General features: G+C 42.9%; 1 protein-coding gene across 7 annotated transcripts; it reads right to left on the bottom strand.

Moving 5' to 3' along the window:
- Positions 1-14049: 14049 nt before the first annotated feature.
- On the bottom strand, positions 14050-65463 carry LOC106573031 (activating molecule in BECN1-regulated autophagy protein 1B). 7 transcript variants are annotated; one of them, XM_014147644.3, is made up of 19 exons: positions 65143-65463; positions 63306-63374; positions 53354-53581; positions 51154-51212; positions 50825-51008; positions 50279-50451; positions 50002-50083; positions 48163-49871; positions 47702-47788; positions 45890-46075; positions 43030-43211; positions 42511-42621; positions 41747-41935; positions 40257-40411; positions 28669-28808; positions 28170-28280; positions 27752-27945; positions 27368-27502; positions 14050-19721 (listed from the first exon to the last, which is right to left on the bottom strand). In XM_014147644.3, the coding sequence occupies exons 3-19, from the start codon at positions 53486-53488 to the stop codon at positions 19096-19098; spliced, it is 4458 nt and encodes a 1485-aa protein (XP_014003119.2). In that variant the 5' UTR covers positions 53489-53581; positions 63306-63374; positions 65143-65463; the 3' UTR covers positions 14050-19095. The 7 variants fall into 7 exon arrangements, with proteins under 7 accessions (XP_014003119.2, XP_014003114.2, XP_014003115.2 ...); XM_014147639.3 differs by lacking the exon at positions 63306-63374 and adding an exon at positions 57779-57882; XM_014147640.3 differs by lacking the exon at positions 63306-63374 and adding an exon at positions 57779-57882 and having other exon boundaries at positions 27368-27499.
- Between the last annotated feature and the right edge of the window lie 6626 nt (positions 65464-72089).

Here is a 72089-nt window from a genome sequence, read left to right as displayed (position 1 = left end):
TTGCCTTACAAGGGACCTCAAGGAAAACTTTTCTTTCCCCTATGTCGCACCTGCAGTGAAAACAACAACCAGGAAAAGCCTTGTGATCACTCAGATCAGGAAAGAGCCCTTACAGGTGTCTGGATCACAGTTGAATTCTCGAAGGCTCTAGAGAAGGGGTACCGTGTGGCCGAAATCTTTGAAGTGTGGAACTTTTCCAGGAAATCAGACACTCTTTTTAAAGAGTACATCAAGACCTTCTTGAGATGCAAGCAAATGGCTTCAGGCTATCCTGCATCGGTCACAGATCAAGAGAGCAAAGACAAGTACATTCGAGACTATCATGACAGAGAAAGCATACTTCTTGACCCCGACCGAATAGAGGTCAACAAGACCAAACGAAATGTGTCGAAATTGTACTTAAACTCGCTTTGGGGGAAGCTTTCGCAGAGATGCAATATGCTAACAACGTCGATCATTAAAGACCCCAAAGAATGTTTGGATTTTGTTTTTTCGGACCAATACGAAATTTCACATTTTTCATTCTTGAGTCAAGACATTGCCCTGGTGCAATGGAGACGTAACAAGAAGTGGGTTCTACCCCCAGGTAATGTAAATGTGTTTCTTGCAGCATTTACCACGGCCTATGGCCGACTTGAACTGTACGCCCTCATGGAGCAGCTTCAGAGAAGGGTTCTTTATCATGACACCGACTCTGTGTTCTATGTAAGCAAACAGGGTGACTGGAGCCCCCCACTTAGCAACTATCTGGGTGGTTTAACGAGTGAACTCAAAGATGGCGACCATATCACAGAATGGTCCTCCTGTGGGCCCAAAAGCTATGCTTTTAGGACTAATGACAATCACGTGGTGTTGAAAGCCAAAGGCGTGACTCCAAACTACGAAAATGCCCCGCGTGTAAACTTGGAATCAATCACACGCTTGGTCGAAGGGTTCATAAACGATCAGAATAGTGACTTGGAGCTTTTGAGCTCCTACAAAAAAATTGTTAGGGATAAAAAGGTCTTCCATCTCAGGAATGCCCCACTTACTAAAAGATTCAGGGTAGTCTATGACAAGAGACTGCTTTTACCTAATGGGACAACATTGCCCTTTGGCTACTGACTTATGCTACAAGCCCCAGTGTGTCTTAAAGCTTAAGATATAATGGCTGCTGTAAGGTTTTGATCCCCGGTTGCAACTACCATTTTCGGTCTTAATCGCAGGCCCCTCCAACAGTGGTAAAACTTGTTTTGTAAAAGGTATTTTAGAGAATTCTGAACATGTGTTATCTCAGAAGCCTGACAATATTGTGTGGTGTTATTCGTGTTATGATGAATTGTTGAAGAAAATAAAAATGAAGTTTGTTGAAGGAATACCTGAATCCCTGTCTGATGATGAACTTTTACCTCCTCATAAAAACAATCTGCTGGTTTTGGACGATATGCTATTTGCAGGTAGCGAACATCCTGAAATTGCAATAGCTTTTACCCAATATACTCATCATAGAAACCTGTCCATGCTTTACTTGGTGCAGAATGTGTTTCACCAAGGTAAAAACAGCCGTACCATTAGTTTGAACGCCAATTACATGGTTTTGTTCAAAGACCCTAGAGACAAACTACAAATTAACACTCTAGCTCAGCAGATGTACCCTGGAAGGAAATCCTACTTTATGGAGTGCTATGAGGACGCTACCAAAGCACCATTTTCTTATTTAATTGTGGATTTAAAAGCAAATACTCCAGAACACCTGAGGCTCCGAACAGGCCTGTTCCCGTGGGAGTGGACGGCGGCGTACATTCCTAAAAAGTAACCGCTATGTCTCTGCGTTTAAAAAGAAACCTGCCCCTCTTGAGAAGCCTAGTTGGGGCTACAGCTAAAGAACGGAAGGCCATCTTAGATCACGGTTCTTCAGATCTCATATTATCCCTACGTGAGATTGCTTTGAATCTTCTCAAATGGCGCATTCCACTCACCCTGACCCAATTAAAAAAATTAAAGAGACAAAATACCAAACTCTTTGCTAGTCTTCGAAAGAAAAGACATAGCCTACAACAGTCTGGGGGTTTTCTTCTGCCGTTGCTAACTATAGCTGTGCCCTTCATCACCAGCCTTATTGCTGCCAGACGTGGGGGTTGAACACAGAGTGTGATGGCAAATAAAATGTAATTGGTGCCTCAACAAGAGTTGGATAGACTTAAAAAACAAATGCAGGGTCCTGAAAATATCAGACAAACAGCGGAAAATGATTTGGATACGGCCATGAAGGATATTTTGAACCGAAAAGGATTGAACCCCTATGATAAGGTCCAAAAATTCACAAACCTTTTGCAAAGGTATTTGGCCTTGGTAAAACAAGGTGAGAGAGATACCAACCATTTAACGCTTTCCCTACCTGAACCTTTAAAAGATGACGTGCCTAGAGAGAGCCATGCCCCTGTAATGCCTGTACCTGCGATCTTAACGGCTGAAGATCCGATGCCTGTTAAAGATAATGTTATGCATGACATGTTGACACATGTTCCGGCACGTAACAGGAAAAATGCTAGATACATTATGAACAAGCTAAACGACTCAAAGGGGACCGCTACTTGGAATGACAAAGGAGAGTTTATCCTTCAGGGCGCTGTTGTCAAGGGTTCACATATGCTTGACTTGCTTAAAAGTACCACGGCAGCCCACAAGGTTGCTGATGACAGAAGACCACCAGGGTGGCGTCAGTTTCTTAAGGCCCTGGCAATCCTCAACATTCCCCTCTCGGGGGGTACCTAACCATAAGCTTCGTCAACAGATTCAAGCTTTAAAACAAAACCCTTCACCGAGCTACAGCACCCCTAAAGATGTCCCAACAAACCCTCCCCCCTATGAAGGGGATGATGATGACTCATTTAGCCCCATGAACGCCTCCGGACCTTTTCCTAATCCCAATCTTTCGGGGTGGTTAGATTTTTGAATGATTTTTGAATGACTTTTGAATGACTTTTGAACGACTATGATTAAATTAAGCAATTTAACATTTGTGGCATTCTTGAAACATTTGACGTGAGCATACGCCTTGATTACACGGTCTTAAAGGACACATATTTGAACACTTTTGATATTTTCTAACAAAACAATCTACAACTTTATCATTACTTCTTAAATCATCATTATAAAGAGACATAACATCTTCAAAAGAAACTCCCCGGGCTCTTTGACATAGGTAGAATACACAGTGTTGACCACATGTAGTGGAAAGGTTATCTTGCACTTGTTTGATGCTGTAGTAGATCTTTGATCCGTTTTTGGTCAAAAAATCTTTAATAGATTTGGGAAAATGTGAAAAACCGGGGGGAAAGCCCTGGGAATAAAAAAAAGTTGAGATTTTTCTTCCTCCTTTATCTTCTAGTGTCACAGCTAGCCAGTGTTCCCCCGGCATGTGTTTAGGATGGGTATTAACAATAAACATGGCCGGCCGCTCAGGCCATTTCTCAATAGGTAATTCATCACAAGCCCACACTCCATAAAATTGTTTCCCAATCAAGCGGGTAATGAGCCCCTCCAACTCTTGGGTATTCATGTCTTTGCTCAACGATCCTTAATAATAATCCACTAAGACCTGTCTTCGGGCATTCACTTCCAAGATTGAATCAGAGCACGCATAAACAATCATGCTAACTGTACAGGCTAAAGGTGTATGGAAACGCATTTCCAGCCTGAGGTTACCTTGGGACACCACAGACAGATTTCCTGAGGTGTCATCATCAGGGGATAAATTGAAAGCATACAATGTGTAACCCTCTGCAAAATCATGTCTGTCAATAGGTAAAGAGAGATCTTTTAGATGCCTCCCGGTAGCCAGGAATAGATTGTAAAATTCTCGCACAGATATGTTGTTATTAAATTGCGGTTGGAAAGCCTTAGCAGGGACCTGACGTCCGTCCTGACAGAGAGCTACATACTCTGCATTGAAATGTTGAAAATTAAAGTTTTTTTTAAATGTAAGCTGCCCGTATTAGAGGCGTGATCAACCAAACCTATAACCATGTAGCGTGGTAAAGGGCCTAGAAAAAGGTTTTCTTGACTACAGATTCAACTGCCCACAAGTATGCTAAAGGTTTTCATGGTAATTCTTTGGAGAGGGTAAAGGGCATTTCCTTTCATCAAAGCCTGTGTGTGACCCAGACGAACTGCCGGAGATACAGACACTTTTTTAATAGAAAGCGTTGCCCCCAACACTTTTAAACTAAAGTCACCGTCTTGGGCAGACATCAGACAAAACTCATCCTTGGCCCTGGTTAATTTGAGTCTTAAATCAATTGAATTTAAGAGTAAACGTTCTTGAAAGAAAATGTCAGAGTGTATAGGCCCTAGCAGATGAAACTCTCGAGATTCGGCACAGTAGCGAGCGCGTGCCTCCAGTCCTTTGTTTGCACCGGTGGAAGGGTCTATCAATTCCATAGAGACTCCTGCAGTATCCTTGCTAAACAGCCCGGCGCTGAATTGTGTCTTGAGAGTGTCTTCGGAGTAGTTGAGTATAAACACTCCATGATGGCCCTATAGGGGTATGTGGCACTGCTTTGACTGATTAGGCGTACCATACATGGTCGGGGATCCATGATAGCCGGGTAACCCATTACCCACTTGTTCAACATAGTATGAGACGTAGCGGTTAGGGTCGAGATGGTGGTTGTGTTCCATAACCATTTTTTATTTATTTATATTATGTTTATTAAAAAAAATATATAAAATAAAATAATAATAATATACACTGCTCAAAAAAATAAAGGGAACACTTAAACAACACAATGTAACTCCAAGTCAATCACACTTCTGTGAAATCAAACTGTCCACTTAGGAAGCAACACTGATTGACAATAAATTTCACATGCTGTAGTGCAAATGGAATAGACAACAGGTGGAAATTATAGGCAATTAGCAAGACACCCCCATTAAAGGAGTGGTTCTGCAGGTGGTGACCACAGACCACTTCTCAGTTCCTATGCTTCCTGGCTGATGTTTTGGTCACTTTTGAATGCTGCCGGTGCTTTCACTCTAGTGGTAGCATGAGACGGAGTCTACAACCCACACAAGTGGCTCAGGTAGTGCAGCTCATCCAGGATGGCACATCAATGCGAGCTGTGGCAAGAAGGTTTGCTGTGTCTGTCAGCGTAGTGTCCAGAGCATGGAGGCGCTACCAGGAGACAGGCCAGTACATCAGGAGACGTGGAGGAGGCCAACAACCCAGCAGCAGGACCGCTACCTCCGCCTTTGTGCAAGGAGGAGCAGGAGGAGCACTGCCAGAGCCCTGCAAAATGACCTCCAGCTGGCCACAAATGTGCATGTGTCTGCTCAAACGGTCAGAAACAGACTCCATGAGGGTGGTATGAGGGCCCGTCGGCCACAGGTGGGGGTTGTGCTTACAGCCCAACACCGCGCAGGACGTTTGGCATTTGCCAGAGAACACCAAGATCGGCAAATTCGCCACTGGCGCCCTATGCGCTTCACAGATGAAAGCAGGTTCACACTGAGCACATGTGACAGACGTGACAGAGTCTGGAGACCCCGTGGAGAACGTTCTGCTGCCTGCAACATCCTCCAGCATGACCGGTTTGGCGGTGGGTCAGTCATGGTGTGGGGTGGCATTTCTTTGGGGGGCTGCACAGCCCTCCATGTGCTCGCCAGAGGTAGCCTGACTGCCATTAGGTACCGAGATGAGACCCTCAGACCCCTTGTGAGACCATATGCTGGTGCGGTTGGCCCTGGGTTCCTCCTAATGCAAGACAATGCTAGACCTCATGTGGCTGGAGTGTGTCAGCAGTTCCTGCAAGAGGAAGGCATTGATGCTATGGACTGGCCCGCCCGTTCCCCAGACCTGAATCCAATTGAGCACATCTGGGACATCATGTCTCGCTCCATCCACCAACGCCACGTTGCACCACAGACTGTCCAGGAGTTGGCGGATGCTTTAGTCCAGGTCTGGGAGGAGATCCCTAAGGAGACCATCCGCCACCTCATCAGGAGCATGCCCAGGCGTTGTAGGGAGGTCATACAGGCACGTGGAGGCCACACACAGTACTGAGCCTCATTTTGACTTGTTTTAAGGACATTACATCAAAGTTGGATCAGCCTGTAGTGTGGTTTTCCACTTTAATTTTGAGTGGGACTCCAAATCCAGACCTCCATGGGTTGATAAATTGGATTTCCATTGATTATTTTTGTGTGATTTTGTTGTCAGCACATTCAACTATGTAAAGAAAAAAGTATTTAATAAGATTATTTCATTCATTCAGATCTAGGATGTGTTATTTTAGTGTTCCCTTTATTTTTTTGAGCAGTGTATATATATATAAAATACTAATAATATATTATATATGTAGAGAGGCTTTGGAGGGCCTAAAGTGGAGTTTTACACTTGTTTTACCATAAGTAAATTCAATGTTTTCGTTCTGATCCGTTTTAAGCTCAACCAAAATGTTCTCAATATATTTCTTGCTTACAGGTACGTAGTGTGGCTTGTCGTAGATGACTGTGACTATCCCTCCATCATTTCCCTCTATATGAACTGTTCTCAGGAGGGGCACACAACTGTCTCCTACCCTCTGATATGATATGATGTCGGTATACACAAATATGTTGTAAAACCCTTCATGTATATCCGCAGGGAATGGGGATAATTTATCTTTCACATACGTCCATTTATTGGGAACCAGCCCCAACATGTAGGCTAAATTACCGGTGGTCTTTATACCCCTATCCGCAGCCCCTGAGATTTGTACACGTTTATGAATAGGGTTGTAGCTCAAGAGTATTTCCGTATTGTTCTGGGTTAGGAGTTCATTCAACTCTGAGACGATCCTGTTGACGGTTCTATAGAACCCTTTTTTAATCTTTATAAGTTTTGCAGGTTCCGATATCCTTTTGCAATAAAAATCCCGGTCCTTCTCTTTGATATTATACCAGCTGTGGGGGTATGTAATCTCGCTGAGACCTACTTCCCAGGCCTCGGATAAATCTATAGGCTTTGGAAAATTGGTTGTATAATTCGAACTTTGGTTCTTACTATATAGGTGTGCAGACGCATTACTGGGGAGGGTCAGGTAGAAGCCGCTGTGTTCCATGATGCACTCCTGTGTACACGCGAATGATGTTGTATTTATCATGCCTGAGGGTTTAAGTTAACCCCCGATGCCTCCACCACATTTTGCTCTAAAACCCAGCTGTTAAACTTTTGGGGCCAGTTTTTCCAACGGACCAACACCCATTTTTTTACCCCTTTCTCTCTTATGATCTAGAATCTCCTCCACGTGAAAGACTTTGTCTTTAACCATCTGTACCTTCTGTAGTTCCTTCTCATAAAACGATCCCTCTATAAGCTCCCCGTCATAATCTTTTAACTTGTAGACAGGGGGTATGTGAGGTAGACATTCGGTAACGGTGAACACCTCGTCGCTGTAACCTTGCTCATATTTTTGGTCGAAAACACCCCTCAACTTTGATATACGTACCATGTCCCCCACTATGAATTTAAAATAAAAAAAATTCTTATGGCGAAGGGGGAACAAACCATACAGATTTTTAAAGACTTGAAAAGAGTTTTCAGAAGAGACCTCTGCGGGCTTCATCCTTATACTCTTATGGTAGCTGTAGTTGTAACCCTTTACTAAATCTTGAACTATATCGATATATCTATGCGTGTTGTGAGCTGTAAAATATTTCCACATCCGCTCCTTCAGCATTCTGTTAAAGCGTTCAACAACTGAAGCTTTCAAATCCGACCCTGTGGCAAAATGTACTATATTGTGCTTCTTCATGAGTTTCTGAAAAGTATTATTAAAAAATTATTTTCCGCCATCAGTCTGCACTTTCTTGGAGGCTCCTACTTCCTTCAAGATAGCGCCAAAAGCCCTGGTCACCTCTGCCCCACTCTTATTTCTTAAGACCCTTACAAAGGCCATTTTAGAGAAAATATCTATAACCGTTAGCATGTATCGATTTCCATCATTTTTATCTGCAAGGGCCTGCATGTCACATAGATCCGCCTGAAACTGGGACAAGGGATGAGTAGAAAAAACTATATTTCTTGGAAATTGTTTTCGTACAGGTTTATGCAGAGTATAAGCATCCTGCGCGGCTAACCAATCATCCACTTGAGCAACGCCTATCCGGCTACCTGTTCCTTCGGCTATAGCTCTCTGTAAACGCTCCTTACCCCCATAAGACCCAGGGTTAGAGGGGGTGTAATACACGTTTTTCAACATCTGCGCCGCCATCCTTCCTGCCTCTCTGAGGTACAATAACGTTAATGAGCCACTTTCAAATAACGACAACATTTCATATTCATTTTTGTATTTTTATTTTTGCAAACATCATGTTTTACATATACAGACAATTTACGATTCGTTGCAGGATACTTGTCCCCGTTTTCTCAACGATCCCAGCATGCAACACCCTGTATATTTGGTTTAGATTTACAGGCTTGTGTCGCTGAATTTTTAAAACACACACATCAGCTATATAAGTATATAAACAACAAATATGATACATGTTACAATTAAACAGTGTTTCAAACAAATAAAGTAAAATCTTAGACAAGGTTGTTTCTAGTTCTTCAGAATCATCCACAAGACGGGAGACCAGTTGTGTCCATTGCATATTCTTGCCCGTATGTCGTACATGATTCATGATTTGCTCCATTTCTAGCACACACTCTACATTAGCCCATGTATTATGGGTTGTGTAGAACGATTCATTGTTCACTTAATTTTCAATAATTTGATGCATCACATTTGTAAGTTCTCTCAAAAGAAAAAACGTATTTATTCTCTCTAACAATGTATGTATATAGTTCCCCATTGCTTTACATCTAAATAACAAATGTGTATTGTCACTCGGTCTCTTGGCTTTTGTTGAGCCAGAAAGTCATCACGTCCTCCACTACAGCTTCCCGGTATTTGTTGTCGTCCACCAGGGTGTCAGATTTCTTTGAGTTTCTCGTGGATGTAGATCGCCTCCTTCAGTTCATGTAGGAAAGCCTCGGTTACCCCGTAAACTCTGGGAATAGACGGCACAAGACCCATAGACTCCAGGGCTCTGACCAGCGCAGGTATAAACCTGCAGGACCACAGTCTTTTCACCAGCTCCTCAAAATGGTTGAAGAAGTAGTATCTTGGGGGCTCGTATAAACATGGATGCCGGCGCTGGCTGGGGTGATTGATCTCACAACCGATGCATTTTTCACGTATATACTCTCCAATCACCACGTTTAAAAGTGTGGCTACAGAGGCCTTGATGGTGTCCACAAAAATAGTACTGACCACCCCATCAAACACATCCTCAGGCTGTGTACATGTAGGGGGTGTCGGGGGTCTTGGCTGGGGGAGTAGAATGGTTGGCTGCGAGGCATACAGTCCTTAGGGTCTGGTCCCCATGATGTATCAGAGTCCAGGTATGTTGTAGGAATATCCATGGTATATGCTGAAATGAAGAAGTGGAGGCTTTAAGGGACCTCCTTTTATTGTAGAACCAGGCCTTTGGGGGGTCAGGGCGTGGTTAACGCAGCCGTGTACTTAGTTTTCTTCGGGGGCTGACCCTTCTGAGGATGACCCTTCTTGGGATTCCTTTGAATCATAATCCTCAGGATTCGTATATATTATGCACTTCCTTAGCCCGAACAATGCTCTGCCACTGTTGGCTCTGTACAAAAAGAACGTCCAACAACTCTAACATGCTCAATTCCATTAGATCCCAACTTTTAAAAGGAATAAGCATTCGCAACCTGAAATCCCCAGTCAGGCCACCATCATGAATGTTTTGGTTGCGGGTTTCCTCGTTGCTGATATAGAACTCCACGCATCCACAAGGAAGGCCATTCTTTCTCTGTATTTTCACCCTGTGAAATACTCTTCCTGAGGATTCTGGGGTACCTTCCCAACGGGTCTCGTAGCCCGTGAACAAGCTATACCCCTTGGTGATAACTCTCAGTTCGGGACACAAAACCTTGCGAAAAACCGACCAGTCTTCAGCCCCATAGTCCACTCCTAAAGTCTGGTCTGTATATTCTCCACCTTCGGCTACGGTATAGAGTTTCACTCTACGGGCTGGGTAATCAAACTGATACCCAGTGCTGTCCATTAGACATCATCACTTGATCTTTCAGTGCAGTTGCGGGCGGTATTTGGGTTCTATACACACATAGAAACCGCTTTTTTGGCACATCGTATATTGTTGCTTTATACTGGGTCTTTTCTCTATGTTTCAACCGCGGTCCTGCTTCCGTTGTTATGGTCATCACTGCTTTACCAAAATCCATGTTTATTTTTAAAATCTTGTTTAGTGTTCTGGGGCCGCATGTGTGTCTGGGGCGTATTTATAAGACGTCTGCCTCCAACACATAGCCCCCCGGACATTCCTAATTCATAGACAACAACCCTAAGAGCAATAAAATAGGTGGGATGTGGGGGCCATCCTCTTTGAAATGTTCAAACACAACCCCCCCAGCTCAACAAGGTCCCTACACATCAATCATCATGACCACTTCAAAGGAATAGATGCAATATAGATATAAAATAACACACATTCTAACACATGACAGAACAGGATGCAACTATATGACCTTAACCACGTGACACCTTCCCGCCAGGATGTCCTGACCGGATGCCCTTATTTGGGCATGTACGCCCCATCCGGACATAGGGTCATAAATCACGATTTTGACCGATGCCGTCTACTTTATTCTCTCTGACACCTGATGTGGGGATGGCACCATTATTGGCCTGCTCTGTAAAGTCTTTCAGGGCTTTCGAGAGGGGGGGAGTTGATGATCCCCTGCTTAGGGCAGATATTGGTCTCCGCTTCGATGTAAATGGCCCAGTCACTCATTTTTTTAATCAATTATAGTGCATTTGGCCAAAATACCACGGCTAAGGGCTGTTCTTAGCACGACGCAAAGCGGAGTGCCTGGATACAGCCCTTAGCCGTTGTATATTGGCCATATACCACAAACCCCAGAGGTACCTGCCTTATTGCTATTATAATAGAACAGGAAATAAGTATTTTTGCATCATACCTGTGGTATATTGTCTGATATACACATGGCTGGAATGCTGTTTCAGCCAATAAGCATTCAGGACTCAAACTACCCGGTTTATTATAATTTATAATAAATGTTTACAATGTTCTCTTTTCAGTTTTGGACACCATGTATAGCCCATCCACAATTTTCACAAAGCAACAACTTTTGTTTTAATTCATCAATCAATAATAATTAATTGAAAGGAAAGGAATTGCATAAAATATACACTGTATTTTTAGACTATGGTAATACGTAAATCTATAACCTATGTTAAACAAAAGCTAATGTGTTTATTCACATGCATTGCTAAAGGGGAATTCTAATGAACTGGGAGAAGGAAAAATAAACCTGTGCACTAGAAGTTGTCATACTGTCTGTACATGAGTTATACATTTGACAGGAATTAATTGATAAACTTAACACAAAAATTAGAAGGAAGCCTCTCCAAATCTTCAGTCTAATTTGTGCCATTCATATTGCATGATTCAATCAGATATCCAGTCCAAACAAAAAAAATCACAAAACCTTCAGTTACATCCCAGTCTCTGTCCACAAACATCTTTATAACCAATCCACAAGCGATTTCAACAAAGCAATAGCATCATTCTCTGAGACGTTGTGTGGTCTACCAGATGCCCTATATCTGATATTCTCAATTAGGTCCACTCACGTCTCCTCGCAGTAAAACACTGGCAACCACTAGTGACGTCACAGATCTCTTGACGTTTGATGAGAAAAGGATAGGCCAACAAAAAAAAGGATACGCCTCCCGTCAGAGCCAGGTTAATTTCTAGGTTTCTTCCTTCTAGGGACTTTTTCCTGGTCACTGTATCCCTGTTTCTACTTGCTTTTTGAGGGTCTAGGGTTTAGAATATTTGGACAACTACAAATATCTAGGTGTCTGGTTTGACTGTAAACTCTCCTTCCAGACTCACATAAAACATCTCCAATCCAAAGTTAAATCTAGAATTGGCTTCCTATTTCGCAACAAAGCATCCTTCACTCATGCTGCCAAACATACCCTCGTAAAACTGACCATCTTACCGATCCTCGTCTTTGGCTATGTCATTTACAAAATAGCCTGCAACACCCTACTCAACAAATTGGATGCAGTCTATCACAGCGCCATCCGTTTTGTCACCAAAGCCCCATACACTACCCACCACTGCGACCTGTATGCTTTCGTTGGCTGGCCCTCGCTTCATACTCGTCGCCAAACCCACTGGCTCCAGGTCATCTACAAGACCATGCTAGGTAAAGTCCCGCCTTATCTCTGCTCGCTGGTCACCATAGCTGCACCCACCCGTAGCACGCGTTCCAGCAGGTATATCTCACTTGTCACCCCAAAGCCAATTCCTCCTTTGGCCGCCTCTCCTTCCAGTTCTCTGCTGCCAATGACTTGAACAAACTACAAAAATCTCTGAAACTGGAAACACTTATCTCCCTCACTAGCTTTAAGCACCAGCTGTCAGAGCAGCTCACAGATCACTGCACCTGTACATAGCCCATCTATAAATAGCCCAAACAACTACTTCTTCCCCTACTGTATTTATTTATTTTGCTCCTTTGCACCCCAGTATTTCTACTTTGCACACTCATCTACTGTCAAATCTACCATTCCAGTGTTTTAATTGCTATATTGTATTTACTTCGCCACCATGGCCTATTTATTGCCTTTACCTCCCTTATCTCACCTCATTTGCTCACATTGTATATAGACTTATTTTTCTACTGTATGTTTGTTTTACTCCATGTGTAACTCTGTGTTGTTATATGTGTCGAACTGCTTTGCTTCATCTTGGCCAGGTCGCAGTTGTAAATGAGAACTTGTTCTCAACTTGCCTACCTGGTTAGACCAGGTCACTGTAACAGCACTTTTTGTGAAACTGCTGATTTAAAAGCCTTTACATTTGACAGATTGAATAATACTACAGTACAGTGACTGTACAAATGTTTTGTTTCTTCAAGTGCAGCCTGTGATATGAATTTCAGCACCACCTTGAGTGGATAGCTACTGTACAAAACACAGTCACTGTAGAAAATTACCTCCACTTTTGTGGAAAACCACTTGAATCTATCAAGTTTAGAACTACAAATAACATCAACGGTTATGACATCATTGATGTACATGTATTTAAGTGATAATGCCCTCAAAGCCAGTGTTTGGAGGACATATTGGCTCGGGTGTTGTTAGACCCAAGATGAATTCGAGGGCCGGCAAACCGTGCAAATATATCCTCCAAACACCCGCTTCGAGGGCATTATCACTTTTATATAACAGGTTACCAACATATTCAAATAATGATTGACATATTTTCATTAAAAACATTATTGATTAATTTATTCATACTATTTCATCCTTCCACAAGATATAGTCCCAACACAAACATAGGGTTGACCCAGTCGTTCAGTCTTTTTGTTCTGTATCTATGGACGTGACCCAGTCATTCATTCGTTCTAAATGTGCTCACTCGTCAGGACACTGTTGTTCAGAGGAGCTAGCCAACAACACAGCTACAGTAACACAATCACTTCAATCTGAAGCTGGAAAGACTGCAAATTAGCTGCGTTTCGTTTTACCTTTTTTCAATAGATTTTTTTTTTGTATATATCTATAAAAATGAAGCCAGCTGATTCATGATTTCGACAGGTTGAGAAACGCTGCCTGCCTATCTCGTCCCGACACGTTCATTACTATGGGACAGCAGATCGAATTTGAATATTGAAACAAGGTTTATACAAATCTCCGCTGTTGAAAACTAAACGTTAGCCTAAAATAAATTAGATAATGTCTAGATGCTTTTTATAGTGGAGATCAAGTTTATAAGTTGGCTGGGCTGATGAGACAGTGGATTGCAGTCAGTTAGATTTATCCGGTGGCAACTTGTGGAATAGACAGGCTGAAATGCGGTTTTAACCAATCAGCATTCAGGATTAGACCCACCCATTGTATAATTACTAATAAACTCAATCTATAGATCAGTCAAATGGTACAAACCAAGTATCACAACCCCTTAATAACACCTTTGTGAAGTTTATTGTTTATTTGCCTTTTTTCATTGTCAACATTACATAGGATCTTTGGTGTTCCTATATATGATATAGAACTTGTTGGATTTTTACTATAATCTTAATTTATCTTAAAAGAACAGAAAATCTTCATCACATCAGCACTCTAAAACATGTGAGACCATTGATAACAGTTTAGGGGGAAGAGACATAGCAGTCAAGACTATATCCCAAGTCATACACATACTGTAAATATCTTACCTGGTATCCTTTTCTTCACTACTGACCTGAGGACTCGATAGATGAGAGCACAGCAGTATAGTGAAAACCTATTGAGTCCTTTCACTGGTCAGTGGTCATGAAAGAGGATAAGGAAAGTATGTTTTTAAAGTATTGTGACACAGCAACACACCCTAAACATTAGCTCCCTGGACAATTTCATACTGAAGTCATGTGTGATACTGCTTTTTCAAACAGCCCTAGTTTGTTCCTAGTTTTAATACGCAGCATAGATCTTCTGTGAAAGCAGTTGAACAAGTAGCTGACTGAAGCACCACAGGTGTAATTTATAACAGAAATGTGTTGGGCAAAAATACACTACATTCAAATCTATATAAAATCAACCTTCCAAACATAGGAAGAATAGCATGAGGCTAGACCAGAGACTATTGTACACTAACAAAGGAAGCAACAAGACCAATAATTTGTAATTGATTAGTATAATCAACAAGTGACTGTTTGGCTACATACTAGCGCCAAGAGTTTTAGTAGATTTAGAATAAGTAGTGGCAGTAACTAGTGTGAACCATACAGGCACTGAGCAAAACCTCAACCGCTCTCCCTCAAATGAACTAAACCATTTTGCCAAAGACTCTGCCTCACATGGTTTAAAAAATATCACAACAAAATAAGCCTCACAAACAGCTCAGAGACTGTGAAATGTGGTGGCCCTAAAGGGGCAAAGTAGTGAAAGATATAAATTCATAAAAACCAAGGATGACATTAAACATGATTGGGACAATGCTGTGATCACTGTCAAGCAAAATAGATTGTATCAGTGGGAAAAACTGTGTCTGTATCCGTATGTTTCCCACATACTGCATACCACAGGTGTCCCCACAAGTGCCTTAACAAAGAATATGGAGTGTAAAACATGACATTCATAATATAAAACCAAATAAGTACATGGGGACCATTATCTGCATTCTTAAAAGGAAAAGGAAGAATGCAATCTGTCACATTAAAAGGAATAAACTCCCCCCTCTTGAAATCAAATGTGGTGTTCCACAAGGATCCATTCTTGGATCTCTATTAATTAAATTAATTACCTGCCAAGCACAAGTACAGAGGGCCAACTCCACTTGTTAAGATGAATCAGCAGTATTCCCAACTTATACTAAACATTCAAAAACACCTATGTATATTGGGAGTCTGGAGTATGATTTGTTTGACAAAGCATTAGTGTCTAAATGCAGTGTCATGTATCCAATTAGTTTATACTACCACTATGTTAAATACACTTTAATTTATTCCATTCCACAGAACTCAAACCACTGTTATTTGCATATATGAGATGTAGAAAACCAATTATATTTCACCTTAAGAATAGGATTTGTTCACTGCTGGTAATGCATACAATAACCGTATAGATGACATTTGGTTACTTTAAGGCCCAGTGCCATCAAAATTCAATTTTTCCTGTGTTTTGTATCATATAGTAAAACTAACACAGGAAAAGTATTAAAAAAAAAAATGTACCAGTGTTATTTCTTGATAGTTGCTGGTTGAAAACACAATCTACACAGGACCTTCTAATGAGCAGGTTTGCATGGGCAGGAGTTTAGACTTTCAATGGTGACATCGCCATGCAGTAAATTGGTTAAAGGTGCAAGATGCAGAAATCGCTGTGCCATTTCCTGGTTGTAAAAATTCTAATAGTTTGCCATATCAGTGTGGCATATCAATGTATGTGAAAAAACAAGCAATGCATAGTGTAGAGAATCATTGTACAATATAAACCACTGTAAATATATTTCAATAACCAGAAATGCTGTATTTTCATCTGTTTGAAGCTGGTGTACAAAACCGAAAGTAAAAGACCCAGGAAGCATAAAAATAGAACACATAGAACAGATATACCGCTTCGTAGACTTGCTTTAAATGAGAAAGACAGATCTATAACTCACATTTCTATGTGAATTTAGTTGGGTCGCCCTAACAGCTTTAATATACCAATTTTTAAAAAAGTTTCAAACCTCTCTGCCAATAACATCAGGTTTTCAGTTGTCCCCTTCCACCATTCCCAGACAGTCCTTGCAAAATTCTTGCTTGAGAAATAGTTTTTTGCTATAAAGCTATTTTTGCCCTTTTTAATGGAAATCTATTACAGTAATGTACAAAATTGTTACCCAAAAACGGGTAATAAAACAGCTGCTTTGGGCCTTTAAGGTGTTCAATACCGCAGGTCATAGCAACTGTATACAATTTACAGTAGCTGTAGCTTTCCATTAAGAACCAATAAGATTGCCATCTCTTCACAGAACATAATTGTTACATTTTTCATCTTTATGTCAACAAATCTCTTTTTAATTACATCACAGAAAAGCCAAAGAAGTGAACAAACTTGATAGTTTGATATAGAAGTTTTGTAATATAAGGTGAGAGTTTGTATACCATTGATTTGCATTGTTAAACGTGTTGTTGTGGACCTACAGTATGTGTATCATTCAGGGTGAGGGACATATGGCAGACAGTGCTTTTTCACACAAAGCACACATGAACAGCCGACAAACATTTTTTTAAATCTTCATTATTCAAGTAAAGCCAGGAGGACCATTCAGAAAGTTTGTTTCTTTTTCACCTGCCAGGCAATTTGACTTTCTTCTAATCAGTAAGACAGTTTTCATACATGCAATAAACAGCTTGCTTGGAGTCGCTGCACAGCTCAAAAAACCACCAATCCTCTCTCTCTCTCTCTCTCTCTCTCTCTCAATATAATAACCCTACAAAGCGATTAAAATGTAAATTGCTTAGCATTATGGGTTTTAAAAATAAAAGTTATAGTGTGCAGGGCATTTATTTTTCTTGTCTGTAAGCACCCGACGTGGTCGGGGGGGGCTTTAGTGAAATTATATGCTAAGGACACTCTGCCTGTCACAATAGGCCAGGCACACCCCTGAAGACATTACAGTACAAAACTCGATCTAAATGGTAATCGATAATTCAAGTTGATTTTTTTATCCATTTCCTGGTTCAGCACGGGACTGATTGAAATTATAATCGAAAGCTCTCTCACCCCGACGTACCCCAAGTGACAAACCACACCATTAGGGCAAAGAAACTTTGACTAAGAGATGCTACATATACAAGCCTTCTGGCCCACCCACCCACGGTTATAGGCCAAAGGCAAACTTGCTCTCCTGTTTTTCCGCTGCAGAATGCCTACATTTTGCGGAGCCAATAAACATACACCACCTCCACACACACTTACAACTGCACACGCATACACAGAGACAAGCATACACACACTGAACAGCTCCACCTCAGTGCTTCCTAAGCACTGGGTGTGTTTGTGCTGGGGATTTAACTGTAAAGAAGCTCAGTGAAGACCCTCCCCCTGTTGACAGACAGCTACAGCTGAGACAATCCAACTAGCCCCCTGCTCGCTCCTCCTCAGAGTCTTTGTGGAAAGGGTCACTGGGCGTAACAAGTCAACAGTCAGGTTTGTTTCACTGAATCCTAGTGGTAACTTCTCGGCTCTCACGTGTCCCTGGAGCACCAGTGGTGAGTGCAGGCGACAGGGGGCTCTGGGTCTGGTCTTGGTCTACATCACACATTTAGGAGGGGATGGTAGATGTTTGTGGGATGGGTGACCAGGGACCAGATGGTAAACAAATCCTGACCCAGGCCTCACTGCACGCCTCTTGGCACCAAACCCAGTCACTGTAGTGCAACAGAAGAGGAATGACGGTGCTGCCTCTTAGCGTGACACAAGCATGTCTAGAGAGCTGCCTAACTCTCCCCAAACAGGTGTACGAGTTAGTTCCCCCGACACCCTTTCCCTCCCTCCCTCAATGCCGATTTGTCCATATTTCACAATACTTTTGTACCGATGGCGTTCCCTTTTTTCTTCAGAAACGATGCAGCATTATTGAAAACATGCAGTAGAACAATACTACAGTATCAATACAGTCAGAAATGATTGACTAGACATTGAAACATCACATCCACCATTTTGTATAAGTCCACTGTATCCTGTTTGAACATGAAGCAATAAGGGGCATAGTCTTGTACCATCGAATCAGATGCTTTGTACACTTGGGGACTCATGGGTAATATGACCATGATCCTTTTGGGGGGGACCCCTCTGACATAGTCAATCTATAATGAAAGCAGGCAGCTGCAGATTCTCTCTTGAAAGGCATGGCTTTAGTCATGCCACACACATCAAATCATGATTCATACAACGATAGGACTATTTTCCCGCTATGCATTATCATCACATTACAAATGCACGTCCTATAACACGTCCTACACACACTATTTCATGTCAAATTCAATCACATGGCACCAGAACATGACACTCTGTTTTTTTTTTGTTCTTTACAATTACCCTTACATGGCACTTTGAATGGAGTAACCTTGTCTATCGGTCACGCCTATGTGAAGAGAAGGACTGAAAAAAACTCACAATTCAAGTAAAAGCCCTTTCTGACATGGAATGATCATACAGTTAAGGTCCATTTTAAGTGCAAATGTAAGTGCACACCAATGCAGAGGGGGTCACAATGCCACTGAAGCTGATGGGGGGGGGGGGGGGGGCTCATGTCCCTTCTGTTTGGGGCTGGAGACCACGCAGAGTCTGAGAACCCATTTATTGTGAGATAAGGCTTTGAGGAGAAGCGCACCTGTTAGACAGGGCCACACTGAGTTCCATTAGGGTTCCTGATACACCTTCTCTCGGCCCAAAGCATCGTCACTAGCATCAGTCACCCACTGTCTGCTCTGGGGGATTCTCTCCCACTCCTGGGCAATAATGGTCAAATCACACTCTACCTGCTGTAAGGGTCACCTGGGTAACTATCTCTGCTGCTGCTGTTGTTATCGTTGCCGTTTGTGCCACTGCTGGGAGGGTAGGACCTGCGAGAGGAGGAGGAAGAGGAGGAGAAGATCAAGGAGGAAGAGGGGCCTGGCTCAGAATTGTCCATTCGGCTGGCTACTTCAAACACGTTGTCGATGTCCATGGCCACTGAGAGCCCGGCCCCCGCACCTGAAGCAAGGCTGGGGGGTTGTGGTTGGGAGACAAAGGGCAGCCCCAACACCGGGCCTGGTTCTGTGGGAGCGGACGAGTTCTCCAGGCTGAGATGCAAGGTCTGGGAAGGCTGAGGCTGGGTGATAGTGAGGGGGCAGGCGGAGGAGGTGGAAATGGAGGCTGTAGAGTGGCCGGGGACGGGCAGGTTGGGGTCACTGTTGCTGGGCAGCCAGGCTGCGGCGCCGGTCCGGGTCTGGGAGCCGCGGTGGATGCGATGGCTGACGATAATGTTGTTGCCGAAGCCGCCCATGGAGGCCATGGTGGTGCTCTGCTCCCGCTGGACCACCGCCGTCATGCCGCCCTCTGCGATGAGCCGGCGGATCCGCGCCAGGGCGTCCTCTCCCGGGGCATACTCTGGGGCCTCGCCTGGATAGAGGGAGGAGGAGTTCATTATCATATGAGCGATGATAATGAACTCTTTCAAGCTGCTGATTGATTTTTTATTGGTGACATGCCACACAATGTAATGGCAACTTAATTGGCCCCAGGGAGGAAGTTAATGACTGCTCCTTTTAGCGAAACGAGACCCAGTCCAGCCTTCTACCCATATAACGGAGGATATACCTTTCACTGATTCCCTCCTCTGCAAAACCGACAGTTGAACCACCCCTTCCTGAGCATTTTACCATTTGCTGTCATAATGACCATACACAGTATTTTTCCAAAGTGGGAATGAAATATATTTACTTTTTCATTTTTTTATCATGATCTAGACAAAATACTCAAAAGAAAATTTGACACATTTTAAGAAATTAATAGAAATTTACTAAAATATATTTGTTGCCTAAATTAATTCAGGAGTAAAACGTGGCTTAACAAATCACATAATAAGTTGTAGACTCACTGTGTGAAATAATGACTATCCCTTCCTTACATACATCTGTAAGGTCCAGAGATGTTCACAAGTCTTTGAGGTAGAGTCCAAGTCAAGTCAAGTCTTTTAGGGCCAAGTATAAGTCAAGTCTCAAGTCCCTTTCGGCAATGGCTTTCTACCTGCTGTGGGTTAGGTCTATAAACCTTGTAAATTATTGAAGAGAATCCCTTGGTCATTAGTCAATACTTGTATGAAAGAAAGCACATGAGACACTATTTAAATCAAAATAAATTTCCTTTAAAAATGTAGACAGTTTACATTAATAAAAGTAATTGTACTGGATATGAAAAAAATCAAACATAACATTTTAAAATGCATGGTATTTTGTGGCATACATTGTCTATATTTCACTTCATTGTGTCACACAAACAGAAAATCTGTAGGTGAGGGAAGATAAATAACAAGTATGAATGTAAAACAAAATGACTGGCAACTGCACTACTAAAGTGTCCTATATATTAAACGTAATTACCTTTATCCCTAAAATATACTTACTTGACCTGGACACTTAACATAAATACAATTTCCTGTAACAAGTAGCAAATGACGTCCTGTGCCCTAAGACAGAGAACATTTCTGTTGCAGACAGGTTACATTTCAGAAAGATCAAGTTGTCAGCGTTCTTGCACTGAGCCTGGCATGATGAAGGCACATGATGAGGCCTTCATGACTAAACACTCTCACCACTGGGACACTGGTGGCAGGCACAAACAACGCTGTCATTGCTACCTGCTTGAGCCTTGGAAAGACTTTGGCATGGATTCTCCAAATATGCAAGCATTCAACTTCATTTTCTACAGAAGATACTTGAATGAAGCGAATAATCTCTGCTCTGACAGATTTTATGTCTCCTTTCTTGTTGCTGATCTTGTTGCAGTAGCCAGAGAACATTCTGGAGGTTTTGGCAGGTGGTTGTTCTTCTTCTCCACTACTGCTCTCCGTAACGGTGACTTTCCGTGCCTCAGCCAAAACAAGGTCTGAAAGAATGTCATTTAATTATGTTTATGATCAAGAAAATAACAGTATATATTATTCATGAAATCATTATTATTTGAATGCAAGTGACATGGTGACATTGTACCTACCAATCAGACTCTCCTTCAATTCAGCTTTATCTTCATGTGGTATGAGGACATCATGATCAAGCCAGAACAGGCAGAAAGATGGGTCCAGCTGTGCTGCCATTATGTATACATTGTCACCAAATGGAAGTTTTGTTGCCTGGTAATCCGAGTGCCCCATTCTGACATTCACAAACACCCTCTGGATCAGCGTTTGAGTGACTGCTGCAATGCTTTTACTAGACTGACTAGGTGACGACTTGTGCTCAGTATACTTTGCAGATGATAGTTGAGTGACAGTACACAAAGAAGGGCAGCACTGAGAGTCACCACATTCTCCCCCTGAGTAAGGTTGGTGGCCTGGACAAAAGGGTCCAATAGCTGGCTCCATTCCCTTGGTGATAAGCAGAGCTCCTTGTGTCCTTGGGCCTCAACTAGAGTATTGAGGCTTTGTTGATTCAGATCGGTCACTGCTTTAACAAGCTGGAGGATAGAATTCCATCTGGTAGACACAGCAGCAGGGACACTACTATTGACTCCGAACTCAGCTTCAAATGCTTCTTTCAGACCACAGGTAATATGTATTAAGCTGCAAAGTTTAGTTACCTTAGCCATCATACTGTGTATAATTTTTGTTTCCTTTAGTCCATCTCTAATCACCAGTTGTAATGAACAGGACAAAGCACTGTAAGATCTGTTGCCTGCAGTTGGTTTGGATAGCTTCCACATCAGCATTGTACTCTTCACCAAATTCTTCCCATAGGCTGGGGTTATCCACATCATCATCATCATGATCATTGCTTGCTTTGGGGAAACAAACTGTGAAGGCCTTTTTCATACTTGCAGCGTTATCACGTATGATATAATCTAATTTATGTTTTATACCAAAATTATCACATATTACTTCAAATTTATCACTGATTCTAAAGTAATACTGCAAAAAAACACAGCAAAGGAATACACTTTCTGACCTAAATGCAAAGCCTTATGTTTGGGGAAAATCCAACACAACACATCACTGAGTAACTGCCTCCTTATTTTCAAGTATGGTGGTGGCTGCATCATGGTATGTTTTATGTTTTTATTTATTTCACCTTTATTTAACCAGGTAGGCAAGTTGAGACCAAGTTCTCATTTACAATTGCGACCTGGCAAAGATAAAGCAAGCAGTTTGACACATACAACAACACAGAGTTACACATGGAGTAAAACAAACATACAGTCAATAATATAGTAGAAAAATAAGTCTATATACAATGTGAGCAAATTAGGTGAGATAAGGGAGGTAAAGGCAAAAAAGGCTATGGTGGCGAAGTAAATACAATATAGCAAGTAAAACACTGGAATGGTAGATTTGCAGTGGAAGAAAATGCCAAGTAGAAATAGAAATAATGGGGTGCAAAGGAGCAAAATAGAGAAATAAATACAGTAGGGGAAGAGGTAGTTGTTTGGGATAAATTATAGATGGGCTATGTACAGGTGCAGTAATCTGTGAGCTGCTCTGACAGCTGGTGCTTAACCTCTCTAGGGTAGGGGGCAGTATTTTGACATCCGGATGAAAAGTGTGCCCGTAGTAAACTGCCTGCTACCCAGACCCATAAGGTAGGATATGCATATTATTAGTAGATTTGGATAGAAAACACTCTGAAGTTTCTAAAACTGTTTGAATGATGTCTGTGAGTATAACAGAACTCATATGGCAGGCAAAACCCTGAGAAAAATCCAACCAGGAAGTTGAAAATCTGAGGCTTGTAGTTTTTTCAATTAATTCCCTATTCAAACTACAGTGACTTAGGGGTCATTTTGCACTTCCTAAGGCTTCCACTAGATGTCAACAGTCTTTAGAACGTTGTTACAGGCTTCTACTGTGAACTGGAAGGGAATGACAGTCATCTCAACCAGGTGTCTGGCTGAGTGCCATTAGATCATTCATGCGTGTGGCCGTCAGCTTGAGGTGCTTTCTTTTTCCTTTCTGAAGACAAAGGATTTGTCCGGTTGGAATATTATCGAAGATGTATGATAAAAACATACTAAAGATTGATGCTATACATCGTTTGACATGTTTCTACAAACTGTAGTATACGTTTTTTGACTTTTCGTCTCAACAAAATGTGCGAGCATGGCGCATTTGGATAACTCGGCTGAACGCGCGAACAAAAATGAGGTATTTGGACATAAATATGGAGTTTATCGAACAAAACGAACATTTCTTGTCGAAGTGGGAGTCCTGGGAGTGCATTCCGACGAAGATCAGCAAAGGTAAGTGAAGATTTATAAAACCATTTCTGACTTTTTTTGACTCCAGAACTTGGCGGGTAACTGTATAGCTTGCTTTGATGGCTGAGCTCTGTACTCAGAATATTGAACAATGTGCTTTCGCCGTAAAGCTATTTTGAAATCTGACACAGCGGTTGCATTAAGGAGAAGTGTATCTATAATTCTTTCAATAACTGTTGTAAAGTTTATCAGCGTTTATGATGAGTATTTCTGTAAATTGATGTGCTCATTCACCGGAGGTTTTGGAGGCAGTATATTTTCTGAACATCACGCGCCAATGTAAAATGGGGTTTTTGGATATAAAAATGAACTTTATCGAACAAAACATACATGTATTGTGTAATATTGAGTCCTGGGAGTGTCATCTGATGAAGATACTCAAAGGTTAGTGATTCATTTTAGCTGTATTTCTGGTTTTTGTGATTCCTCTCCTTGCTTGGAAAATGGCTGTGTGGTTTTTCTTGTCAAAGTTGATGTCCTAACATAATCTAATGTTATGCTTTCGCCATAAAGCCTTTTTGAAATCGTACAGTGTGGTTGGATTAACGAGAATCTTATCTTTAAAATGGTGTGTAATACTTGTATGTGTGAAAAAAATGTATTATGAGATTTTTGTTGTTTTGAATTTGGCGCTCTGCTATTTCACTGGCTGTTGAATAGTGTGTCCCACATACACCAGAGAGGTTAAAGCTAGTGAGGGAGATAAGTGTTTCCAGTTTTAGAGATTTTTGTAGTTCGTTCCAGTCATTGGCAGCAGAGAACTGGAAGGAGAGGCGGCCGAAGGAGGAATTGGCTTTGGGGGTGACCAGAGAGAAATACCTGCTGGAGGGCATGCTACGGGTGGGTGCTGCTATGGTGACCAGCGAGCTGAGATAAGGGGGAACTTTACCTAGCAGGGTCTTGTAGATGACCTGGAGCCAGTGGGATTGGCGACGAGTATGAAGCGAGGGCCAGCCAACGAGAGCGTACAGGTCGCAGTGGTGGGTAGTATTTGGTGACAAAACGGATGGCACTGTGATAGACTGCATCCAATTGATTGAGTAGGGTATTGGAGGCTATTTTGTAAATGACATCGCCGAAGTCGAGGATCGGTAGGATGGTCAGTTTTACGAGGGTATGTTTGGCAGCATGAGTGAAAGATGCTTTGTTGCGAAATAGGAAGCCAATTCTAGATTTAACTTTGGATTGGAGATGTTTTATGTGAGTCTGGAAGGAGAGTTTACAGTCTAACCAGACACCTAGGTATTTGTAGTTGTCCACATATTCTAAGTCAGAACCGTCCAGAGTAGTGATGCTGGACAGGCGGGCAGGTGCAGGCAGCGATCGGTTGAAGAGCAAGCATTTAGTTTTACTTGTATTTAAGAGCAGTTGGAAGCCACGGAAGGAGAGTTGTGTGGCATTGAAGCTCGTCTGGAGGGTAGTTAACACAGTGTCCAAAGAAGGGCCAGAAGTATTCAGAATGGTGTCATCTGCGTAGAGGTGGATCAGAGACTCACCAGCAGCAAGAGCGACATCATTGATGTATACAGAGAAAAGAGTCGGCCCAAGAATTGAACCCTGTGGCACCCCCATAGAGACTGCCAGAGGCCCGGACAACAGGCCCTCCAATTTGACACACTGAACTCTATCAGAGAAGTAGTTGGTGAACCAGGCGAGGCAATCATTTGAGAAACCAAGGCTGTTGAGTCTGCCGATGAGGATGTGGTGATTGATAGAGTCGAAAGCCTTGGCCAGGTCAATGAATACGGCTGCACAGTATTGTTTCTTATCGATGGCAGTTAAGATATCGTTTAAGACCTTGAGCGTGGCTGAGGTGCACCCATGACCAGCTCTGAAACCAGATTGCATAGTGGAGAAGGTGCGGTGGGATTCGAAATGGTCGGTAATCTGTTTGTTGACTTGGCTTTCGAAGACTTTAGAGAGGCAGGGTAGGATAAATATAGGTCTGTAGCAGTTTGGGTCAAGAGTGTCCCCCCCTTTGAAGAAGGGGATGACCGCAGCTGCTTTCCAATCTTTGGGAATATCAGACGACACTAAAGAGAGGTTGAACAGGCTAGTAATAGGGGTTGCAACAATTTTGGCAGATCATTTTAGAAAGAAAGGGTCCAGATTATCTAGCCTGGCTGATTTGTAGGGGTGCAGATTTTGCCGCTATTTCAGAACATCAGCTGACTGGATTTGGGAGAAGGAGAAATGGGGAAGGCTTGGGCGAGTTGCTGTGGGGGATGCAGTGCTGTTGACCGGGGTAGTGGTAGCCAGGTGGAAAGCATGGCCAGCCGTAGAAAAATGCTTTTTGAAATTCTCAATTATAGTGGATTTATCGGTGGTGACAGAGTTTCCTATCCTCAGTGCAGTGGGCAGCTGGGAAGAGGTGCTCTTATTCTCCAAGGACTTTACAGTGTCCCAGAACATTTTTGAGTTTGTGTTGCAGGAAGCAAATTATGGGTGGGTGTGGGTACGGGTATGCCTGATATCGGCAAAGTTTTTCAGGATAGACAGACACTGACGGAGCTAAGCACAGGCAAAATCCCACAGAAAAACATTCAGTCTGCTTTACACCAGACACTGGGAGAGGAAATCACCTTTCAGCAGGACAACAACCAAATCTACACTGGAGTTGCTTACCAAGAAGACTCACGAAAACGCCTGTAGCATCCGAACGGATTGTCCGACGAACAACTCTATTGAAAGCGAAGACTCTGTTCTCAGTTTTGCTCTAGGACACCCTACAAGCCTCGTCTGAAGTTGGTACAGCCTCTTCTGCCAACTTCTTCTGTAGCGTCCGAACGGTTTGGGCTACACACTAATATGACCCCCTCTATGGAAAGTTGAGACTCTCACGAACATAACGGTGTTCTCCGTTTTTCCCTAGGACGCCCGTTTGACCAAGAACCCGATGGTTACTCTGACAGAGCTCCAGAGTTCCTCTGTGGAGATGGGAAAACCTTCCAGAAGGACAACCATCTCTGCAGCACTCCAACAAGCAGGCCTTTATGGTAAAGTGGCCAGAAGGAAGCCACTAATCAGTAAAAGGCACATGACAGCCCGCTTGGAGTTTGCCAAAAAGCACCTAAAGGACAGACCATGTGAAACAAGATTCTCTGGTCTAATGAAACCAAACGTCACGTCTGGAAGGATCCTGGCACTATCCCTACGGTGAAGCAAGGTGGTGGCAGCATCATGCTGTGGGGATTTTTTTCAGTGGCAGGGACTGGGAGACTAGTCAGGATCGAGGGGAAGATGAACGGAGCAAAGTACAAAGAGATCCTACATTAAAGCCTGCTCCAGAGCGCTCAGGACCTCAGACTGGGGCGAAGGTTCACCTTCCAACAGGATAACAACCCTAAGCACACAGCCAAGACAATGCAGGAGTGGCCTTGTTCTTGTTTTTATTCTTAATACATTTGCAAAAATGTCTTAAAAAAAACAGTTTTTGCTTTGTCATTATGGGGTGTGGGAAACAAAGGGTCTGAATACTTTCAGAACGCACTGTAAATGAAAAATTAAATTAAAAAAAGTTTCTTCCGTTTTGACATTACAGAACATTTTGTGTAGACTGTTGACAAAAAATTACAAATACATTTACAAAGTGGATTAAAATGTAACAGAAGTTCAAGGGGGGTGAATACTTATACCTGCTGTAAAAATGTTTCTCCTACCCTTCAATTTACTTTTGATGCCACCCTGTCTGAAGATATAACTAGAGGAAAGACTGCTTTAAAACCATGTAAGAATGTACAATAAGAGGGGTCTTTAGGCATTCTAAAAGGGAGAGTAGTAGGTGGGACTGGGAGGATTACCGGTGTTGGCTGTGGAGGTGCCGGCTTCTGTTGAAGAGTCCCCCATGGCACTGGCCTCAGTCCGCCTGGTTTGCGGCTGCTCCAGACCTCCCTGGGTCTCACGGCTTGTGGATGGGACCTCTGGACGGGCTTCTACTGAGATTAGTAGTGAGAGAGAAATCATTGATACACTAACATTTCTTCAACAAAAGTAAATTGCAACACTAAATTGCACAGTAAATTAGATGGGACAGAAATGTGTTGAAGGTTAACAACTGTGTAAAATACTAAATAATACTTGTACTGCTGAATATTAATTGAAATGCAATGTATCATTGAGCATGGGTCTGATTGGATCTCAGTGTTTTGTTTCACACAGGGAAACAATGAAAAGTCTCCTCCTACCATAAGCAGCAGCGTGGGAGGTGCTGGGCCCGGAGAGGTCCATCTCTGTCTGCGTCTCGGCGTTCTGCAGCTGCACGATGGGCGTCTGAGTGCCCTGTGAAGTCACCGAGGGGGCGGGGTGTCGGGGCTGGAGGCCAATGGCGTTCATCAGACCCATGTCTCTGTCAAGTCTCCAGCTGGAGCGACTGGGGGCCCTTGGAGTGGGCAAACACCACAGAGAAGATTGATATGACCTGATGGATGGATACTCATTACACAGTTTAGAGTTGCAAATTCCAGAAACTTCCCCAAAATCCCCAATTTTTTAAGTTGAAGCATTTCTGGGAATTTGATACAGTTCAGTGAACACAGTGAGCAGGCCAGAGAGGACATGTAAGAGAAAGAGGTGACAACATCTCTTTGGTCCTAGACTCCTCACCCTGGTCGATCTGTACCGCGGGTCCTGCTTGTTCCACCACCACTGTTGTTGACTGTGAATATGGGCTCGGTGCTCGCTTCGGCCGGGCTCTCTCCGTCACTCCGGTACAACCTGGAGAACAGACAGACAGCACGACATCATTATTCATTGGCACTGACGATGTCGTCATAATCAGATTTCTCTAATGAGGAGAGATTGCTTAATGTAATCATGACAGACAATGATCTCATTACAGACCAATAATTGACCCTCTCCAATCTGGAGGGTTCCTGTTTCTACTGGCTATTAGAATAATAAAATCAGAGACCAAATTAATCCAAATAACTGCCAGCGTTGGAGGTGGTGGTAAGGACTGCCCTGAACTCAAGATACCGGGAATACACCTTTGACACAAAGTGTATAGTAATATCAAAGCAAGAAATTCACTCATGCACCGTCCCGATAGCGTCCAGTCTATCAGGTATAAGCGTTACAATGGACAGACGGGAGCACTACTCACACAGGCCTGCAAATGACCAAGTCCCCTTTGTTGGTCCCGTAGGCCAGGCCCATCCCCGGGTCTGGAAGCCATCTGGCTGAATTGATGCTGACGTGCCGCCGCTGGTCCGGAGCCATGGGGTACACCACATTAAACACCATCTAAGGAACAAATAGAGAACACAAACAAACAAACATCAACAAGCGTACAAGTCAAGAACAGATGATGTCTTACTGGAAAGCAAGGGGTCATTGGAGAAATTCAAAAAAATAAGCAAATAAAATGTCTATGTTCCATCTGATCTAACCTTTTCATGCTGGTTTTGAATAATTGAATGGCTTTATAATGTCTGTAATGGCCAGACAGACAGTCATTTAAAAGCCATTGAAGAATGTATCAGTAGTTTTATGGTGCTTCTACAGTGAATAGTTGGGCTGGTAATTGCCAGGGATCGACCTCACGATATGATATTATCACAATACTTAGGTGTCGATTTGATATTTTTGCGTTTCTCACAATTCTATATGTATTGAGATTCAATACTGTGACTGTACTGCGATTCCATAGTCTAAACATATTGCTCACCATATGTCTGCTGCAGAGGGACAAGAGAGAGCCATGAGAAAACAAAATTGGCTCCCTATTTAAAAAGAAGATGGAGAACAAGATATGAAGTAAAAATACTTTTGGTGCAGGTACAGCCAACTAGAGCAAAAATAATATTGCGATATTGCCAAAACGATACATCAACCGAAATAATATCCTGGATGGATTTGTTCCACCATCACTAGTGAATAGGTGGAATATGATTGTTATTGGTCGGATTTGAGGCAGTTCTGTGGGAAATAATAGGTACTTCAAGCTGCAATATTTACTTTTTGGGCGACTGACCAAATTCCCATGGAAATGTGACTTATAGATCTGTCATTCTCATTGAAAGCAAGTCTAAGAAGTGGTAGATCTCTTCTATGTGCGCTATTCCTTCTCTTCCCAATCTTAAGTTTAGTTTTGGAGTCTTTTACTTTCCATTTTGTACTCCAGTTTCAAACAGCTGAAAATACAATATTTTTGGTAATGGAAAATATATTTCATAGCGGTTTGGATGGTACAATGATTCTATACACAAGTGGTTACCAAACTGTGGGGCGTACCCTGTCAGCAGAAGGGCCCCCCCTCCCCCCCAAAAAACAGATTTTTACCTTGTCAACTCGGGGATTCGATCTTGCAACCTTTCGGTTACTAGTCCAACGCTCTAACCACTAGGCTACTTGCTGCCCGAAGAATAGATTTGAACAAAGCTGAATAAAATATAACTATTTCTCCAAACTATTTGAGGGAGTGCAGTTAACAAAGAAATAGGTACTCCTATATGCTTCATTTAGAGTTATTCATGTAACTTTAGTTGTTCTACAAATGTTGGTTTATACGTTTTGATTTCTAATACATTGTAAGGTTGCAAGATGCGATTAATGATGATTTGAAATTTGAAAACAAAAAATTGCGGCGGCATCCTCTTTGTGTGGCCATAGTGCATCCTAAAAAAAATGAATGCCTTTTGCGTCCAGTGGCTGTTGCGCTCTTGGCCAGGAGTGCTGCATTGTGCCCTTCTCACTGAGAGGTGGCCGCTCCGAAGCACCTCTCACTCCCATGGCTCTCCATCACGTGATCGAGTCTTTCTCACAGGCTACAAGTGAAGACAGACACATCTGCAACCGCACACGTCCTTATCCAATTCCAAGGTGCATATTGAAGTTATTGGAAAAACTGTCCACATTTACTTTGTCAGCCAACAAGATGAATAGGCTTAACAAACAGCAAAAGCACTAGCCTATGTCAATCTACTATCCTCCATAGTACAAAAGTTAACCTGGTCTATCTGTGCGCGAAATAAATAGTCCAAATATAGCCTAGAACAGTTGTGGGGTGCAATAGATACACAATTAATACAACCACTAGCAAAACATTTTTTCATGCAATGTGGCTGACGCAACAGATCAGAGCGTTTAGCTTAAAATGTTGATAAACTATTAGGCTATTTCTTCACATTATAAGCGCAACAATGCCCACATGGCAGTAGGCTATAAGCGTTAATGTTCCATTAGCGGGAAAAGACCATTATCAAAAGTGACAGCAAATGCAATTATGCATGTAATGCTTTTATTATAAAGGTGCAGTTCTATGGTGAAAATTATCTTCCCCAAACTTGAAACTCACGCAGAGCCAGTTAGGCTCAGAACCCATTATAAAATGGATGAATGTGCTTAATTTTACTAAGTTATTTTGCCACTTTAGTTGTGATACAAACCTTATCAAAACATATAGGCCTATGGGCTAGGCTACATGAGGTGTGTGACTAAAAAAGTTGCAAAAGAAAGGCAGTTTCTTATGCTGGGCATCACTTACAAGTGATAATATATCATTCAGAAGTGATAGGGTAATATTTTCACCCATCAGACTATTCTTGATTAATTTTGTCTTTACATAAACTAAATAATATGTGAGAAATTGGTTTTAATTTAGCGGGAAAAAACTATGTAATCTATGCACTTAAATAGCAAATGGAGGACACTTTTCCTGTGGCCCATTTTCATCCCAGCCAGGTAGGCTATACTCCTGTTGTAAAGAGAAGCAATGTGCTTAATATTAGGAAAGTTAAGAAATAAGTATAGTAGGCCAAGCCTAATAGAAAGCTGATGGGATCCTCCTCTTTTTAGTAGAGGCCTTCACTCTTTCTCGCGCAATTGCATAGCCTAGAGAAATGTTGCGCAACATAAGCTAATGGGCTCTCATGAAGTGTTTGATTAGATTTTCAATTACATTTGCATTGATGTCAGAGTGATTAGCGTGACAATAGAGTGTTGAGTACCAGGCAGTAAGCAAGTTTGGTAGGCTACTAATGTCCATCAGCAGCATCAGACCTTGGAAAAGCCTAACTACTGTGACTAAACGGTCACGTGGAATTTGACTGCCTTCATGACTCGTGATCAGCGGTGTGGCGGTAATACGGTCACCGCAATAGCTTTATGTATGACACTACATAGTTGGAACACCTGTATTTGGGGATTTTCGCCCATTCTTTCTTCTCTGCAGATCCTCTCAAGCTCTGTCAGTTTGCATTGGGAGCGTCGCTGCACACCTATTTTCAGGTCTCTCCAGAGATGTTCGATCGGGTTAAAGTCTGGGATCTGGCTGGGCCACTCAAGGACATTCAGACTTGTGTCGAAGCCACTCCTGCATTGTCTTGGCTGTGTGCTTAGGGTCATTTTCCTGTTGGAATGTGAACCTTCTAGCAGGTTATCATCAAGCATCTCTCTGTACTTTGCTTCATTCATCTTTCCCTCGATCCTGACTAGTCTCCCAGACCCTGCTGCTGAAAAACATCCCCACAGCATGATGCTGCCACCACCATGCTTCACCGTAGGGATGGTGCCAGGTTTCCTTCAGGCCAAAGAGTTCAATGTTGGTGTCATCAGACCAGAGAACCTCTCATGGTCTAAGAGTCCTTTAGGTGCTTTTTGGCAAACTTCAAGTGGGCTGTCATGTGCCTTTTACCTCCCTGACCAAGGCCCTTCTCCCCCGATTGCTCAGTTTGGCGGGGCAGCCAGCTCTAGGAAGAGTCTTGGTGGTTCCAAACTTCTTCCATTTAAGAATGATTGAGGCCAATGTATTCTGGGGACCATCAATGCTGCAGAAGTGTTTTGGTACCCTTCCCCAGATCTGTGCCTCAACACAATCCTGTCTCAGAGCTCTGCGGACAATTCCTTCAACCTCATTGCTTGGTTTCTGCTCTGACATGCACTGTCAACTGTGGGACCTTATATACAGTGAGGGGAAAAAGTATTTGATCCCATGCTGATTTTGTACATTTGCCCACTGACAAAGAAATGATGAGTCTATAATTTTAATGGTAGGTTTATTTGAACAGTGAGAGACAGAATAACAAACAAAAAAATCCTGAAAAACGCATGTCAAAAATTGTATGAATTGATTTGCATTTTAATGAGGGAAATGAGTATTTGACCCCCTCTCAATCAGAAAGATTTCTGGCTCCCAGGTGTCTTTTATACAGGTAACGAGCTTTTGTTACCTGTATAAAAGATACCTGTCCACAGAAGCAATCAATCAATGAGATTCCAAACTCTCCACCATGGCCAAGACCAAAGAGCTCTCCAAGGATGTCAGGGACAAGATTGTAGACCTACACAAGGCTGGAATGGGCTACAAGACCATCGCCAAGCAGCTTGGTGAGAAGGTGACAACAGTTGGTGCGATTATTCGCAAAAGGAAGAAACACAAAGAACTGTCAATCTCCCTTGGCCTGGGGCTCCATGCAAGATCTCACCTCATGGAGTTGCAATGATCATGAGAACGGTGAGGAATCAGCCCAGAACTACACAGGAGGATCTTGTCAATTATCTCAAGGCAGCTGGGACCATAGTCACCAAGAAAACAATTGGTAACACACTACGCCGTGAAGGACTGAAATCCTGCAGCGCCCGCAAGGTCCCCCTGCTCAAAAAAGCACATATACATTCCCGTCTGAAGTTTGCCAATGAACATCTGAATGATTCAGAGGACAACTGGGTGAAAGTGTTGTGGTCAGATGAGACCAAAATGGAGCTCTTTGGTATCAACTCAACTCGCCGTGTTTGGAGGAGGAGGAATGCTGCCTATGACCCCAAGAACACCATCCCCACTGTCAAACATGGAGGTGGAAACATTACGCTTTGGGGGTGTTTTTCTGCTAAGGGGACAGGACAACTTCACCGCATCAAAGGGACGATGGACGGGGCCATGTACCGTCAAATCTTGGGTGAGAACCTCCTTCGCTCAGCCAGGGCATTGAAAATGGGTCGTGGATGGGTATTCCAGCATGACAATGACCCAAAACACATGGCCAAGGCAACAAAGGAGTGGCTTCAAGAAGAAGCACATTAAGGTCCTGGAGTGGCCTAGCCAGTCTCCAGACCTTAATCCCATAGAAAATCTGTGGAGGGAGCTGAAGGTTCGAGTTGCCAAACGTCAGCCTCGAAACCTTAATGACTTGGAGAAGATCTGCAAAGAGGAGTGGGACAAAATCCCTCCTGAGATGTGTGCAAACCTGGTGGCCAACTACAAGAAACGTCTGACCTCTGTGATTGCCAACAAGGGTTTTGCCACCAAGTACTAAGTGATGTTTTGCAGAGGGGTCAAATACTTATTTCCCTCATTAAAATGCAAATCATTTTATAACATTTTTGACATGGGTTTTTCTGGATTTTTTTGTTGTTATTCTGTCTCTCACTGTTCAAATAAACCTACCATTAAAATTACAGACTGATCATTTCTTTGTCAGTGGGCAAACGTAATCAGCAGGGGATCAAATACTTTTTTCCCTCACTGTAGACAGGTGTGTGCCTTTCCAAATCAAGTCCAATCAATTGAATTTACCATAGGTGGACATCAATCAAGTTGTAGAAACATCACAAGGATGATAAATGGAATCAGGATGCACCTGAGCTCTATTACAAGTCTCATAGCAAAGGGTCTGAATAATTACATAAATAAGGTTCTTTATTTTTAATACATTTGCAAAAATGTCTAAAAAACTGTTTCTGCTTTGTCATTATGGGGTATTGTGTGTAGATTGAATTAAACATTTTCCTCACCAAATTTAGAAAAACTCCATAACGTAACAAAATCTAGTTTGAGAAACAGACGCCTCACAAGTCCTCAACTGGCAGCTTCATTAAATAGTACCCACAAAACACCAGTCTCAACGTCAACAGTGAAGAGGCGGCTCCGGGATGCTGGTCATCTAGGCAGAGTTCCTCTGTCCAGTGTCTGTGTTCTTTTGCCCATCTTAATCTTTTATTGGCCAGTCTGAGATATGGCTTATTCTTTGCAACTCTGCCTAGAAGGCCAGCATCCCGGAGTCGCCTCTTCACTGTTGACATTGAGACTGATTTTGCGGGTACTATTTAATGAAGCTGCCAGTTGAGGACTTGTGAGGTGTCTGTTTCTCAAACTAGACACTAATGTACTTGTCCTCTTGCTCAGTTGTGCACCGGGGCCTCCCACTCCTCTTTCTATTGTGGTTAGAGCCAGATTGTACTGTTCTGTGAAGGGAGTAGGACACAGTGTTGAACGAGATTTTCAGGTTCTTGGCAATTTCTCACATGGAATAGCCTTCATTTCTCAGAACAAGAATAGACTGACGAGTTTCAGAAGAAAGTTATTTGTTTCTGGCCATTTTGAGTCTGTTATCGAACCCACAAATGCTAATGCTCCAGATACTCAACTAGTCTAAAGAAGGTCAGTTTTATTGCTTCTTAAATCAGCACAATAGTTTTCAGCTGTGCTAACATAATTGCAAAAGGGTTTTCTAATAATCAATTTGCCTTTTAAAATGATAAACTTGGATTAGCTAACACAATGTGCCATTGGAACACAGGAGTGATGGTTGCTGATAATGGGCCTCTGTACGCCTTTGAAGATATTCAGTTTGATAAAAATCAGCAGGTTCCAGCTACAATAGTCATTTACAACTTAACAATGTCTACAATGTATTTCTGACCAATTTGATGTTAATTTAATGGACATAAAATGTGTTTTTCTTTCAAAAACAAGGACATTTCTAAGTAACCCCAACTTTTGAAAAGTAGTGTATGAGACAGGCAAATACCTTTCACTGAGCTGTGTAAAGACAGACTGACAGGGGTGAGACAATTAATTGTAATTTATCTTAATGTTCTTTTGTTGTTTACAGGTGCACTATACTTCTGACCCTATGCAGCCAGGTCCCATCTACTTTTTAACTCCTTGAAAGTGTTGCTTGTTTGGTGTCTGCTGTGATGGAATACCACAACAAGTCAACTACTTGATTGATGAAGGCGTCATCCAGCAAAGGCAGCAGCGCAGTCATGTGAAAGACAGCACTGTGACAGGGGTCAACATCCAACAGCTGGTTAGACTGGAGTATGGTACAGTGCTGGTGGAAAGCTATGGCTGGCAACAACACCTGACTCCGTACTTCAGGCCGCTGCCATAGATCAAGCAGTATCAGCACTTCAGGTGAATTGTATGAGGTTATTCTTCTTATCTAAACTTGGGAGGTGAATTGATGTTGTAATGTCTTCTACATTTCTTTTGTTATTTCCTGTTTTACAACTTTGATGCTCTGGAGCCTGGTGTTGTCGCCAAGGCGTGTTCAGACTGTCGGGACCAGGTTTCAGCTGCTGTACAACGCTGACATCCTTCCTCCCATAGATGGTCTGCCTGTATAAGCACCACCTGGACTGGACACAGCTAAACAAACTTACTTTGAGAAGATCAGGGAGTTTTGCGACGAAGAATGACTCTCTCCTAACACACACGCCATACGTTGCTGCTACTATTTTTTTATTTTATCCTGCTGCTCCGCCACTTTTTACCCCTTATCGTAGGCATATAACTACCTCATCTTTCAGTGATATCGTTATTGATATTGTTCTTGTACATACTGTATATTATTTGATTTATATTGACACTATCTATTACTGATATCGCTGCTATGCAAGTAACCATATGGCTGTACCATTTACACCATCTGTAAAGACCCATCCACTTAGCAAGATGTGGCCAGTTGTGTCAAGTACTTAAGTAAAAATACTTTCAAGTACTACTTAAGTATTTTTTGGAGGTATCTGTACTTTACTATTTATATATTTGGCAACTTTTACTTCACTACATTTCGAAAAATAAAATAATGTACTTTTTACTCAATACATTTTCCCTGACACCCAAAAGTACTCGTTACATTTTGACAGGAAAATTGTCCAATTCACACACTTATCAAGAGAACATCCCTGGTCATCCCTACTGCATCTGATCTGCATCACTAAACACAAATGCTTCGTTCGTAAATTGTCTGAGTGTTGGAGTGTGCCCCTGGCTATCCGTCAATAAAAAATGTAATTGTGCCATCTGGTTTGCTTAATATAAGGAATTTGAAATGATTTATACTTTTACTTTTGATACTTAACTACATTTTAGCAATTCCATTTACTTTTGATACTTAAGTATTTTTAAAACCAAATACTTAGACTTTTACTCAAGTAGTATATTACTGGGTGACTTTTATTTTTACTTCAGTCATTTTCTATTAAGGTATCTTTACAATTTAGTACGTTTTCCACCAGATGTGGCTGGGGATTATAGCATTTCTTTCACATGACCAATCAATTTAGACAAGTGTGTCTGGGTAAGCGTCATCTAATATTTATAAAATATTTTTTATCTGAACACTTGCTGTTTACCTGGAATTTTCCCTTATTGTAAGCTACTACTTTCACCACTTTTAGTCTTAATCTTTACTACACTACTCACTGTTTAGCGCATGACCTCACATGTGAATCCTTAAAGAGATGGGTGCAGCTGGCTTAAGAGGGTGTGAACAGTGCTCTCCAGTAGGTACCAAAATATTCAAAGGCACTTTTCTCAAAAATGAGTTTACAAGTTTATCAACTTTCAAAGAAGAATTACTTTCCCAGTGTTCCTCAAATGCAGTGAAAGATATACAATTTTGTAGCTCTGAGTCTTTACTTTTATCCAACGTAAAGATTTTGCTAGATAAGACCGATTTGAGCCGGTCGGTCACAAATGAGTAGAATTGATTGAAATAAGCTTTAAACCTAAATTGCCATCCAAAACAGCAATTATCCAAGAAATATGCTTCAAATGTATACGCTACATTGTGAAACATCATGCGAATGGCTGCAAGTGTTTAAATAAGGATGAGATTCCCTTGTTTCCTCCTATTTATTGAATATAGGAGAAATTATACAAATATACAAATATAGATTTTAAAAGGTCAACATCGGCCAATAATATAAGTGAACTGATATATCGCTCAGGATCTACAGTACCAGTCAAAAGTTTGGACACACGTACTCATTCAAGGGTTTTTCTTAATTTGTACTATTTTCTACATTGTAGAATAATAGTGAAGACATCAAAACTATGAAATAACACATGGAATCATGTAGTATCCCAAAAAGTGTTAAACAAATCAAAATATATTTAATATTTGAGATTCTTCAAAGTAGCCACCCTTTGCCTCGATGACAGCTTTACATGCTGACCCAAACCAGACGCGCGCGTGCGCCTGAGTGCGCCATCGCGCGCATATTGATTTTGTACCCCCATACCAGACACAGTCAGGACACGCAGGTTGAAATATCAAAACAAATTCTGAACAAATTATATTAATTTGGGAACAAGACGAAAAGCATTAAACATTTATGGCAATTTAGCTAGGTAGCTTGCTGTTGCTAGCTAATTTGTCCTGGGATATAAACATTGGGTTGTTATTTTACCTGAAATGCACAAGGTCATCTACTCCGACAATTAATCCACAGATAAAACTATAAACTGAATTCCTTTCTCGTCATTTGTCCTTCTTCCTCAGGCTTCTTTTATACTTCTTTGAACTTTATATGGCGGTTGGCAACCAACTTTACGGTGCATTACTACAACCGACTGGAGTGTGGACGTCAGTTCATCTTTCAATCACCCACGTGGGTATATGCTCCTAAACACCAATGAGGCGAAGGAAAAGGCCGGACTTGCAGCGCATTGAGCGTCGCAAATAGAACCTTCTATTTTAGCGCCTGGCCACGCAGATGCTCGCTGAGGTGCGTGAGCAGTGTGGGTGAAATGATTGAATAACACCGCGAGCGGTGGTCAGCATGTTTCACACTCGCATTCTCTCGCATTCTCTCAACCAGCTTCACCTGGAATGCTTTTCCAACAGTCTTGAAGGAGTTCCCACAGATGTTGAGCACTCGTTGGCTGCTTTTCCTTCACTCTGCAATCCAACTCATCCCAAACCATCTCAATTGGATTGAGGTCAGGTGATTGTGGAGGCCAGGTCATCTGATGCAGCACTTGGTTACTGAATGATTCCTTATGTGTTATTTCATAGTTTTGATGTCTTCACTATTATTATCCTCTTGGGGATCGAGGGTAACCTAATCCCTGTGACGGGATTGCTAGCATGGCGGGAAATTCAAAACATAAAAAATCGAATAATTTCAATTTCTCAAACAATCAACTATTTTACACCATTTAAAAGATAAACATCTCCTTAATCGAACCACATTGTCCGATTTTCAAAGAGGCTTTTCGGCGAAAGCATAAAGTCAGATTATGTTAGGACAGTACATAGCCAAAAAAGTACACACATCCATTTTCAATTCAAGGACAGGCGTCACCAAAAGCAGAAAACCAGCTAAAATTATGCACTAACCTTTGACAATCTTCATCAGATGACACTCCTAGGACATTATGTTAGACAACACATGCATTTTTGTTCTATCAAGTTCATATTTATATCCAAAAACAGCATTTTACATCGGCGCGTGTCGTTGAGAAAATGTGTCTCCCCCAAAACTGCCAGTGAATTTACAAAAAATACTCATTATAAAACGTGGTTAAAGTATTAAACTGTTATTCGCATTGACAGATTTCAAAATAACTTTACTGGGAAAGCATACTTTGCAATAATCTGAGTACTCTGGTCAGAAAAATACACTAGGCTATACAGATAGGCAGTATTGACACGGCCGGATAAAAAAACGTACCCAATGTAAACTGGTTACTACACTTGCCAAGAAACGAGAATATGCATATTATTAGTAGATTTGGATAGAAAACACTCTAAAGTTTCTAAAACTGTCTGAATGGTGTCTGTGAGTATAACAGAACTCATATGGCAGGCAAAAACCTGAGAAGATTCCAAGTAGGAAGTGGCCTGTCTGCGATTTTGTAGTTCTCCTTTTGTTTGTCTATCGAAACTACAGTATCTACTTATTTGGAACAAAAACAACATTTGTTGTGGAAGTACCAGTCCTGGGAGTGCATTCTGACGAAGAACAGCAAAGGTAATCCAATTTTTCTAATAGTAATTCTGAGTTTAGGTTGCGCTGAACTTGGCGGGTGTCAAATTAGCTAGCCGTGATGGCTGAGCTATGTACTCAGAATATTGCAAAATGTGCTTTCGCCGAAAAGCTAGTTCTGAACATCACATGCTAATGTAAAAAGCATTTTTTTATATAAATATGAACTTGATTGAACAAAACATGCATGTATTGTATAACATAATGTCCTAGGAGTGTCATCTGATGAAGATCATCAAAGGTTAGTGCTGCATTTAGCTGTGTTTTGGGTTTTTGTGACATATATGCTTGCTTGAAAAATGGCTGTGTGGTTATTTGTGTCTATGTACTCTCCTAACATAATCTAATGTTTTGCTTTCGCTGTAAAGCCTTTTTGAAATCGGACAATGTGGTTAGATTAATGAGAGTCCCATCTTTCAAATGGTGTAAAATTGTCGTATGATTGAAATATTGAAATTATTGCATTTTTGAGGTATTTGTATTTCGCGCCACGCGATTCCACTGGCTGTTGAATAAAGTGGGACGCTAACGTCCCACCTAGCCCATAGACGTTAAACCCCCCTACTTATCCTACTATGTTCTCCCTCATTGTTTACCACTACACCCACACACTACTGACATAGGTTAACAGCAACATGTAACCAGGGTCATGTTCACTATGGAATACAACAGAAACAAAAATATCTTTCTCACCCTGATGGAGGTCTCGCCGCCGTGGGGTTGCTGCAGCCGGAACACTTGCGCCACCATGTGGTCAGTGGAGGGATGTAGCAGGATCCTGCGAGATGCTAGGCCCACCATCACGTAGCAGCCCATGGGAGACAGGCTCACCGAGATGGCATTGGGACCTGTGGGAGAAGAAAGACAAACTGACAAGGTTAGGTAAGATTCTTCTCGGTTAATATTGTAGTATAGTTTAGCTTCACTAAAAATAATATCCTCTTTAGTACACTAATATATTAGATTCAATGTTTTTTACTCAACAAAAATATAAACGTCCCATGTTTCATGAGCTGAAATAAAAGATGTTCCATAAGCACAAAAAGCTTATTTCTCCAACATTTTGTGCACAAATTTGTTTACATCCCTGCTAGTGAGGATTTCACCTTTGCCAAGATGATCCATCCACCTTACAGGTGTGGCATTTTAAGTAGCTGATTCAACAGCATGATCATTACACAGGTGCGCCTTGTGCTGGGGACAATAAAAGGCCACTAAAATTTGCAGTTTTGTCACACAACACAATGCAACAGATGTCTCGCGTTTTGAGGGAGCGTGCAATTGGCATGCTGACTGCAGGAATGTCCACCAGACTTGTTGCCAGAAAATGTTTTGTTCATTTCTCTACCATAAGCCGCCTCCAATGTTGTTTTAGAGAATTTGGTAGTACGTCCAACCGGCCTCACAACCACAGACCACATGTAACCACGCCAGCCCAGGACCTACACATCCGGCTTCTTCACCTGCGGGATCATCTGAGACCAGCCACCCAGACAGCTGATGATACTGAGGAGTATTTATTTCTTTAACAAAGCCCTTTTGTAGGAAAAAACTAATTCTGATTGACTGAGCCTGGCTCCCAAGTGGGTGGGTCACCCATGGCTGTGCCCCCTTCCCAGTCATGTGAAGTCCATAGATTAGGGCCTAATGAATTTATTTACATTGACTGATTTCCTTATATGAACTGTAACTCAGTAAAATCATTGAAATTGTTGCACGTTGCATTTATATTTTTGTTCAGTATAGATTCTCTAGTTCAGTGTCACAAACCTCTCCTCAGGTACCCCCAGACGTTCCACGCATTTCACATATTCCAGAACTACCAAACCTGATTCAACTAATGAGGTGATTAGTTGAACAATGGAATCAGGTCTGCCATCACTGGCATACCAGGAATAAGTGGATTGGCCAGGGGTACTTGAAGAAAAGGTTTGGTAAACACTGCTATAGTTCTATCCTGGAGGTCAAGTCCATGACGGCAAGACTTTCTAAATAATATAATACAATAATATCCCATTTAGCAAACTCTTATCCAAAGTGACTTTTATCCATGCATGCATACATTATTTACGTACAGATGAATTGATCCCACCGGGAACCAACCGGGAATCAAACCCACTATCCTGGCGATGCAAGTACCATTCTCTACCAATTAAGCTAGAGGACCACGTCATATGACTTACCAAATCTCTTGGTGTAGAGCATCTCCCCCAGGTTGTGAGGGGCCAGGGAGTACACGGCCAGGATGCCCTCGTCAGGGAAGCCCCGCTGGCTGCTGGGTATGAACACGGCCAGGAGCTGCCCATCCGCTGAGATGTCACAACTGGCGTCGTTGTATATCTTACAGTTTGGCACCAGCACATTCACAGAGGCTGGAGGGGTGGGGAATACACTCAAGCACACAGGCACACACAGGATGTCAATACTACAGTTTAATTATTTTGCACACAAACATACACACACACACACACTTTGTTATTCTATCTTTGTGGGGACCTAAAATGTATTTCCATTCAAAATCGTATTTTCCCTAACCCAAACCCTAACTCCTAACCCTAATGCTGACCCAAATTTTAACCTTAACCGTAAACCTAAGCTGAAAATAGCTTTTGTCCTCATGGGGACGTGGGAAATGTCCCCACGACGGCAAATTGTCCTGGTTTTACTATTCTTGTGGGGATTTCTGGGCATTTTAGGTCCCCACAAGAATAGAATGACTCCCCCCACACACACACACGATGTCAATACTACAGTATAATTCTACCAAGGTAAACGCAATCAGGGCAAGAAAACAAGCTGGGGCTTGTTTAGGAGAATGTAACGTTACAGAATGTTTAGAGAAGTGCATTGTGTAGAACAGATACGACTGCCTGTCAGATAGAATATTGAATCATGTCATCTTGATTAATTCTATTTCTACCTGCAACGTTCTGAACATTTCACATACCGTTGCTGATCTCAGGCAGATCGAATTTGGTGAAGTCCCACCACTGCAGCCGATAGGTGGTGTTGGCTATGTTACTAGCCACCGCCGACTGGCCGTCCCCGATGGAGGCACCTGAGAGACAGGAGAAAAACATTTTGGTCAGTGGAAAGAGCATTGGAAGTGAAGTCGGAAAAGGACTGTCTTCCATTATTGCAGACAGCAGAAATGAACACAATCAAATGGATAACATTGAGATGTATGAGAGCAGTCAACAAGTCAGTTGTTGCACACTTAAACTGTTGGATAGCTTGGATATCCTCTTTTACACCTTTCAGAATGGTTCCACCAACTATAAAGGATGGGTAATCAAGCCAGTGAAATACAGCTCAGCTTGGCACAGTATTGGTTTAAGGGTATTACAGTGCACTCGTCTTATAGACCACTATAATAATGATGACATGGGTACAGGACAATTGGATCACTTCAAACCACATGCTCTATAAGCAGAGTGCACTTTAGTGGGACAATCTTGGTTATTACCTGCTAAGACCCTGTTGACAGAGGAGTGAGTGGCAAGGCCAGGCTGTCCCCTCTCGTGGAAGATCCCAGCGTAGGGCAGATACTCAGGCAACAGGAACCGCCGGGGAACGAAGCGCCCCAGCGAAGGAGCAGACATCCTGGCGTTGCGCGGTGTTCTGTGCCTCGTCCTGTCGCCGTTATCACTGTTAAACACACCCACAGTTATTGGGAAAACAGAGGCTATTGGGAAACTTGTGGTGAAGCTAAGGGTTCAAAGTAGGATCACTGAACTCTGATTTCAAGACTAGTCCACCTCCCAGACCATTGGTTGTGTAGAACCAGCTATATGCCCCAACCAAAATGAAAAGCCTTTTTGAAATCGGACAGTGTGGTTAGATTAACGAGAGTCTTGTCTTTAAAATGGTGTAAAATAGTCATATGTTTGAGAAATTGAAGTAATAGCATTTCTAAGGTATTTGAATATCGCGCCACGGGATTCAACTGGCTGTTGAGTAGGTGGGACGATTTCGTCCCACATACCCTAGAGAGGTTAAGGATTCTAGCTTTAACCTCTTACATCTAGATGTTCCGCTAGCGGAACACCGCTCCAATATCCAATGATAGGGCGTGGCGCGAATTACAAATTCCTCAAAAATCCAAAAACTTCCATTTTTCAAACATATGACTATTTTACACCATTTTAAAGACAAGACTCTCCTTTATCTAACCACATTGTCCGATTTCAAAAAGGCTTTACAACGAAAGCAAAACATTAGATTATGTCAGGAGAGTACCCAGCCAGAAATAATCACTCACCCATTTTTCAAGCTAGCATATAATGTCACAAAAACCAAAACCACAGCTAAATGCAGCACTAACCTTTGATGATCTTCATCAGATGACACTCCTAGGACATTATGTTATACAATACATGCATGTTTTGTTCAATCAAGTTCATATTTATATCAAAAACCAGCTTTTTACATCAGCATGTGAAGTTCAGAACTAGCATACCCACCGAAAACTTCCGGTGAATTTACTAAATTACTCACGATTAAACATTCACAAAAAACAGAACAATTATTTTAAGAATTATAGATACAGAACTCCTTTATGCAATGGCGGTGTCCGATTTTAAAATAGCTTTTCGGTGAAAGCACATTTTGCAATATTCTGAGTAGATAGCCCGGCCATCACAGGCTAGCTATTTTGACACCCACCAAGTTTGGCACTCACCAAACTCAGATTTACTATAAGAAAAATTGGATTACCTTTGCTGTTCTTCGTCAGAATGCACTCCCAGGACTTCTAGTTTACACCCAATGTTGTTTTGGTTCCAAATAATCCATAGTTATATCCAAATAGCGGCGTTTTGTTCTTGCGTTCAAGACACTATCCGAAGGGTGACGCGCCGGCGCATATCGTGACAAAAAATGTCAAAATATTCCATTACCGTACTTTGAAGCATGTCAAACGCTGTTTAAAATCAATTTTTATGTGATTTTTCTCGTAAAATAACGATAATATTCCGACCGGGAGACGTCGTTTTCGTTCAAAGACTGAAAATGTAAAATGGACTCTTCACGCGCGCGCCCGTTTCATTGTTCTCAGATCGACCACTATCCAAATGCGCTACTGTATTTCAGCCAGGGACTGCAGAGTCATCATTCCCCGTTCTGGCGCCTTCTGAGAGCCTATGGGAGTCTTAGAAAATGTCACGTTACAGCAGAGATCCTCTTATTTTCCATAAAGAGGCTATAGAAGGCCAAGAAATGGTCAGAGAGGGCACTTCCTGTATGCAATCTTCTCAGGTTTTGGCCTGCCATATGAGTTCTGTTATACTCACAGACACCATTCAAACAGTTTTAGAAACTTTAGGGTGTTTTCTATCCAAATCAAACAATTATATGCATATTCTAGTTTCTGGGCAGGAGTAATAATCAGATTAAATCGGGTACGTTTTTTATCCGGCCGTGAAAATACTGCCCCCTATCCTAAACAGGTTAAGGGGCCGGGGCCTGGTTTCCCATCATTAGAACCTTCATAGGAGCATCGTTAAATCTCTGGAGCGGTTTCCCAAAACCATCATTATTAACATTGCACCTGAAAACGCTCGTAATCTAACGCCTGCCTCAGACCACTCGTAGAACAGCTAAGTGCATCGTTAGATACTGTTTTGCCCTTCCGCGTTACTTTCTACACAGAAGATCTCTGCTAAACATAGAAACACACGGTTCATCCTTCTCTCTGAGACCTCCGATAACTTCAGAACAAAGTTGACTACGAATACAAAGTTGCAATTTCTTCCAACAACCAATGTATAAAAAGATGCTTCAAAATGAAAACCGAGATGACAGAATTAAAATATAAACAGTAGGCCATAGACCTATTTCAATCATATTGAAATAATTTCATGTTCAATCAATTTAGTTATATTATAATAGTTGTAGGTTACTGTCTGTAATTTGTCTCAATATAGTTCATGTCTAGCCTAACGTGTGCAATGATGTGCCAAAACTGTGATTTAGTGAATTATTATCGGGTAAGCCTTAGAATAAGCCGCCTCAATATTTGCAGCCATAGGTGATAATATTTTTCTTGGAGCTGATCCATCGTCAGTATTGTGGAATAATTATAATGTTAAGGTAAGATTTAAATGGAGAAAGCTCATCCGAGAGCAGCACGCCCTTTCTTTCGACCCTATCAGTATCGACACATGCCTCAATGACGTACTTAGCAAACGTTCTCTCTGCTTGGTGTTTTGGGAAACGCATTTTACATCTTCGGCCATTGTAGGAAAGACGCATCGTTAAAACACATGTAAGACTACGTTCCATCACTATCGGGCAACCGGACCCAGGATGGGTTGCCGCCAACTCACTCTAGCTCCTCAAAGTCCACGTCGCTGTTCTCAATGGCGGCCGAGGGGTTGCCGGCAGGGCTGTCCGACGAGGAGGAGAGTGTCCTCAGCCGGTTCTGCTGGTAGCGCAGCGAGCGCTGGCGAATACTATCCCGCCTTGACAGGTACTGGATCATCCTCTGGGCATAGTACGCAGCCGGGGATAACCTGCCGAAAAAATAACCACAGACAGAAGGGTTCAATGGGGGATTACAGCTGTAGGGTTCATAGTAGGCTTGCAAAATTCCAGAAACTTCACCCAAATTTTCAGGTTGATAGCACACCTGGAAACTTAACTTCATCGGGGTAGGGGGCAGTATTTTCACGTCCGGATGAAAAGCGTGCCTAGAGTAAACTGCCTACTACTCAGGCCCAAAAGCTAGAATATGCAAATAATTTGGATAGAAAACTCTGAAGTTTCTAAAACTGTTTGAATGATGTCTGTGAGTATAACAGAACTCATATGGCAGGCAAAAACCTGAGAAAGATTTCCACCCCTCCTGGATGGATTTTGAGGTTTGTAGTTTTTCAAGTGATTGCCTATCCAATATACAGTGTCTATGGGGTCATATTGAACTTCCTAAGGCTTCCACTAGATGTCAACAGTCTTTAGAACGTTGTTTCGGGCTTCTACTGTGAATGGGGAGCGAATAAGAGCTGTTTGAGTCAGGTGTCTGGCAGTAGGCCATTATTTTAGTTACGCGCACGGCCATGAGCACGAGCTCAGTTCTCTTTCCTTTATGAAGACAAAGAAATTGTCCAGTTGGAATATTTTTTAAGATGTATGATTAAAAACATCCTAAAGATTGATTCTACACATCGTTTGACATGTTTCTACAAACTGTAATAGAACTTTTTTTACTTTTCGTCTGGACTTTAGTGCACGCGCCTTCTGCATTTGGAATAGTGAACCTAATGCGCGAACAAAATGGAGGTATTTGGACATAAAGATTAACTTTATCGAACAAAACAAACATTTATTGTGGAACTGGGATTCCTTGGAGGGCATTCCGATGAAGATCATCAAAGGTAAGTGAATATTTATAATGCTATTTCTGACTTTTGTTGACTCCACAACATGGCGGGTATCTGTATGGCTTGTTTTGGTGACTGAGCGCTGTACTCAGATTATTGCAAAGTGTGCTTTCGCCGTAAAGCTTTTTTGAAATCTGACACAGCGGTTGCATTAAGGAGAAGTGTATCTATAATTCTATGCATAACAGTTGTATATTTTATCAACGTTTATGATGAGTATTTCTGTAAATTGATGTGCTCATTCAGCGGAGGTTTGGAGGCAAAACATTTCTGAACATCACGCCAATGTTCAGAAATTCAGAAATGTTACACATACATGTATTGTGTAACATGAAGTCCTATGAGTGCCATCTGATGATGATCATCAAAGGTTAGTGATTAATTTTAGCTGTATTTCTAGTTTTTGTGACGCCTCTCCTTGCTTGGAAAATGGCTGTGTGGTTTTTCTTGTCTAGGTGCTGTCCTAATATAATCTAATGCTATGCTTTCGCCGTAAAGCCTTTTTGAAATCGGACACTGTGGTTGGATCAACGAGAAGTTTATCTTTAAAATGGTGTATAATACTTGTATGTGGGAGAAATTTGAATTATGCGTTTGTTGTTTTGAATTTGGCGCTTTGCTATTTCACTGGCTGTTGGCGAGTGGGGCGCTACCGTCCCACATACCCCAGAGAGGTTAATTAAGGATCTTTTCAACCTTACTCAATGGGTTTTATCATATCAAAGATGATACAATTTTAATAGGGGTTAAGATTGGTACCTGGCGGGGTCTGGGTAGATAGGGTGGTCTCGGGATCCTCCCATGTCGTAGCGGGAGAGAGAGAGGAGGGAGGACTCCAACAGCCTTCTGTGAACAAACCCACCAATGGATCAGCAATTAATCTCCTCTGCAAAGGGAGTCTATTTGTTTTATACAAATCCAACTACTTGGACAATATAAGTCTATCACGGAAATATTGCGTAAGGCAGACCAGTAGTCACTTGCTGTAATGTTATCATGCCAGAGTGGATCACTAGATAAAGTGAGACAAGTGGTGTTCAGTAGATACCAAACTGAAGAAAACAGTCTGAAACAGAGTGGTACTATCTGAGCTCATTCAATAAGAAATGCTCATTTTCATTTTCCATTTCACAATATGCGTTGTGCCCTACTAAACAGGACCCTGGTCTGAACAAAAAACAACACCGCAGAGACTACCAAGGCCTTTCTCATTACTCTACCTTCTCAGAGAGTCCTCATCCGGGTTATCTACAGGCATTTCCTGGCTTAAGGCCTCTGGTGGTGCGTCGGCGGAGCGGCTGGAGGCGGCCTGGCGATAGACGCGCTCCCACTGGCCCGTCTCCTGGTTGAACACCAGGCCCACTGTCTGCTCCCCGGGCTGGGCAGAGGACGACGCAATGGTGGGGAAGGGCATGGCCGCAACGTCAGGGCCTGGGGAGGGCTGTAGCTCGCTGGGCTCAGGGGGTTGGGCTACCCTCCTCTCCCTCTCTTGGGGTTGGGGGTGTGGATCCCGGCTCCGTGATGATGCATGGGGCTCCTCATAGGCAGGGCTGGGGGGCTGCCGCCAGGGAGAGCTGGAGCCCTCCTGCGTGGAGACAGCGGAGGTGGAGGAGGCTGGGCTGGTGCGCTCCCAGCGTTGGGAGTCGTGGTTGAAGGTGAGCAGGTTGTGGCAGGCCCGGCAGCGGTTCAGGTGGCCCCGGGAGGAGTGGGCGGCGCTAGAGAAGGGAGGGGGGTTGTTCTCGGTAGGGGCAGGTGGGGGTGGCTGGGGCTGGTAGTGGGAGGACACGGAGGGCCCGGGTCTCTCTGGGTCTATGTTGTTGTTGAGCAGCTCCTGCATCTGCTCCTGGCCGCCCTCCCCTCCCCCGACATCCACGCTGGCGGCCCCCAGCGGCAACTCCAGGTCCTGCATGCGGTCGAACTCCATGAAGTAGCGGCTAAGATTGCACTGGAGCACATTGCGGAACGAGGCCGGGTTGCTGCGCGTGCCATCCCAGAAAGGGTGGTGCCCACTGCTGGAGCCCACCCCTCCTCCTCCACCACCACTTCCTCCTCTCTGATTGGCCACAGGGCTGGAGCCAAGTTCGGCGCCCGGCTGCGGGGGGAAGCCTCGTCCCTCAGTGGCAGAAGTGTAGACGGGGGACTGGGAGGAGCCATCTTGCTGCCGCAGCACTGACAGCAGGCTGACAGAGGACGAGCTGGTCCGGGGGGGCAGCATCCCACCCCCAACACCACCCATACCCCCTCCACTGCTCCCCCCACTTCCGGCCCCGCTCTCTGAGCTTCTCATATTTAACAGGCTGCGTGTCCAGTCAGGTCCGGGCAGAGGGCGGGATGGGGGTTGGTGTTGGTGGTTGCCGGGCGTAGGCAACAGCTGCTGACTCAGGGGCTGGCTGGCCACGTGGGTGGTAGGCACAGCGCGGTGCAGGGAGCTGCCGGCACTGTAGTAGACTGTGGTGAAGGCTGAGGGCCGCTGCTGGGCTCCAGTGGGCTCTGAAGGCTGCCGGGGCTCCGTACGGGCCGAAAAGGTGGAGGCGTGGGGGGCTGGCTGAGAGGCCACCTGGGGAAGCTCGGGGTGGACAACAGGCCTGGAGGTGGAAGGACCCTCCCCCAGAGAGGGGCTGCGGTTGGCCATGCAGCGGCTGCAGAGGCACACCATGCCCAGGTGCTGGGTGCAACCTGGGTAGGGCAGTCCAAGGTCCTGCGAGGCTGGGTACTGGCCCAAAGGCATGCTGGGGGGCTCGCCGCTGTCCTCCCCACCAGGGCGGGACGCATCCCCCCCAGCCTGTGCCCCCGACGAGCGCGATGACAGGATGTGCAGGAAGTTGTGGAGGATTGGCGTGCGGCGTACAGGCTGGGAGGGCAGGAAGGAGCGCTGGCGGAAGTGGGGCATCTCTACACTGTCCATGGGGACCTCGGAGTCATCATCATTCTAAAGAACATATTAGGGTACAGCCATGTTTTTAAGGCTTTGAGAAGATTCTTTCATTTCTAGACAGAAAACAATGTGCCTTATTCCCAACTCAGCATAACGTTCAGGCACTAAGCGACGAATGACTCACCTGCTGGTTGGAGGGGTTCACAATAGCCGTCAGAAGATTGTGCCCCAAAGGATCAAACCTCACCAACCTGACAGAGATGGAGCTGAGATTTTCATAAACTCAAAGATATCCTAATCATAGCAAACCATACAACATGTTCACTACACTGGGGGTTGTTGCATGTGAATGGAACATAAATGTTAAGACATTTTGTACATATTTAAAATCCATCTTCCGAAATATGTGTCACACGGAATGAAATAGAACACAATATAATTGCGCCTAAATGGTGTCCCACCTGACTCTTTCAGTCTCGCTGCCGGTTTTGACCACGGCGAAGGGCTCGGGCCGACTCCAGTCCCAGAAGTGTAGCTCATTGTTGGTGGCGATGAGGAGGAGCTGGGCGGTGGGGTGGAAGGTAAGCGAGGCAATGGCAACGTTGCTCTCTGTGAACCAGCTCTCACTGCCACCCTGCAGAAACAAACACAAGAAGGGGGTTTAATAGAGAAAGAAACAAGAACGGTACGGAAATACTGGATAGAAAACATTTGCATGATGTTTACGGAATGCGGACTGCTGTGATCAGGGTTTATCAACTAGGCAACCAATACATTGAAGATGGAAAAGTTTCCTTATGACGCCTGGAGCCGCCACAAACCAGTCGAACAAAGGCGAGTTCCCTGGGGTACACCTCAGCATTTACTTCTGTCGAGACTGTGTTGTGTATGGGAGTCTTACAACCTAACATAAAATATACCAATACAACTTAGCAAGCGGGGACCTGAAACTTGTCCTATTCATCTTAATAGGGGTCTGTCTGTGTTTTAGAAAAGGCACCACTTACATGCAGGTCCCAGATGCGGACCTCTCCGTCAAGGCACCCGGAGGCCACCAGGCCGGGGATGGTAGGGTGAAAGGTCACGCACCAGGGTGTGCGGCGGTGTCCCACCAGCGAATGCAGGCACTTTCCAGTCTTCACCTCCGTGATGTAGATGTTGTGGTTGACGTGAGTGGAAGCCATGAGGGTCCTATCACAGTGGATAGAAGAGGGGGAGAGAGAAAACAGGTGAATGGAATGAATGGTACTGCTGCTGTTATAATGTTAAAGGAAGCGCAGCCTCTCAAATGCTCTCATGAATTGATACATGCGGCTGGGTCAGTTGAGTTCCTTACCGGTCTGGGCTGAAGGCCAACAGGAACGTGGAGCGAGGGCTATCTGGCAGCTCTACTTTCTGTGTGAGGCAACAAACATCACTTAACGTCAGAGCCTTACATGGAGGTAGCACATTGATTATTAAAAGCACAAAATGACAAACACAAAATAGACAGGTTTTTTATGACTTGATTCAAGTCGAATTGTGATGCATTAACTTCATATTATTAGGGATTTTGAAGAACAGCTCCCAAATAGACTGAAGATGATAAAGATAAGCACATGACATTGTTTCCATGGTGACGAGTTACATCAATGGTATACTGCACTCCAGATCAAAATGCCTACCGCAGCAAGTGGGCAGCGAGAGATGGATTGCCTACTGCTATTCCATATCTGTTGAAACTAGGGCTGGGCGGTATACCGTATTTTATGATATACCGGTATTGATGTAGGGACCAGTTTGGGTTTTTCTGTACTGGTATTTGAATGTTTGGTTTGTTAAATGTGATACGCCATGTGTAATGTCAATTTTTATAGTTTACTTCGCTACTTTAGTCATCTATCTCCGCTCTTTCTCTCTGTGCCACTTTCCACACAGACCTAGCCATGCCCCCTGTCACTCAAGGGGCGCATTTGATGTTCCTCAACCACGAGACACTTGTGTTCAGTCTGCATGGTCAATGCAGCACATGCAACAATGTTGATGACAACAATGCTGTTTTCACTTTGCTTCTTAATATAACGCTACTAGTGTTCTTTAATGACTCTATTAGTTTGTGTTTCTTACATCAGCAAACAGCTAGTTTGTCATTTCTTAGCAAGTTGCCCTGACTCTTGTGAGACGCTAATTGTTAGATGCTAATGCTAATAGCTAGCTAGCTAGCTAATAACAGCCTGATAACACCAGTGATGGTGTAGACCTAAATCAGCATGTTGTTTGTGCAACAGTATCTTCTAAGTCAAAGAGGAATATGCAAAGCAAGAATATGTTAGCTACATAAGTAGCTAAGAGAAAACATAGCCAAAGCTTATAGGGTCACCTAGGAAACACTTATCAATACTTTGTTCCTACCCTGTCACAATAACTCCTCCCTGGAATTTTATTTCAGTGTCATCTCAAACAATACTGTATTTAAAGTGACCACTATTATTCTATTTCCATGATTCCAACAGTTTTGCTCTAATCCGCAAGTCAAATCACAATTGCAACATTTGGTTAAAAATAAGTCCTAGATTATTTGCTCATATCGTGCAGCCCTACGTGGCAGTGTGGAAACGATCTCAATTGAGCAGTGGTGTAAAGTACTTAAGTAGTACTTGAAAGTATTTTTACTTGACTCATTTTTTGGTATCTGTCCTTTACTTTAATATTTTTATTTTTGACAACCTTTACTTCACTACATTCCTAAAGAAAATACTGTACCTTTTACTCCATACATTTTCCCTGACACCTAAAAGTACTCGTTACATTTTGAATGCTTAGCAGGACAGGAAATTGCTCCAATTCGCTCACTTGTCAAGGGAACATCCCTGGTCATCTACTGCCTCTGATTTGGAGGACTCACTAAACACAAATGCTTTGTTTGTAAATTATGTCTGAGTGTTGGAGTGTGCCCCTGGCTATCCGTAAATAAATTTAAAAAAACAAGAAAATGGTGCCATCTGGTTTGCTTAATATAAGGAATTTGAAATTATTTATACTTTTGATACTTAAGAACATTTTACCAATTACATTTACTTTTGATACTTAAGTATATTTAAAACCAAATACTTTCAGACTTCTACTCAAGTGGTATTTTACTGGGTGACTTTCACTTTTACTTGAGTAATTTTATATTAACATATCTTTACTTTTACTCAATTATGACAATTGGGTACTTTTTCCACCACTGTAATTGAGTGCAGGAAAGGCAGAAATGATAAAAGTGCTGAAATTTGTTTTGGTTGAAGTTGAATTGAACAGTATAAAACAATCAGAATGGAGAAAGACTCATTGAAATCACTTAGAATGTGTGTGTTGCCACCCTAGGATCCCTCACTACTCATAAAGCAAATGTAGAACTTTTATTATTCAAAAACTAAAAATACCATCATACCGTCCTATTTTTTAAAAATACTGTGATATAATATTTTGCCAATATCGCCCAGCCCTAGTTGAAACCAAAGCAGTTTTGACTAATCTCTTAACTGGGATAGTGGGTCGTCTTTGGCTGTTACCTGACTCTGCCATTTCATCCAGCGGACCTTCTCCTCCACCATCTGCTGCAGGAGGCGCTGGGAGCCAAAGGCCTGCGAGCCGCGCTCCCGGGTGGACAGGATCCGCACAGAGTTCCTTTGATGACGAGAGGCCATGGTTCTCCTCCTGTACAGGCCGGGGCCACACCACTGCTCTCTGCCTGCTCTAGGGAGAGTAACTTCTGCTGCTGCTAGCTCGCCATGCAGAGGCTGGGGAAGGAAGAGAGGGCCAAGAAGGAGATCGTAGTTTAGTTGTTGTGGCGGGGTAGGCACAGGTTTTGCACAGGGAAAGAGAAGGAAAAAAAGAGGGTTGCCTAGTAGTTTACTTTATTGAAAAGTAACAGAAAATGAGAGTTTGAAAGAGGACCACATTGAAGATCATGAGGGTGTGCGCTGTGTGATGTGAGGGGGCAGTTCTAGGCCTGAACTTTATTAGTAGCATGATTGCCGAAAATAGCCTATTATGTAAACTGACAGCTAGAGGCAGCATTCCCCGATGAGTGCTATGGAACTATTTAGGAGATCAGTACTAAAATATTCTGTGTCCTTAAATAAAAACATGCAAGTATGCAGCTCTCTGGCTCGCATACACATGCAGCCAAAGCTAAAACCTCACATCTGGAAGGTTGCCTAAACGGTGAGCTGTTTTACAATTTTGTCATATTTTGGTTCCAAATTGGCAAAACACATTTTACATTAGATTTGACATTTTAGTCATTTAGCAGACGCTCTTATCCAGAGCAACTTACTGTAGTGAATACATTACATACATTTTTTCCCCGTACTGGTCCCCCGTGGGAATCGAACCACAACCCCGGTGTTGCAAACGCCATGCTCTACCAACTGAGCCACACGAAACACCACAGCCAATACAAAACCGTACAGCTTTAGCACTCCCTTAACCCATAAGAGTCTAAGCCCCATCTAAGACGGGAGATGGGGTACTACTAAACTAAATGGAAATGTATTAGGAATGTCACAGCAAGGGTAATCTTGCTATTTGAATTTTAAGACCCCTTGAAGTATCAAAAAAACAAGAAAAAAATATTTGATTAATAATTATTTGGGCCTTACTGCTGTTAGCCCATTCAAACGAATTGAATAACATAATCACTACATGGAACAACAGATGGTCCCAAAATAAAAATACAAAGGAAGTTTGTTCTGAAGTGTTTATCCTATACAGTGAGGGAAAAAAGTATATGATCCCCTGCTGATTTTGTACGTTTGCCCACTGACAAAGAAATTATCAGTCTATAATTTTAATGGTAGGTTTATTTGAACAGTGAGAGACAGAATAACAAAAATATCCAGAAAAACGCATGTCAAAAATGTTATAAATTGATTTGCATTTTAATGAGGGAAATAAGTATTTGACCCCCTCTCAATCAGAAAGATTTCTGGCTCCCAGGTGTCTTTTATATAGGTAACGAGCTGAGATTAGGAGCACACTCTTAAAGGGAGTGCTCCTAATCTCAGCTTGTTACCTGAATAAAAGACACCTGTCCGCAGAAGCAATCAATCAATCAGATTCCAAACTCTCCACCATGGCCAAGACCAAAGAGCTCTCCAAGGATGTCAGGGACAAGATTGTAGACCTACACAAGGCTGGAAGCTTGGTGAGAAGGTGACAACAGTTGGTGCGATTATTAGCAAATGGAAGAAACATAAAATAACTGTACATCTCCCTCGGCCTGAGGCTCCATGCAAGACCACACCTCATGGAGTTGCAATGATCATGAGAACAGTGAGAAATCAGCCCAGAACTACACGGGAGGATCTTGTCAATGATCAAGGCAGCTGGGACCATAGTCACCAAAAAAACAATTGGTAACACACTACGCCGCGAAGGACTGAAATCCTGCAGTGCCCGCAACGTCCACCTGCTCAAGAAAGCACATATACATGCCCGTCTGAAGTTTGCCAATGAACATCTGAATGATTCAGAGGACAACTGGGTGAAAGTGTTGTGGTCAGATGAGACCAAAATGGAGCTCTTTCACATCAACTCAACTCGCTGTGTTTGGAGGAGGAAGAATGCTGCCTATGACCCCAAGAACACCATCCCCACCGTCAAACATGGAGGTGGAAACATTACGCTTTGGGGGTGTTTTTCTGCTAAGGGGACAGGACAACTTCACCGCATGAAAGGGACGATGGACGGGGCCATGTACCGTCAAATCTTGGGTGAGAACCTCCTTCGCTCAGCCAGGGCATTGAAAATGGGTCGTGGATGGGTATTCCAGCATGACAATGACCCAAAACACACGGCCAAGGCAACAAAAGAGTGGCTCAAGAAGAAGCACATTAAGGTCCTGGAGTGGCCTAGCCAGTCTCCAGACCTTAATCCCATAGAAAATCTGTGGAGGGAGCTGAAGGTTTGAGTTGCCAAACGTCAGCCTCGAAACCTTAATGACTTGGAGAAGATCCGAAAAGAGGAGTGGGACAAAATCCCTCCTGAGATGTGTGTGAACCTGGTGGCCAACTACAAGAAACGTCTGACCTCTGATTGCCAACAAGGGTTTTGCCACCAAGTATTAAGTCATGTTTTGCAGAGGGGTCAAATTCTTATTTCCCTCATTAAAATGCAAATCATTTTATAACATTTTTCACATGCGTTTTTCGGGATTTGTTTGTTGTTATTCTGTCTCTCACTGTTCAAATAAACCTACCAATCAAATTATAGACTGGTAATTTCTTTGTCAGTGGGCAAACGTACAAAATCAGCCGGGGATCAAATACTTTTTTCCCCTCACTGTATCTGAGAGACACAGTTGAAGTCGGAAGTTCACATAAAGGGGTTGGAGTCATTAAAACTTGTTTTTCAACCACTCCACAAATTTCTTGTTAACAAACTATAGTTTTGGCAAGTCGGTTAGGACATCTACTTTGTGCATGACACAAATAATTTTTTACAAACATTGGTAAACTGATTATTTCACTTATAATTCACTGTATCACAATTCCAGTGGGTCAGAAATTTACATACACCAAGTTGACTGTGCCTTTAAACAACTTGGAAAATTCCAGAAAATTCTGTCATGGCTTTAGAAGCTTCTGATAGCCTAATTGACATCATTTGAGTCAATTGGAGGTGTACCTGTGGATGTATTTCAAGGCCTACCTTCAAACTCAGTGCCTCTTTGCTTGACATCATGGGAAAATCAGAAGAAATCAGCCAAGACCTCAGAAAAAAAATTGTAGACCTCCACAAGTCTGGTTCATCCAAGGGAGCATCTGTACAAACAATAGTACACAAGTATAAACACCATGGGACCACGCAGTCATCATACCGCTCAGGAAGAAGACGTGTTCTGTCTCCTAGAGATGAACGTACTTTGGTGCGAAAAGTGCAAATCAATCACCGAAACAACATCAAAGGACCTTGTGAAGATGCTGGAGGAAACGGGTACAAAAGTATCTATATCCACAGTAAAACAAGTCCTATATCGACATAACCTGAAAAGCCGCTCAGCAAGGAAGAAGCCACTGCTCCAAAACCGCCATAAAAAAGCCAGAATACGGTTTGAAACTGCACATGGGGACAAAGATCGTACTTTTTGGAGAAATGTCCTCTGGTCTGATGAAACAAAAATAGAACTGTTTAGCCATAATGACCATCATTATGTTTGGAGGAAAAAGGGGGAGTCTTGCAAGCTGAAGAACACCATCCCAACCGTGAAGCACGGGGGTGGCAGCATCATGTTGTGGGGGTGCTTTGCTGCAGGAGGGACTGGTGCACTTCACAAAATACATGGAATCATGAGGGAGGAAAATGATGTGGATATATTGAAGCAACATCTCAAGGCATCAGTCAGGAAGTTAAAGCTTGGTCGCAAATGGGTCTTCCAAAAGGACAATGACCCCAAGCATACTTCCAAAATTTGTGGCAAAACGGCTTAAGGACATCCTACTCAAGGTATTGGAGTGGCCATCACAAAGCCCTGACCTCAATCCTATAGAAAATGTGTGGGCAGAACTGAAAAAGCATGTGTGAGCAAGGACGCCTACAAACCTGACTCAGTTACACCAGCTCTGTCAGAAGCCAAAATTCACCCAACTTATTGTGGGAAGCTGGTGGAAGGCTACCCAAAATATTTTACCCAAATGAAACAATTTAAAGGCAATGCTACCAAATACTAATTGAGTGTATGTAAACTTCTGACCCACTGGGAATGTGATGAAAGAAATAAAAGCTGAAATAAATCATTCTCTCTACTATTATTCTGACATTTCACATTCTTAAACTAATACTAGGATTAAATGTCAGGAATTGTGAAAAACTGAGTTTAAATGTATTTGGCTAAGGTGTATGTAAACTTCCGACTTCAACTGTATAAGAAAGGTGGGATTTTTTTACATGTTTTTAACACCTTATTTTGGGCACTAAACAGTCTCCATAATTACCTCCATTCATTTTGTTCAACTGGTACCGAGGGACCTTCAGACGAGTCTTGTGAGGCCCGTGGGCGTCCTAGAGCAAAACATGTACGTGTTCGGGAGAGTTCCACCTTTACAAAGAGGGGTCATATTAGGGTGTAGCCCAAAATGTTCGGACACTACAGACAGAAGTTGGCAGATCGGCTGAAAAAACTTCAGACGAGTCCCAAGACGCTTGTGGGATCATGGAGCAAAACGGAGAACACCACCGTGTTTGTGAGAGTCATCTTTCCATAGAAGGGTCATAGTTTGTAGGCCAAACTGTTCGGACGCTGAAGACGATTGTGAGAAGACCAATTTTCGGGATGTCTCATGGTCTGACAAACACCACTCTAGCTCTGTCACCGCAAATACGGAAGTGTTACATAGGCGGACGCAGTGGATTGAGACGCATCCAATGCCACAAAAATAACAGATCTCTCTAGCTTAAAAAGTAGGCTTTTTAAGGAATATGTTATTATTATGCTAATTAGATTTCCGGGTGGGCGTGGACATCGACCTTAGTGTTGAAACCCCAAGGCATTTTAAACAAGGGGAACATTTTTCCAACACTGGGGCGGGAGATTTTCCTATAAACAAAGATGACAACACAAGAGTCCGATTGGGAATACACAATCCTTGGCAGGCGGCGCAACATTACTTTAAAACCATGACCGGTGGGCCTAATTGGAATTCCAAGTAAGACCGACATCCATATCGGGTCCAAACACAGATCATTGTGCTATGGAATATTGCATTCCAGGACTCCAAAGAGTGGCGTTTCATCAACTCTCTCTGTGGTTAGACTGATGTAAATTACAATCCAAGATGGAACAACTGGGGTTATATTTGAAGGGCCAGTGATATATGTATTTGTGCCGAGTATGAGTCTATGGTGCTGAGTCTCAAAAACAGACTTTGAAGAGTCTGGTTATTTCTCAAAGTGCACAATGTATGTTGTTTAAAAAGCAACCCAAATACACGACACCACTTGCACTACAAACTGTGTTATTGCATTATTACAACTCCAATAACATTAGTCTGAGAATGCCAAGTGATAACCATGTCATGAAATATGCAGTGAACTATCTATTATGGCTAAACGCAATGCTGTTATGGTTTTTATCAAGATGATACAAACCTTTACAAGCTGATACTAAACAGTCTATATGTCCGTATTCAAGGAATGCTGATATTTCATCTCTACTGACACTGACTAAACATAGGCCTGGTGCCTAGGTACATGTCGTTATTAAATAGACAACTGCAGGTGTTCAAGGAAAATGTCTGCTCTCAAGCTGTCAAATAGTTCATGGTGGTTGAGAAAACAGATTAAAACAGGTGAAATACTACATTTCAAATCACATAAGAATGAGCATTCTGATTGCTGAAATGCTCAACTTACAAACAAAATATTAAACCACTGTAAAGGTCTAAACAAGCACCTACAGTATATTTTCAAAATAGACAATCATAAGTGGCCGACTACCTTGGGAGGTCAGCTTTAGCTTACATTGTTAACCATGTTGCTAGGCTAACTTCAAATAAGAAGTATTGGTAAAATGATTAATATATGTAGCTTATTAACAACAAACAAGTAATTAGCCAGCTATCTATCTAGCAAATATTTACGAAAACAGCATGGTACTGCCGTAAATTTGTTTTCAATTTGGATATTGGTTTGATATTCAGAGTTCTCGCTCAATACCTCTAAGACAGAAGATATTAGGGAGGATGAATAGAGTGATAGATCTATAATCAGATGACAGAGATCAATGCAGCCACAGCATTTGTTTTCACCATTCCATTCAGTCTTAAAAAAGTGACTTTACATTGGTTTCAATGGAGGAATATTATGCACTCATGGCTAAGGGCCTGTCTTAACCTGGCATTTACTGAAAACCTACATTTTGTCTCAATTAAATGATCTAGAGATCTTTTTATTTATTTGTAAAAAAATTATTTCACCTTTATTTAACCAGGTAGGCAAGCTGAGAACAAGTTCTCATTTACAATTGCGACCTGGACAAGATAAAGCAAAGCAGTTCGACACATACAACAACACAGAGTTACACATGGAGTAAAACAAACATACAGTCAATAATACAGTAGAAAAATAAGTCTATATACAATGTGAGCAAATTAGGTGAGATAAGGGAGGTAAAGGCAAAAAAGGCCATGGTGGCAAAGTAAATACAATATAGCAAGTAAAACACTGGAATGGTAGATTTGTAGTGAAAGAAAGTGCAAAGTAGAAATAGAAATAATGGGGTGCAAAGGAGCAAAATAAATAAATAAATACAGTAGGGGAAGAAGTAGTTGTTTGGGCTAAATTATAGATGGGCTATGAACAGGTGCAGTGATCTGTGAGCTGCTCTGACAGCTGGTGCTTAAAGCTAGTGAGGGAGATAAGCGTTTCCAGTTTCAGAGATTTTTGTAGTTCGTTCCAGTCATTGGCAGCAGAGAACTGGAAGGAGAGACGGCCAAAGGAGGAATTGGCTTTGGGGGTGACCAGTGAGATATACCTGCTGGAGCGCGTGCTACAGGTGGGTGCTGCTATGGTGACCAGTGAGCAGAGATAAGGGGGGATTTTACCTAGCAGGGTCTTGTAGATGACCTGGAGCCAGTGGGATTGGCGACGAGTATGAAGTGAGGACCAGCCAACGAGAGCGTACAGGTCGCAGTGTTGGGTAGTATATGGGGCTTTGGTGACAAAACGGATGGCACTGTGATAGACTGCATCCAGTTTATTGAGTAGGGTATTGGAGGCTATTTTGTAAATGACATCGCCGAAGTCGAGGATCGGTGGGATGGTCAGTTTTATGAGGGTGTTTGGCAGCATGAGTGAAGGATGCTTTGTTGCGAAATAGGAAGCCAATTCTAGATTTAACTTTGGATTGGAGATGTTTTATGTGAGTCTGGAAGGAGAGTTTACAGTCTAACCAGACACCTAGGTATTTGTAGTTGTCCACATATTCTAAGTCAGAACCGTCCAGAGTAGTGATGCTGGACGGGCGGGCAGGTGCAGGCAGCGATCGGTTGAAGAGCATGCATTTAGTTTAACTTGTATTTAAGAGCAGTTGGAGGCCATGGAAGGAGAGCTGTATGGCATTGAAGCTCGTCTGGAGGGTTGTTAACGGTGTCCAAAGGGCCAGAAGTATACAGAATGGTGTCGTCGGCATAGAGGTGGATCAGAGACTCACCAGCAGCAAGAGCGACATCATTGATGTGTAAAGAGAAAAGAGTTGGCCCAAGAATTGAACCCTGTGGCAACCCATAGAGACTGCCAGAGGCCCGGACAACAGGCCATCCGATTTGACACATTGAACTCTATCAGAGAAGTAGTTGGTGAACCAGGCGAGGCAATCATTTGAGAAACCAAGGCTATTGAGTCTGCCGATGAGGATGTGGTGATTGACAGAGTCGAAAGCCTTGGCCAGGTCAATGAATATGGCAGCACAGTATTGTTTCTTATCGATGGCGGTTACGATATCGTTTAGGACCTTAAGCGTGGCTGAGGTGCACCCATGGCCAGCACTGAAACCGGATTGCATAGCGGAGAAGGTGAGGTGGGATTTGAAATGGTCGGTAATCTGTTTGTTGACTTGGCTTTTGAAGACCTTAGAGAGGCAGGGTAGGATAGATATAGGTCTGTAGCAGTTTGGGTCAAGAGTGTCCCCCCCATGAAAGAGGGGGATGACCGCAGCTGCTTTCCAATCTTTGGGAATTTCAGACCACACAAAATAGAGGTTGAACAGGCTAGTAATATGGGTTGCAACAATTTCGGCAGATAATTTTAGAAAGAAAGGGTCCAGATTGTCTAGCCCGGCTGATTTGTAGGGGTCCAGATTTTGCAGCTCTTTCAGAACATCAGCTGACTGGATTTGGGAGAAGGAGAAATGGGGAAGGCATGGGCGAGCAGCTGTGGGGGGTGCAGTGCTGTTGGCCGCGGTAGGGGTAGCCAGGTGGAAAGCAAGGCCAGCCGTAGAAAAATGCTTATTGAAATTCTCAATTATAGTGGATTTATCGGTAGTGACAGAGTTTCCTATCCTCAGTGCAGTGGGCAGCTGGGAGGAGGTGTTCTTATTCTCCATGGACTTCGGTGTCCCAGAACTGTTTTGAGTTTGTGTTCCAGGAAGCAAATGTCTGCTTGAAAAAGCTAGCCTTGGCTTTTCTAACTGCCTGTGTATATTGGTTTCTAACTTCCCTGAAAAGTTGCATATCACGGGGGCTGTTCGATGCTAATGCAGAACGCCACAGGATGTTTTTGTGTTGGTTAAGGGCAGTCAAGTCTGGAGAGAACCAAGGGCTATATCTGTTCCTGGTTCTAAATTTCTTGAATGGGGCATGCTTATTTAAGATGGTGAGGAAGGCATTTAAAAAAAATAACCAGGCATCCTCTACTGACGGGATGAGGTCAATATCCTTCCAGGATACCCGGGCCAGGTCGATTAGAAAGGCTTGCTCGCTGAAGTGTTTCAGGGAGCGTTTGACAGTGATGAGTGGAGGTCGTTTGACCGCTGACCCATTACGGATGCAGGCAATGAGGCAGTGATCGCTGAGATCTTGGTTGAAAACAGCAGAGGTGTATTTAGAGGGCAAGTTGATTAGGATGATATCTATGAGGGTGCCCGTGTTTACGGCTTTGGGGTGGTACCTGGTAGGTTCATTGATAATTTGTGTGAGATTGAGGGCATCAAACTTAGATTGTAGGATGGCTGGGGTGTTAAGCATGTCCCAGTTTAGGTCACCTAGCAGCACGAGCTCTGAAGATAGATGGGGGGCAATCAGTTCACATATGGTGTCCAGAGCACAGCTGGGGGCAGAGGGTGGTCTATAGCAGGCGGCAACGGTGAGAGACTTGTTTTTAGAGACCCACACACTGTCTAAAAAAGGAATAGATCTAAAATTTAGGCTTGAATGCAAAATAAGGATGTTCATTGAAACATGGTGCCCCAAAAAACGTAGCATAGTGCACCATGTTTCAATGAACATCCTTATTTTGCATTCAAGCCTCAATTTTGGATCTATTCCTTTTTTCGACAGTGTGTGGGTCTCAATTTATTCAAGAGATATTCGTATCATGTTACTGATTGTATCCAGAGTAATTTTTGTTACTTCACATTGTGGTTTTACATCTCTAGTTCACCTTGATAGGAAGCTTTTGAACAGTATCCTTGTAAATGGTTCAAATATGTCACCCTTAGTAGTTAGCGGTAACTAATAAAAATGCTGGGCCCTTCAGCGACTGGGGGCTCTATGCAGTGTGTATAATCTTCATATAGGGCTAAACCTCAAGAATGGAATGCAGGGAAAGTAGCGAACTCTGAAAGAAGCATGGCCGATGGAAAAGTTAGGAACATGTCCGAAACCAATAGCACGTCGGGAGAAGACGAGAGCACAGACAAGGATGAAGGAGGATGTGGAACATGAATCAGAAGGAGGTGGAAATGAGGAAGAATGTGAAAAGGAACAAAGTTGGGGTGGGAAAGAAGACGCCTAGTGTTGAGAATACCTCATATCTGTTGGGAGTCTGGTTTCTGGGAGTGTTGGGGCCCAAATTGACGAATTCGTTGGAAGTATCCTAGATGGTGGAGAGAAGTGGAAATAAAGGCGGTCAGGAGGATTGGGTTGGCCTTGATTTTTTCTGTTTCTGCAGAACAGAAGAAGCTTGTTTTGAAATCTCGGGCGAATGGATGACTGTACTGTGTCATGCTTTGAGCTAAGGAGAAGAGCACCTGTCAAGGCATTCATTTCTGGGGTCTCGGAGGAAGTAGGCATCAAAGTGCTTAAAGTATTCATGGAGCGGTTGATGCACGTAGGATTAATTTTTGAGTTGATGGCAAGAAATAAAAGAGTTTGTCTACTCTTGTGTTTTTTTGTGGAGTCCCTCCCGACCCGAGTGAACCTGGTAAGAGCTTTTATTTCCAGACCTTTGCAGTGTAAATGGTGTACTGTAGAATATTTGGACATGTACAAAATGTCTGCAGGTGAAGGTGTGGAAAAGAAGGTCATGGTGAATGTAATGAAGAAACCGTGTAAGGTGTTGCAACTGTGGTGGAAATCTTCAGAGTGCCTGTTGAGGTTGAAAGAGAATGAAGTTGACAAAGTCAGAGCCATCCTGAGCATTTCATATGCAGAGGTGATCAAAATGGTTGAGGGAATGAATGATTCTTCTGAGGACCCCATGGAGTTGGATAGGCATTCACTGCAGGCTGCAGAGTTGGCCTCCCACAAGCAGGAGCCAGAGATATTACTTGTATAGAAGGTGGACTTTGTGATTTTTATGGCAATGGTGATCAACGGCATGGCTGAAGTGGAGGGAAGATTTACATTATTGTAGATGTGGCCGAGCGGTTCCAGGGACTAATGGATTTCTCAAGGAAGGAGTTATCACTGCTGTCGCGAGCAGTGCCACCCTCTCAGGCCCAAGAGCCTGGGGAGGGAGATACACTTTTTTACAAAACTATCTGGATTACACCCCCAATCACTGTATGGAGTTTGTTTGTTTTACCCTTGGACAGTTGGTGGCGGTAATGCACCATAAACATTGGATGCCAACCTTTGTTAAACCCCACTGAAGAGAAATGTGATTGCAACAACAAACAAAAAATGCGTACACGCAATCACCTGTATTGCACTTTTACGATGGTCCCTAACCAACGACAGCGCCAGAAAGCAGCATATTTCATCCTTGCTGGCTCGGAAAGAGTGGGACCATCGGTAAAAAAAAAAAAAACATTAAAAAAACAACTCTACCGTCATCCTAGGACCTTCAGTCAGAGAGCTATTGACGACCGTATTCCAAATATCGAAAGTAAAAACCGCTGCGGTCAGCTTGCTAATGTTAGCTAACTCAAGACATGGTTATGAAACAGCTTGAGCTAACCAACGAGCTATAAAATGGTCCGCTAATCAACCAGGTAGTCAAAAACAAATGTAGCAAGCAAATATTAACTAGATAGAAAACTCAACTACGTGTCATATTCGGTGGACAAACACACAACCAATCATTTCAAAATGATAGCTAGCAACCAGAAGCCCAGTGAATTACAAATGTTTTTTCATAGCTTCCGTTAGCTAATTTGTCAGACTCTGCGTGTGTGGCTACCCAGGGAAAACGGCTAACTAGCAATGTTAACCTGCTAAACTTGGTAAATAGCCAATACAAAAAAGCTAGTTAGCTACCTAGCTAAAGTTAGCACCTAGCTAAAGGTAGCACCTAGCTAAAGGTAGCTAGCAATCCTAAGTGCCAGTCCCGGATATTAGCATAACTACCTAGCTATACAAGCATTTTAACATTTGAGACCTTACAAACAATCTGCTAAAAGTCTACAGAGGCCATGGCCTACCTTTATTTATTGCATTTCTGTTGAAATTTGTCATCGTAGGCGGACCAACTAAAGCTAGCTGAGACTAGCTAGCTGATTCGCTAGCAAGCAAAACTGAACGGGGAGTACTGGCTACACTTAGCTTTGACACATTCATGCATTTACCAATATGATTGACAAATAACAATCTATTATACTTGCGATTGATTACATTCATATCCTCTGGAAAAGCTATTTCAACATAATTTCTTGCACGGCGCTAATTCTTTATGCTAGCTATCCGTCTACTGCTCCCCAGTTTAGGAAACAGACAGTCACATGAGCAGAGCCCAGATCGCAAAGAACACAGAGTGAATCGATGCGCTAAAACATGAATGAGAATATTATTTGCCAGTGCCTCTATTTATCTCATCATTTTTACTAAAAGGACTTGATTTGCAGTCAATTATTTAACATCCTAATGAAAAGAAACCAACGATTGTATTTGTATTATTATTTATATAAATGACATTTGAAAGATATTTATTTTGCTGAGGCTGTGTGGAGGAGTCCCCCTTTCTGTCCAATAAGGTCATTTCTGGAGACTATAAGCACCGCTTTTGGCTCAAGAACACTCCCAGAGGCAAAACTTCTTTATAGGCACACAATCCATTTTTATTATCAAAAGATAAGAGGCAATGTAAAAGACAGCTCAAACAGAGACATGACTGAAATACATGTAATGTATTTTCTGGCCTGTACTTCATTTATTGCAGTTAGTTCCTCTAGCCTAGACCCCCCTTACACCATTCAGTGCAGGACATCATTTTATAATTTAGAGCAGTGTTTCCCAAACTCGGGCCTGCGGACCTCAAGGGGTGCGCTTTTTTTTTTTTTTCCCTAGCACTAGGCAGCTGATTCAAATAATCAAAGCTTGATGATTACTTGATTATTTGAATCAGCTGTGTAGTGCTATGGCAAAAAACTAAACGTGCATCCCTTGCGGTCCCAAGGACTTAGTTTGGGAAATTATGATTTAGAGACATCTGGGGAAATCACATTGTTTACCAAACTATGCTGTAGACAGGTCTATACTGACAGACTTATTTTGGATTTCTGTATAATAGTTTTGTAGACTGTTGGTTACAACAAATAACACATTATCACTTACAAAAATAGTGCTCTTATACAGATCCAAATCAAATTGTATTTGTCACATACACATGGTTAGCAGATCTTAATGTGAGTGTAGCGAAATGCTTGTGCTTCTAGTTCCGACCATGCAGTAATATCTAACAAGTAATCTAACCTAACAATTTCACAACAGCAACCTTATACACACAAGTGTAAAGGAATTAATAAGAATATGTACATAAAAATAAATGAATGAGTGATGAGCCGAATGGCATAGGCAAGATGCAGTAGATGGTATAGAGTACAGTATATACATATGAGATGAGAAATGTAGGGTGTGTAAACATTATATAAAGTGGCATTGTTTAAAGTGGCTAGTGAGACATTTATTACAAAAAAAATCCATTATTAAAGTGGCTAGAGTTGAGTCAGTATGTTGGCAGCAGCCACTCAATGTTAGTGATGGCTGTTTAACAGTCTGATGGCCTTGAGAATGAAGCTGTTTTTCAGTCTCTCAGTCCCCGCTTTGATGCACCTGTACTGACCTCGCCTTCTGGATGATAGCGGGGTGAACAGGTAGTGGCTCGGGTGGTTGTTGTCCTTGATGATCTTTTTGCCTTCCTGTGACATCGGGTGGTGTAGGTGTCCTGGAGGGCAGGTAGTTTGCCCCTGGTGATGCGTTGTGCAGACCTCACTACCCTCTGGAGAGCTTTACGGTTGTGGGCAGAGCAGTTGCCGTACCAGGCGGTGATACAGCCCGACAGGATGCTCTCGATTGTGCATCTGTAAAAGTTTGTGAGTGTTTTTGGTGACAAGCCAAATTTCTTCAGCCTCCTGAGGTTGAAGAGGTGCTGCTGCACCTTCTTCACCACGCTGTCTGTGTGGGTGGACCATTTCAGTTTGTCTGTGATGTGTACGCCGAGGAACTTAAAACTTTCCACCCTCTCCACTACTGTCCCGTCAATGTGGATAGGGGGCTGCTCCTCTGCTGTTTCCTGAAGTCCACAATCATCTCCTTTGTTTTGTTGACATTGAGTGTGAGAACGCACCCTTGTGGGGCCCAAGTGTTGAGGATCAGCGGGTTGGAGATGTTGTTACCTACCCTCACCACCTGGGGGCGGCCTGTCAGGAAGTCCAGGACCCAGTTGCACAGGGCGGGGTCGAGACCCAGGGTCTCGAGTTAAATGACGAGTTTGGAGGGTACTATGGTGTTAAATGCTGAGCTGTAGTCGATGAACAGCATTCTTACATAGGTATTCCTCTTGTCCAGATGGGTTAGGGCAGTGTGCAGTGTGATGGCGATTGTGTCGTCTGTGGACCTATTGGGTCGGTAAGAAAATTGGAGTGGGTCTAGGGTGCCAGGTAGGGTGGAGGTGATATGGTCCTTGACTAGTCTCTCAAAGCACTTCATGATGACGGAAGTGAGTGCTACAGGGCGGTAGTCATTTAGCTCTGTTAAGCTGTTTTTAATGTGTGCGCGCTTAATAAAATGATTTAATGATGTATATCTTAAGTTATGTAAGTCGTATGTGAAAAAAAAGTCAGATGACGTTTCCTCCCTTGGCTACATTTAAATCAGTGGTCACCAACCTTTTCTGAGTCGAGATCACTTTCTGAGTGAAAATGCATGCCGAGATCTACCGCTCAGATTTTTTTTATTAACATGACTTAAAAAATGTAAGCCTATGCAACATTAACCAATTAAAAACAGTACTGTAGCAATGAGGTTTGTGCAGTAAGCTATAGGCTCAATACACAACTGAGCCACAGGGCCGTCCCTGTGGCTCAGTTGGTAGAGCATGGTGTGTGCAACGCCAGGGTTGTGGGTTTGATTCCCATGGGGGGCCAGTACAAAAATGCATGAAATTAAATGTATGCATTCACTACTGCAAGTCGCTCTGGATAAGCGTGTCTGCTAAATGACTAAAATGTACATTATCACCACATATTGGCTTTGCTTGAATTTACCTGCCAATGCATTGTTTGGGACTTTTAAAAATATATATACACTGCTCAAAAAAATAAAGGGAACACTAAAATAACACATCCTAGATCTGAATGAATGAAATAATCTTATTAAATACTTTTTTCTTTACATAGTTGAATGTGCTGACAACAAAATCACACACAAATAATCAATGGAAATCCAACTTATCAACCCATGGAGGTCTGGATTTGGAGTCCCACTCAAAATTAAAGTGGAAAACCACACTACAGGCTGATCCAACTTTGATGTAATGTCCTTAAAACAAGTCAAAATGAGGCTCAGTAGTGTGTGTGGCCTCCACGTGCCTGTATGACCTCCCTACAATGCCTGGGCATGCTCCTGATGAGGTGGCGGATGGTCTCCTGAGGGATCTCCTCCCAGACCTGGACTAAAGCATCCGCCAACTCCTGGACAGTCTGTGGTGCAACGTGGCGTTGGTGGATGGAGCGAGACATGATGTCCCAGATGTGCTCAATTGGATTCAGGTCAGTCCATAGCATCAATGCCTTCCTCTTGCAGGAACTGCTGACACACTCCAGCCACATGAGGTCTAGCATTGTCTTGCATTAGGAGGAACCCAGGGCCAACCGCACCAGCATATGGTCTCATAAGGGGTCTGAGGATCTCATCTCGGCACCTAATGGCAGTCAGGCTACCTCTGGCGAGCACATAGAGGGCTGTGCGGCCCCCCAAAGAAATGCCACCCCACACCATGACTGACCCACCGCCAAACCGGTCATGCTGGAGGATGTTGCAGACAGCAGAACGTACTCCACGGCGTCACCAGACTGTCACGTCTGTCACATGTGCTCAGTGTGAACCTGCTTTCATCTGTGAAGAGCACAGGGCGCCAGTGGCGAATTTGCCAATCTTGGTGTTCTCTGGCAAATGCCAAACGTCCTGCACGGTGTTGGGCTGTAAGCACAACCCCCACCTGTGGACGTCGGGCCCTCATACCACCCTCATGGAGTCTGTTTCTGACCGTTTGAGCAGACACATGCACATTTGTGGCCTGCTGGAGGTCATTTTGCAGGGCTCTGGCAGTGCTCCTCCTGCTCCCCCTTGTACAAAGGCGGAGGTAGCGGTCCTGCTGCTGGGTTGTTGCCCTCCTACGGCCTCCTCCACGTCTCCTGATGTATTGGCCTGTCTCTTGGTAGCGCCTCCATGCTCTGGACACTACGCTGACAGACACAGCAAACCTTCTTGCTACAGCTTGCATTGATGTGCCATCCTGGATGAGCTGCACTACCTGAGCCACTTGTGTGGGTTGTAGACTCCGTCTCATGCTACCACTAGAGTGAAAGCACCGCCAGCATTCAAAAGTGACCAAAACATCAGCCAGGAAGCATAGGAACTGAGAAGTGGTCTGTGGTTACCACCTGCAGAACCACTCCTTTATTGGGGGTGTCTTGCTAATTGCCTATAATTTCCACCTGTTGTCTATTCCATTTGCACAACAGCATGTGAAATTTATTGTCAATCAGTGTTGCTTCCTAAGTGGACAGTTTGATTTCACAGAAGTGTGATTAACTTGGAGTTACATTGTGTTGTTTAAGTGTTCCCTTTATTTTTTTGAGCAGTATATTTAAACATTTGAGGTAGGCTAAATGATCACACCGGTAATAGATCCATTGTTATTACTTGTGAGGCACAGCTGAGTGAGCATATATTTAAATAATTTGCTTTTATTTTACTGGGCTGATGGTGCCTGCATCTGATGGTCAGTCTCAGCGCAGGGAGAGAGCAGCAGACTAAGAGTTTGTCTCTCAACATCCCTCCGCTCTCCCTTTCCTCCCAGTGTCAGTGTTGCCAACTCCTCAGTAAAGAAAGTAGCTACTGGCTGTCCTAAAAGTCTCTAGAAGTCGCTAAATGCCGGCATCACCTAATTTGCATAATTGGCCATGTGCATGTAATTGTGATGGACGCTGTAGGAGAGAGGAATAACGTCGTGGGAGAGACAAAAAGTGAGTAAAAAACAATCCAAATATGTATAGAACTACAAATTAACTTTCTTCTGTCGATTCTTGTTTTTTTTTGTTACAATTCCAACCCTCCTTTATCCGGGCTTGGAACTGGCAAAAGTGACCCAAAAGAGACTCTTTTTTAAACGTTTTTTTTTAGTTTAGTTTTCTTGATTTAGTTTTTAACCTTATAGTCCACTTAGGAGCCTACAACAAGTCACAGTAAAACATGAGAATTTTTAACCATAACATTTAAAAAAAACGTTTTTGTATACAATCAACATTAACAATCTAAATGGACCAAAAAGAGACAATAGAAAACTGTCAATGGCAATGTGAGAATTATTGTAACTAGTCTGGCCCTAATTCAGGCTGTGCTGGCTCACAGAAAGAGTGGGTCATCGTCATTTTGGTCAAGGCTCTCTATGGCAGGTTCAGCAACTGAGGGAGCTGACTTAAATGAGTAAGCAGCTGATGTGCCAAAAAGCTGCAAAACATTATCAGGCATCTGGTGCTCATAGCAAGCCTCACCAGACAGCTTCAGTCCATATCAAATGTACAGGATGGAGTTAAGGGTCTGCAAGGACATCCGATTCTAAGTTTGCTTTTCACCACACTCATTTGGCTGAATACTCTCTCGACTTCAGCATTCGAGTGTGGCAAGGACAACACAGACACAGACAGCAGCCATGGCAAGTACTTGAAATGGGTTGATATCAGCTGCATCCCTGAACTTCCAAATCTCCCTCCAGAAGCCCAGTGTGTTTGTCTCCTTCCATTTACTAAGACGGATAGCATGCCATTGCTGGACAATCTTGTCTGTCTCTGCAGGGGAACTTGGTTATGTTTTCTATTTCTCCAGGGCTCTTATTGTGCTTTAGTTTCCTCCACATTGAAAACTGACATGTACTGCAATGCTTCGATGTGGTCCGGCAGTCTCACCCTCAACTTATTAGTGAGCGGCTACACACCGCTTTCGGACACTGATTTCATCCTCAGGCGCAAGGTGGAGCTCAGCTGCCTTTGACTCAAAAAGGTAACCAAGGTACGGTTTGGGACTGATGTAGCCATCTATTGGCCCTTTGAGTACATCAACATTTGCCAGTGGATTCAGCACTGGCCCTTCCTCACAGACTTGATCAGGCTAACCAAGCTGTCAAGTAGCTTAAAAGGATCTACTTGCTCTCCCTCAAAAGCCTTGATGGCCAACTGTACCTCACCCAGCACTGACTTCAAAAAAGTCAGATACAATATGTTTTGAGGGTCACTGTACATGGAGTATAAAACCTCAGCCATGTAGCAGTGTTCACTGGAGTTGGTGACTACAAAATGTAGCCTAAGCTCCTCCCACTGGTCCAAAATGCATGAAACCGCGGGTTCAATGGAGAGCCAACGTGTGACACACACCTTGGTTATCTGTAAAGGTTTCTCCCCACAGTTGATGGTCTCATATGGCCTTGTAGGCCTCCCTGCGCTTTGGAGACACTGAAAACCAGTTATAAGTGGTGTCATTGGAAGCATGACTTACAGCAAGCTCCAGAGTGACACACTCAGTGAATAAAAAATAGATATGTGAGGCCATACTCCTCCTTCAGCACTTTATGGAACCATTGTTAATCCCTGTCATAACAGAGGCATTGTCAGTCCCTATCCCCAGGAGTTTCTCTTTTTTTTAAGACACTTCTCGAGGAAAGCCACAACAGCACGGGCTATAGATTTGGCATCTCCTCCCTCCAACTCAACAAGCCCCAGAAATGTTGATACAATTGTCTGCTTGGTGTTACTAAAGTACCTTATCACAACCCCCAGGTACTTAGAAACACTTACATCCATGGATGCAGCAGTGGAGTCTGAGAACGCAGCTCTACATGCTTCTCCAATGTGATCACATGCCAGCATTGAACAGT

This window comes from Salmo salar, chromosome 16 (assembly GCF_965601325.2).
Source record: "Salmo salar chromosome 16, fSalSal1, whole genome shotgun sequence".
Classification (NCBI taxonomy): domain Eukaryota; kingdom Metazoa; phylum Chordata; class Actinopteri; order Salmoniformes; family Salmonidae; genus Salmo; species Salmo salar.
This window is presented reverse-complemented; position numbering and strand designations above follow the sequence as displayed.

Coding starts and splice junctions, on each gene's coding strand:
- LOC106573031 (XM_014147639.3), bottom strand. Junction 46,076..47,701: donor ATCTACCCAGACCCCGCCAG/GTACCAATCTTA, acceptor TTTTTTCGGCAG/GTTATCCCCGGCTGCGTACT. Junction 40,412..41,746: donor GCTCTACACCAAGAGATTTG/GTAAGTCATATG, acceptor CTTCTCCCACAG/GTCCCAATGCCATCTCGGTG.